The sequence below is a fragment of the Poecilia reticulata genome, linkage group LG1, assembly GCF_000633615.1.
Source record: "Poecilia reticulata strain Guanapo linkage group LG1, Guppy_female_1.0+MT, whole genome shotgun sequence".
Lineage (NCBI taxonomy): Eukaryota > Metazoa > Chordata > Actinopteri > Cyprinodontiformes > Poeciliidae > Poecilia > Poecilia reticulata.
In genome coordinates, this window is record NC_024331.1 from 24,269,719 (window position 1) to 24,331,167 (window position 61,449).

At 37.6% G+C, this 61,449-nt stretch overlaps 4 protein-coding genes across 6 annotated transcripts; all 4 read right to left on the reverse strand.

Moving 5' to 3' along the window:
• Window positions 1–5,400: 5,400 nt before the first annotated feature.
• On the reverse strand, window positions 5,401–21,425 carry LOC103467963 (CD276 antigen). 3 transcript variants are annotated; one of them, XM_008414727.2, is made up of 9 exons: window positions 21,285–21,425; window positions 13,008–13,078; window positions 12,559–12,891; window positions 10,602–10,904; window positions 9,314–9,427; window positions 7,687–7,722; window positions 6,264–6,302; window positions 6,121–6,168; window positions 5,401–6,017 (listed from the first exon to the last, which is right to left on the reverse strand). In XM_008414727.2, exons 2-8 carry the CDS (start codon window positions 13,066–13,068, stop codon window positions 6,122–6,124), a joined length of 933 nt encoding a protein of 310 aa, XP_008412949.1. In that variant the 5' UTR covers window positions 13,069–13,078; window positions 21,285–21,425; the 3' UTR covers window positions 5,401–6,017; window position 6,121. The 3 variants fall into 3 exon arrangements, with proteins under 3 accessions (XP_008412949.1, XP_017164116.1, XP_008412954.1); XM_017308627.1 differs by lacking the exon at window positions 21,285–21,425 and adding an exon at window positions 21,040–21,140; XM_008414732.2 differs by lacking the exon at window positions 7,687–7,722 and having other exon boundaries at window positions 21,285–21,423.
• A 1,893-nt stretch (window positions 21,426–23,318) lies between these two features.
• On the reverse strand, window positions 23,319–38,599 carry jpt1a (Jupiter microtubule associated homolog 1a). Its single transcript, XM_008414717.2, has 5 exons — window positions 38,381–38,599; window positions 35,352–35,494; window positions 28,781–28,878; window positions 24,984–25,011; window positions 23,319–24,631 (listed from the first exon to the last, which is right to left on the reverse strand). Exons 1-5 carry the CDS (start codon window positions 38,434–38,436, stop codon window positions 24,498–24,500), a joined length of 459 nt encoding a protein of 152 aa, XP_008412939.1. The 5' UTR covers window positions 38,437–38,599; the 3' UTR covers window positions 23,319–24,497.
• Window positions 38,600–39,910: 1,311 nt separating this feature from the next.
• On the reverse strand, window positions 39,911–45,001 carry sumo2a (small ubiquitin like modifier 2a). The gene is made up of 4 exons (XM_008414707.1): window positions 44,894–45,001; window positions 43,833–43,964; window positions 42,032–42,103; window positions 39,911–40,383 (listed from the first exon to the last, which is right to left on the reverse strand). Exons 1-4 carry the CDS (start codon window positions 44,912–44,914, stop codon window positions 40,318–40,320), a joined length of 291 nt encoding a protein of 96 aa, XP_008412929.1. The 5' UTR covers window positions 44,915–45,001; the 3' UTR covers window positions 39,911–40,317.
• A 487-nt stretch (window positions 45,002–45,488) lies between these two features.
• gga3a (golgi associated, gamma adaptin ear containing, ARF binding protein 3a) lies at window positions 45,489–59,695 on the reverse strand. The gene is made up of 17 exons (XM_008414698.2): window positions 59,607–59,695; window positions 56,281–56,365; window positions 56,041–56,116; window positions 55,851–55,949; window positions 54,485–54,608; window positions 54,279–54,382; window positions 53,775–53,855; window positions 53,511–53,648; window positions 53,200–53,281; window positions 52,939–53,064; window positions 51,963–52,169; window positions 51,802–51,875; window positions 51,311–51,714; window positions 49,654–49,853; window positions 47,139–47,308; window positions 46,910–47,020; window positions 45,489–46,643 (listed from the first exon to the last, which is right to left on the reverse strand). The coding sequence occupies exons 1-17, from the start codon at window positions 59,641–59,643 to the stop codon at window positions 46,533–46,535; spliced, it is 2,229 nt and encodes a 742-aa protein (XP_008412920.1). The 5' UTR covers window positions 59,644–59,695; the 3' UTR covers window positions 45,489–46,532.
• Between the last annotated feature and the right edge of the window lie 1,754 nt (window positions 59,696–61,449).

Sequence of the window (61,449 nt, forward strand, 5' to 3'; positions counted from 1 at the left end):
GGTTGTAATTAAATTTGACAATTAAAGAGACCAGTAGCACAAACATGTCTAGGATAACGAGCTTTGTCATAATTTCTACCTAAATATAATGGCAGTTCTGAACACAACAACTAAATCTGAAAGCTACAGACTGTACTTAAACATATTTTTTATCCTCTGAAATATGAATGTCCTCTGCTTTGCTGCAGGCAGGCTTTTCTACTCCTGATATTTTACTCTTACACTGCTTTGTTTGGCAAAGCTGTGTCTGTATTTCGCTCAAGACATGAAGAGATGAGAGCTGGTTTTAGCTCCCATTAGATGACAACGTTAGATAACATAGTAACACATAGTTACTATGTTACCTGGATAGGTGTTACCTTATCCAGGTAACACCCTAATGCAGGTAGAGCAATAACAATGAAGAGACATGGGAGGATGTAAGCAGATAGAGGCACCACTAGGCAGAGTTGGAAAGCTCACATAAATTAGCATGAGGCAAAGAAAATACCCAGGTAAAGTGAAATATGATGATCCACCAATGCTAAACAGATAAGAAGGTGCATAACAATCTAGCTGCCAATAAGGCACAAGATTATGACTCTCTTCTTAACAGTGCGCGGTTCCCGCTCTTAAGTTGCTGCTGTATCATAGTTTTCATGTCTGGTGGAGAAATGAGAAGTCAGAAGATTCTGGAAGTTAAACCAAACTTAAAAAAGGAATCATTTCAACACCAGAAAGGGAAATAGAGCTGAAAACAGAAACGAGAGAACTAACTAAACAGAAGGCAAGGCAATAGGGAGAAACATCAAAACCATGCATCATTAAATTGTGCTTGTTTTCTGCAGGGACAGGAAATATTAAAAAAGGAGTGCTGCAATAACTGGATAACCAATAACATCCAATAACCTTGGATGCATCTGGAAATACAACCTGTGGCCATGGGAAAATAACATCAATCCTCAAATCATTGATTTGAGGATCCCTGATCTAGATCTCCCACATCTTTCCATTTTCTCTTTATCAACTTCTTGCTAATGACTTTTTTTTTTTACTTAATTTAGCTTGATAAACGATGGGTCCTCAAATCCAGTCCTGCAACTACTAGCAGGACTGGATTGGATAGCTGGTTCAACAGACCTGAATGACATTGCTGAATAACCTCTTTAGTATGTGTCCAAGTTCTTGAGGTTTAATGACCTGGTTATTTGACTCAGGTGTGTCGAAACGGAGACACATCGAAAAACTACAGGACACCAGTTAAAAGTTTAATTTGACAAATAAGCCTCATCAGAATACATTTCCTAATTGTTGAAAGTAGTTGTAGATTGTTGCCTGCTTCATGGGGGGGAAGTAACTCTATGCTATACAAAAAACTACAACAATAGAAAGTTGTCATGTCCTTTTCCAAGTTTCCCTATGTTCATCCTGAACCTATTTCCATTTGAAACAGTGGATGGTATCTTGACATCTTGAACAAGTCCCTTTTCTCCTCTGCCAAAACTCTGAAACTGGGTTATGTTGACCAGTTCGGCAAAGAAAATGTCAAGAAAACATTCTTGACATTCTTTGAAGCTGAAGTGCACAAGGACCTTGATGCACACTGTCAAACATTTCAGCTGCATTTAGTTGGGTCCACTAATTTCTACTCTTTAAGTCAAATAAATTTAAAGAGTTTTAGATTTTGAACCTAAATGTGAGAGTTTGTGAAAGATAAGTTGTGTTAATGTTTTATTAATTTTATCAAAGCTCCAAGAGTTGAATCAACTAGAGTTTTTAGGTTAGCACTTAAAAAAACTGAAAGAAGAAAAAGTCAGGAATGGGAACTATTTCCCAGAATGCTTAGCGGCATGTTTCTGTATCCTGAGATGGAAGTGCGTTACATTGATCTGACTGGTGTTTTATTAAGGCAAATGTTTGTTTTAAAGCTGGAGGATAAAGTCCTGCTCACACTGAATGTTTTAGAGCCAAATTCATTGTGATGTTTAATAAAATTCATTATCAGATCAGAATTTTTGTTCATGCAATTTGAAACAAGAATTTAAATTATTCTAAAGTAAAATAAGTAGTTATTTTAACTTCATATTGTGAGTAAAATAATAGAGAATTGTGGCTCTTTAAGTGAGGACTGTTTTGTTTCTTGCATATTGTGAAATAAATATTTGGTTTAAATTGCAGCATTAAGTTAAAACTCTCAATTCAAGATTAATGAACTTAAGAAACGATGTTTACACACCTCGTCTCTTGTTAAATCAACTTCATGAACTTTCATTTCTGTTAAAACCAAAATAATTTTCTTGCCGACTTAAACTGCAGTTTCAAGGCAGCAGGCGGACTTTCATTTTTAAGTTAAACCACCTTCAAATGTTTTACAGTGTACTTCAGGCCCTAAAATATTTCAAAATCAACCAGTTGTCAGGCACTAATGTTGACAGTCCAGCACTGATAGGCAATGAGTTCCCAAACGAAAGAAATGTTTCACAGTCTGGAGTTTGTTCGACGAAGAAAGCCAAAGAAATATCAGTCAGATATGATTCATCAGGAATAGATATGTGTCACAGAAACACATATTTTAGAAGAAAGCAAGTGAAAGTAGTAGACTAAATTTTTAAAGCGAAACAAAAACTGTGCAAGTGTAGGAAATTCCTTAGCAGAAGTCAGGGATACTGGAGCAAATGTGACAGGAAACAAAACTCCAAACAAAGAAGGACCCATTTACACAAAGCAAAACCCTAAGGGAAACGAGAAACTCATGGCGGTAATTAGAAGAAGCTGAAAACCAAATTAAAACAGCCAGAGAAGAAACGAGTAAAAAAAAAAACATAAAAAGAACTAAGATTATTCTTACACTAGACAACTCATAAAGTACAGAACCATAAAACGTGATGACAGATTGTCCAACTGCAAACAGACCACGACCACAACAATGGCCTGTAGCAAGTACAGGCTTTGTATCACTTATACTACTGTACAAGTCAACTGGCCACTCAAAATAAACATAAACATACACCTTTATGTTTACAGTAAGATCAGTGCTTAAAAATGTAATAAAGCTCAAAATACTGAACTTATTTCTATTTCAGTGTACTGCACATTCTATTTAAAATTAAAACAGCCTTAAAATTTTCTTTTTTGTTGTTTTTTATTACAATTGTTGATCAAGAAGGAATATTTGGCTGTTAAAAAGTGCTTCTCTCTGCACAAGCTCAAACATGTACTGTGGAAACAAACAAAAAAAACGTTGAAGATTTAGCTTTCCTGTGAATGATTGAGATAATTTATTGCCTAAGCAGAGATTCACGTCTGTGTTGAATTTCCTCTGCATGTCTTGCTTTTTCTCAGAAACGCAGGATTTTATGTCAGACAAGTTTTTTTTTTACTGGATAAGTTGTTGGTACAAAACCAAAATAATAAGTCAGCTGCCTGCCTCCTCAAATGCTGGTCAGGCACCATCTAGATTTTATACATGACAGGTTATGGTTTTATCCATTAAAATTTTTTACAACTTTGCAGTGTTTGGAGCCAATAATAAATTTGGTTTTGCTGTAGGAAAAAAAGGTCTGTCCAGTCAGTGGTTTGGTCATTTAAAGTCTGAAAGCAGGTCATATCTTTATGCCTCAGTGACACACCGAAGCCGAGGTCTTCCTGATATGAGTGATGTAGCGTCTGGACAAACAAAAGGACCTTTTGGAAAACGGGTCACATAAGGACAGTGAGTTCCAAAAACAAGTTCATATACGGGTTTAGTCTTTCTGAAGCCACAAGGAGACAATGCGGCCCAGGACCCAAACAAGGTGTCCATGTGTAACATGTGAATGTAATATTATGTTTACGTTGGAAAACGTGATTTCATTGGTTTCGTCTCTCCAACCGGTCTCTAAATTTTGATTAACACCAATATCTAAATTTTGAGCCGACTCCACATTATGCTTGGTATCCTTTATTTGTGTGTCTGAAATCAAACCAATAAGACAAACTAAACAGTATCTAAGTTTTTATTTGCAAATAAAGCATTATACATAAAAAGCAGTGAGAGCTGTACAAGCATGGGACCCACATGCAGACCATTTCCATGAAAGAGAAAGTAAAGAAAGAAGAGAAACCAAAAGGATCATTCTGATTACAGGATAATATAGATGGCAACTCTGAGTCCCTGGTGAAAATTGGGAAAATCCACAAACATACTTTAACCAAAAATAGCACAAACAGACCAAGACATGTTTAAAGAAAAAAAAGGTCACATGTGAAAAGCACTTCTTCAACATAATAGTTAGATGAGACTTTTAGCATATCTGCTAGTACTCAATGAACTGAATACAAAGATAACTGCATAAAACTTCCCAAAACCATCAAAGCACAAGAAATATAAAAATATATGTATTTTCATCAAAAGTTTTAATTTTACCTTAATCACACTCAAAACACTTTTACAGTAAATATTAAATCATGCGCTGCAACAATGGTTAGAGCTTTGTGATCACAGATCTGGTGTATAAACAGGATAAAGTCATAAAAACACAATATAAAATCAACCCACATGATTAACAAGCGAAAAAAAAACTGAAACCTTGTTTCAAAAAATTGTTTTTTTTGTAGTTTTCATTAGAAAGTGTTAACAAAAGTATGTCTGAGGGCTGTTTTCATATCTAGACCTGCGAACCTCCTGTATCCTGACTTTGACTATGAAAACATCTGTACAGTAAGTCAACACCGGTTCTGTATCCTCTTTATAGGATGTATCACAAAGAATGAAACCAAACCAATGATGGAGAAAATATATCAAATTAATTAAAGGTTACATAAGTGCAGTTTCACATTCTTCTAATGCGCAAAAGACAATCCTTTTGGCTTTAGGGAAGAAGAGTTTGTTGTTTTTTTCTACAAAGATAATGGGCCATCATATGATATCTATTCAGGGGAAAGAAAAAGGATATGAAATCTGGTACTAAGCACAACATCACACAAAACAAAAGCCAAGCTTTCACCAAAGACTGACATGCACTTTACTTTGATTCAATAGTGATTTACTCCATAAAACTTTAACAAGCACATCAGTCATTTTCAAAGAATTGATACATTTTTTAAGGAACAGGAAAGAGTGTTGGCACAGTTTTATAGTTCACATGAAGCAGCAGCTGCAGACACAATGAATTTCACAGAAGAGAAATTATCTTTGGTTTACAAGTTACAATCCCAGTTTTTGTCTAATAGTGTACGACTAATCTTTCTGAATGAAGTACTACCTCCCGTCGGAGAAAACTTTGCTGGACAGTTGGTTATAGAAACAACAAAAACTTGTTTCAATGTTTTCCATTTTTAAGAGAAATAAAATTACAAAATTGAAAGGACTGCTCATCTAAAAGCACACACACACACACACCCACCCACACACACACACACACACACACACACACACACACACACACGCACACCCCCACACACACACACACCCACACACACTCAACTGTCTGCAAATGCAGAGCACTGTCAGTGTACAATGCACATACCCTAGTAGTTATACTCACAACTGCCCTCTGACCCGATTCAGTGCTTTCCTCATACCTCTTACATAATATCACAAAAGAGATGAAGGAAAACAAAGAAAATTCTGCTGAGCTGCCAAAGGCTATTGAATGTGGGCCAAACTCAGACGTGTCTGTCTTCTCATATTTCCCTGAACAGCCACCACATATCTGCTTGGGCCGAGTCCTCCTCTAATAACTATAATCCAGTATCCCATTTTGTGTTGTTTTCACATGTCTGGGCCTAAATTTGTACACACTTCCTTTCAGCTTCTTCTCCACTCAACTGGCCCATCTTGTTTTCAGACTTGATTTAATCTCTCTTTAACAATATTTCTGGTGCGTTCAGATTAATTGTGAATTTACTAGTGAATCACAGCACAAGTTATCCCTGGCTATGCACAGTTTTACATTGTAAAGAAAGTTGTATCATAAAGGTGGAGGTTAGCAAAGAAGGAAATGCTCATTTTGGAGCTTGGTAGAAAGTGAATACATAAATGCAGCTCGTTGGGTCTCCTGCAAAGAAAAAGAAGGAGATTTATGAAATTTACTAAAAAAAAAAAAAACTGTGTAGGAATAAACAGTATTCTCAGTTACAGTTTAAAAGTTGAAGTATTACCTTAGGCCATGCCGTCTTTGATTTCTTCACAGTAAGGAGGAGGTGGATCTGCAGACAGGCGTATTATTTAAATCCAGTGTAAATGTGCGAAATGATATAAACCAAATACATTCAATGGATTCTTTTAACATTGGCATGCTTACCAATTACTTGATCTGTATGGGGAACCATGTTATGTGTCCCTGAAAGAAAGTGTAAAATTTTGTAAGAATATGCAGCTGTAGAAAGTAGATGTGAACCCACAACCGCTTAAAGTTTAAGGCAAACAAGCACAAACAGATCCCCCAGCACCTGAAGCCTGAGCACAGAGAAAAAGTCCTTATGGAATATCATAGGTTAAAGGTTAAGCACTTACTAACTTACCTGTAAATAACTCTAAACCTCTGCTACCATTAGTAGCTACAGACATTCCTTCCTGTTTTTGTTTTTTTAAATCTGCATCTAAATTTGCACCAGAGGGGGGCAGCAACACCAATATGAAATAAATTAAACATCAAGAGAAGAAGAGTCTGAGACTCGATGGAATGAATGTCGACTCACTTCTACAAACAGCTGTACCTCTTTTTTAGGGAAAAGTAGGTGCTACGGTTTGAATGGGAGCTTTTTTGTTGCAAAAGAGCTCAATATATTTAAAAACAAGTCTGTTTTTAAATATATCTGCTTATTTAAAACAAAACAAATATGTCTTGTAAGTTTTAGGAGCTCAGATATCATGCAAGAGGAGGCAACAATTTTACGACGTAGATGCTAGTAACTGATTCACAAAATTATATTGAAACACTTTACAGTAAAGGGGCTGCAACCGTTTCTTCCACACTGCTGAAGTGTTCTTTAGAAAATTTTATTTAACTAATCTGTTATCACATCCAAGAACCCAAAACTCACAAAACACATTTTTGATCCCAACCTTTCGCTTGTATTGCACCAAACACTCCAGACATCGTATTGATTCATCCAAGCCACAAGCGCCTACATTTTCTCCTAAAAGGAGGCGCGGTTCTGTTCCCAGGTCATGTTTCACACAGAAAAATGGATATTTGTAAATAACTGCCCAATGCCAAAGCAAAACCAGAGTTAGCATAAACAATGTTAGCATAAACTGCATAAGTCTTAGCCACTAGCCATTAGCTTCAGCTGAGTGATCTGCTGAAAATAAAACTGTTACAGCTTTCAGCAGAATCTTACTTTAAAAGTCCCAAACTATTAGTTTAAGTAAAGTAAAAAAAAGCTGGATTTAGTCCAAGGATAGAAGAGATTGCTGGTTAATGATGAACACATGATTCACGTAAAGTTCCCACATGCTGCAACAGGACTGGAATGTAAGCGTGATTTAACCTTGACTGGAAAAATACAGAATCTTCACAATACTGCGTAACTAGATGAACCCTAACGACATGCAACATTTGTTGGCTCAACAGGTCTCAATGCAAATTAATTTAAAGAGCTGACAGAAGTATCAGAAATAAGTACAGAAACGACCTCCATCTTTAACTTGGTGTTAACCATTTATGCCCATTTGGAAAAGAATAGCAAGAGCTGTAACAGTTTGTCCAAAGATGGACGTACCCATAAGAGGAGCGGTTGAGGACCTCCGGTTTTTTTCTGTTAGACATTTGGAAAAAGGCAAAATATGACAGAGGGTATACACTCAGTGCAAAATCGATCTACCATTTTGATAACTTTAGCCAACCTTTAACAACAAAAACAATGTTTAAAGGTACTTTCCTAACCTGAATGGTCACTTTTCAGTTGTTATGCAAGTCTTTCCTGCAATCAACTTTTCCTCATAGTTCTTTTATTGTTTGTGAGAAGGAAGTGATGAAATATGACCCCCTGCTGAGCACATCGGCTTTCAAGAGTGCAATAAAAATTAACAGCAATTGTGTCAGGCCCAGTAACTTGTAACCTCTTTGACTCTGAGCTCTGATTGTCCATTTTAACAGACTCTTGTTAAATAAGTTGGCACAAGAAAATAAGGTGGCCAGAAATAACCTCTGGTCTTGTCTTTTAAGCCCCTACCAATGTCATATTATTATTATTATTATTATATGTAAAAATTGCCAGGGCTGCACAGTGGCGCAGTTGGTAGAGCTGTTGCCTTGCAGCAAGAAGGTTCTGGGTTCGATTCCCGGCCCGGTGTATTTTTGCATGGAGTTTGCATGTTCTCCCTGTGCATGCGTGGGTTTTCTCCGGGTACTCCGGTTTCCTCCCACAGTCCAAAAACATGACTGTCAGGTTAATTGGTCCGTCTAAATTGCAAATAGGTGTGAGTGTGTGTGTGCATGGTTGTTTGTCCTGTGTGTCTCTGTGTTGCCCTGCGACAGACTGGCAACCTGTCCAGGGTGACCCCCGCCTCTCGCCCGGAACGTTAGCTGGAGATGGGCACCAGCACCTCCCGACCCCACTAAGGGACAAGGGTGTCAAGAAAATGGATGGTAAAAATTGCCAGTTGTATTAAGATAGTGAGTACAAGGTATATGGTAAATATAAGTCAAAACTGTGACAACGAATACCCACAAATATGTTTCAATAAGTATAAAAGAGTTCCAGTACGTTCTGTTCCAAATAACTCATAGGTGAATTGGCAATGCTGTTTCAACTGAACAGACTTCAAAGAAACTCAACTAAATGAATTGCTACAGTTGTCAGATGACATTCTGAGCTTTGTCTCTTAGATCTACTTAACCAACATCTGTGGGAGTATTGATGAAACTTTAGCAGTTATGGAAAAAAAGGAGGAGATTTGTAAGGCGTTCAGCTGTAAAGAGTGTAAAGGGTGTGTAAAAACTAAACCTTAATTATAATACATATAAATATTTTAGATATGTGTTATTTTATCTTTAAATGAAGCCAGACATGTTATGATTTTTGGCGGTGTACAAAATCCAACAATCATCTACTACTGAAGTTTTCTATTCCCCTTTCCTGATTTAAGGTTTAGTGGAAATGGTGGTTTTTATTCACAATAATCAGACAGGAGACAGACACAGACAAACTGGGGGAAAACATGCAGGAAAGGACCGAGGTTGAGGACTTGAACCCCAAATTAACAGCCTCCATATATGAGGTACCCATCCCACCATTACCCCACACACTGCCCCAAAATCAGGACTGTAAAAGTCTTAGCTGAGCTTCTTTAGATATCATTTATCTTTATTTCAAACCTCAATCCAAATATCAGACATATACTCACGTTGGGAGCGTCTTCTGCAGATTAACAGTGCAAACAGCAACCCCACAATCAGCGACCCGACGACCAAGACTGGAGCAATTATTGCCGAAAGTGGCTTCTTGTACGGTTCCTTTTCTGAAAGGAGCAGTAAAGCATTGTTGATTTCAAATGCTGAATTATGACATAAAAGGTTTCAAGTACACGTTAAAATAAGGTTTAACATGTTTAAGGTGCTTCACCCCAAAGAAATAAAGATGAAGGGTAGCTAACAGACGCATTACTGCTGATTCACACAGTTGAATAACAGATACTAATTTGTATGGCAGATATGACAGTTTAGATAGCGTCTATATTCAGAAAAGCTTTCCCATTAGCAAGAGATAGAACAGTTTTTCCATAAAGTGTTACCCTGTCTCATCTAGCGTGCGCTGTCTTGCCTCACCTTTATGGCAAATGTTTGTAGTTTGGATTGGCAGATACGTCTGATCAGGACATGTATCAGCATGTCTCTTTACTTATTTGTGTCCAAAGAGACAAGCAATAATACGGACAAAAAGAAACCATCTTGCAGCTTTAAAGAGAAACTAATTCAGCACAGTAAGACCTCCATTTTTTGTGATCTTGTTTTGTTAAACTTTTGATTTTGCAGTTGAACATTTACAGAACAATTGTCTTCATATGGCCCACAACTCCTTCATAGTTGAGTTTTCCGTTGGAAGGTTAAACCTTGCCTCAACCTCCCACGGGGGAAAGAAAAACGTGTGGTTGGTCCTGGATTGAGTAATCTTTAACTAAAATGTGTTTGTTACAGCTCTTCCTGAGACTCTAGGTCAGTGGTCCCCAAACTACGGTCCGCGGGCCAGATCCAGCCCGCCTCCACATTTGGTCCGGCCCTCTGAACAATACCAGTGAACATTCAGATTTTTTTTCATATATTGTATTTTTCAGTTTATATGTGGATTTTTCTTCAACCACCAGGGGGCTCTTTAGCAGGAAGTGTGTCCTGTAAACTGTGGGTGTTTTGTTTTGCATGGTGCATTGCTGCCATCTGTTGGTCTTTTAGGGAACTGCTTGACTTTTATGTTATTTAATCAGTACGGTTGTTTGCTAGCGGTAGAGCAGATGAACACGTGTTTGTTATGAACGCCGCACTCCAGGTCGAGTTCTTAGAAGTAATGCCTGTAAGAAGCAGCTTATACTTCAAAACGAGCCTTTATGTTAACATATGAGAAATTCATATGTTAAAGTTACTTTGCTTGAAACCCCCCCTCCAACAATTTGGAGTACCTGGAGTCTCAGCAAAACACACCTGTCGATTGTAGTATTATTGGAACTGAGTCCTCTTTGTTGCCGCTGGCATTGTAGACCACGCAGGTGTACTGAGAGAAGGTGGATCCTTTCATCAAAGGCAGCTTGCTGAAGAGTTCAAACAGACCATCCTCCGTTTTGTTCACTGTTAGCTCTGCGCTTGCCGTCCACTCCATTTTGTGTTCATCAAACCAGCGCAGTTTGCCTTTTGGGTAGCCGCCAGTAGCCTTACAAATCAGAGACTTGTAAGCATTTCGAACGATTTCCTCATCGATGCTGTCCACAATTGGGGCATTGTATCTGGCTGCAAAAGCAAAGTGAAAACCAAAAATTATATTCAACACTGATAACCCAGTCAAAAAGAATTCGACAAGTAAACAGAACTTTAAAATTTTAACACAAAATTTGATGCAGTTGAAAAAATTAAGACACAGCAAAACAGCTTAACTAGAGAGCCAACTGACTGAAGAGAATTATCCAAAAATAACTAATGATATACAAAAGCACAGGTATAGCTATAAAAAAAACCTGAATATTGTAAAAACGTTCATAGTATTTTGTCCCTCATTTCAGAAAGTAAATCTCATGTAGATTAATAACACAAAGAGTAGATTTTTTTAAGCCTTTTGTACTTGTAATTTTGATTATTTTGGCTTACAGAAAAGGAAACCAAAAGTTTAACAAATCAGAAAATTTTTATATTACATAATATTTTTTAAAAATCCAGGTTTCTGAAAAGAATGTTTATTTCTATGCATTGGTTGGGCCTCCTTTTGCATGAACTACTGCGTCATTGCGGCATGGCATGGAAAAGATGAGCCTGCGGCATTGCGTAGGTGTAAGGTAAGCCAAACAATGCAGCTCACTTCACTACACCCACTGGTTCTCCACAGGGTTCAGGTCAGGCCAGATTTTGGCCCAATCAAGACAGTAACACATAGCCATTAAAACAGCTTCTGGTACCTTTAGCAGAGTGGACAGGTACCAGGTTCTGCTGGAAAATAATATTAGCATCTCCATAAAACTGTCCTGTAAGTAGAAGGATGAAGTGCTCTATAATAACTCAATAGATTTTTGTGCTGACTGAGCTTCAGTCAACACAGCTGGTGTTGGTCCATCTGCTGGTGGACCAACACCAGCTAATGGGATGGCAAACCAAACCATCACTGAATATGGAAACTTTACACTAGACTTCAGGAACTGTGAATTCTTTACCTCTCCACTTGTTCTCCAAATTCTGGGATCTTGATTTCCAAATGAAATGCTAAATTTATTTCTGTCTGAAAAGAGGACTTTAGACTCTTGTGTTTTTGGTTCAGGAGTGGCCTGAGACAAGAAATGCCACATTTGTAGCCAATTTGGAGGATTTTTCGATGCTAGTTGAGCTGGACTCCAGCCTTAATCCACTTCTCCAAATTTGTGAATGGATATTCTCTTATGGCTGTGGTTATCTCTGGTTCACTGTTTCCAAACACATTTTTACTTCCACTTAACTTTTGGTGACCAGGAATATGCTTGACTAAGGAACTCTGAAAACAACAGCTTCTTCAGCTATGGCCTTTTGTGGGTTAACCTGAGTGGAGGGTGTCATTAACTTTCCTCTGGACGTTTGTCCAGTCAGCAGTACTCCCCATGACAGAGTACTGACCCAAAGTGGAAAAACATTTAAAGGCTTAGGAAACCTTTGTGGATGTTTTGAGCTATTTTCCTGATTAGGGTTTGCTCTAAAGGTTTCAAACATTGAACTTTCTCCAAATATTAAAATTTTTTGAGACACTACATTTTGGCCTTTTGCTATCTGTAAAACATAATTATCAAAATTACAACCCATAAAGGCTTGAAATATTTCACTCTGTAATGAATCTATTTAAAGTATGAGATTCAGTATCCCAACAATATTCAGATTTTTTAAAAAATACCTGGATTTGCTTCTTAAAACAGTAATCTGTTATTGTCACCTGTCACTTTGAGGTTTGTTGTCGTTTTGGCGATACCACTGTCTGTCGTCACATGGCATGTATAGACTCCCTCGTCTTTCACTTGAGTGTCGGTGATGACCAAAGATACGGTCCTGTCGTTCAAGGTAACCTTGTAGCCGGGCTGGAATTTATTTCCTTTGCCATCTCTCTTATCAAGAACTGACATGAACTGATCATCTCCTTGCTTTTTCCAGACAACCAGAGTGATCGTTAAATCGGGTATTTCTTGAGTGGTTTCAACCTGACAGGTCAGCATAGACTGAAGGTTAACCTGACCAGTGATTGTTTTATCACATACCACCTCGATGAAGGCTGCAGACAGAAAAAAGCAAAAATGAAACAGAAAGTTAAATTAATCATCTGAAGCATTTCTGAAGCATTTTTAAATCTATGTTAAACAAATTAATGTTTTATTTGCTTAAACTTACATTTTGCATGTCCTAAACAGAAGCAAATGACCAAAAAGAAGAGGGGAGCACGGGAGGCCATGTTTTTTTACCTGAAATGAAATAACCAAATCAATTAAGTCCATTGTTAAAGATTAATGAAGCTGAGAATTGAATGTGCAAAGGGTGTGAAAAGGCACCTGTCAGACATATGTTGACCTCACCACATAAAGGACACGAAGATAAGATTAGGACTAAAATAAATCTATGGCTCATGTCTACGGATTGTAAAAATTTGTGACTGAGGAAAGTAACGAAACTGACCAACTCAGGAGACGCTACGCCAAGATGTTCAGAAATACGGTTTCAAAACCACGAAAGTTTCCACTTGAGCTATTTATCTTACTGAAGTGAAGGAATGGCTAGCGTATTTTCAGGTTTTATGAGGCAAAGTAAAATAGTATTTCTCATCTCCAAACTGTTGCTGTGCACCGCTGGACAGCATACAGAAAGACTGCTACCATATTTTTGTCTCGCTTACAAGAAAAAGAGAAATGGACTTGATTCACCAAAGCTAGGAAAAGAGCTCATCACCCCAAGTTGATACCCTGACTTCCTGTAGCTCAGATAAACTTCAAAATAATTTTGTTTGTTTCTAAATCACTGAATGGTTTAGCACCAAAACACACTAAAGGCCTGTTGTTTTTGTTATATCAACCTACCAGACCTCTCAGGTCCTCTGGTTGAAGTCTACTCTGCACCCCAGAACCAGAATCAAACATGGAGCAGCAGCCTTCAGTTTTTATGAAACAAACTTCCAGAAAAATGCTGAATGCTTGTTTAGAACAACCTTTGATTAACAAGTGGAACAGAGATTTATTCCAATCTGATGACAACTTTTCATTATCTCTCTTTTTTTCTGCCACTGTAACAACTATTTTTTGTTACCATGTAGCACACTTTGACTTGTCGTCTTGCTGAAATGTGCGATAAATAAACTTGACTTGATTTATAGCAGGGTCACCCCTCACTCTTTTTGAGGTAACTACAGTTGGTAAACTATAAGTGAAATATAGGTTGGCAGGTAGCCCAGCATATTAACATACAGATATCACTTCTTTACACTCAGTTAAGTGTTATGACAACTAAAACTGCTACACTATTTTGCTGCTGAAGGATTAATTGTTGACTTGACCTTTTCAAATAACAGCAACGAGGTCGTGTTACACATTTATTTACACTTTCCATTGTTGGGAATCATAATTTCCATGAATGTTTAAGTAATTATTAACCGTTATAATTAATAATTTATTATTGATGAATTATTATTAACGCTAGAGTGTCTTTAGTTAAACTTGTCAGTTTCTCGTGAAGGAGTGAATTCAGACTACCGGCAGGAGAAACTCTTCACGCAACAAGGAATGATCACTGCCACGCTTATTTCAAATTAAGTCTGAGAATTTATTGACAAAATAGTCCAACTTTAAAGCTGAACTATCCCGTAAATAACTTACTTCGCTTGCAGTGTTACTACTGATGGAAAAGACAACAAGAAATTGCTTATATGGAATGATAAAGTGGAGATGAAATCAGATTAGTGAACAAACTATGACCAAATGAAATGGAATACTGACAAATAACTTCAAAACTAATTATAACTAATTTAAACAAGAAATAAAAGAAAAAGGGAAAACATCTGTAGAAAGCACACTACAAGTAATCAGTGTGTTCCCCTGCAGAGAGAGAGAGACGAGGTATAGGATACTAAAGGCAGGCCAAGGCTCTCCTAATTACCAACCCGACACTATGAAACAAAGAGCCATAAAACTCGACCATGTTCCCAGGCCTAATGGAAAATTAGACCAAGGATTGTGGCTTTGGCACTGCATGAGAATGTAGTAAAAAATAATAGAAGGATACTAATAACAGTGAAAAAAGGGACAAAGGAAGACAGGAGAAATGGTGCAGAGATGAATACGTTTTTAAACGTATCACAGCATATGATCAGCAAAAACAGTCACAAAGATAATAACAATCACACCACACATCAACACACTTCAGCAAGAGGCATTGACAACATGTGAAAAAAACGAGACAATATTTTTTTAGCCCAAATATTTTTGTGAGTTGCTTAGATTCACTCAGATTCAAAACGTCTGGTTATGGATCCAGGAGAAGGTTCAACCAATGGAACAGTCGGCTTGTGCAGAGGTTCCAGAACTTTAGAGTGCCAGACACACAAGTAGCTATTCTTTAAATATTCTCTTAAAAAGTTTTAAAAGTCCTTTCTCCATCCAACAGACCAGGAGGAGAACAATTCACGCGGATGTCTCTGTCGGACGCTAATCTCCACAGGCAAGGTTTTAGGACTTAGGTTTTGGTTTATGATGAAGTCAGTTCTTATCTGATCAACTCAGAGGTTATTGCAAGGCGTAGCGATTTGGAAGTGTCTCCAGAACAAGCAATGATTAGGGATGCGATCTGATTGGTTCGTCTAGGTCAATAAAATCCCAACAACATTTTGGTGTGAATGATACAATCATATTTTTAACAAGGTCACCAAACCATGAGAGTTTCATACTCACCCAACCTTTCATGAGAACGATAAATCTTAAAACGGAAAGGAAAAAAAAATAACTGGAAAAATTCTTCTTAAGATTTTAGACAAGATTACAGTGTTTTTGATAACATGACAGATTTAACTAACCTCAAAGAGGGAAAAACAAACCTCTCAGTATGTACAAAGAAACATCATGACTTGCGACATATTAAGTGAAATCTGTAATTGTTAAAAAAGTGTTCCAGATATGTTTCTTTGAGACCTCACATAGGTAAATCTATTATCAAAACTCAGATCTGTACTTTGTCACCGAGTTATGACTATCAACAAAGGCGACTCCAGATGACTGACATTTCCCACCACTGAATGAAATAAACCAAAAACTTTTGAGATTTGCTTCCCGATTTCCATGAAGGAACTTGTTTGAATGGTGGCAATGGTACTTTTTATATCTCATAAAGAGTTACTGGACCAATGTGAAGCAAAGGAACATTTTTTTTTCTTTTATACCAACATGAGTCTTTTGTGAAGGGTTTAATTTTCTCAAAAGCAAGGACAAATCCTGCCCTCCAAATGTCTTCCAACAAGCATCGACAGGCCAAGCCCTTCTTCAGTTCTTTGTTTTCACAGTTGTTTTTCTCAAACATCTCTTTATCACACATACCAAGGCGCCCTTGATATCCATCGATTCAAACCATGAGTTGAAGGAATGGGTTGTCATAAGATGGAGGAGAGAGATGTCTGTTACCGAATTAGAAGATGCGCCTGACTTTTATTGTTGTTTACTGATATAAAATTATAGGACTCAGCTGGTTCTTTATCACCATGCACTTTGGTGACTGTAATTCAATGATCCTGACAGAAACAAACAGAAAATATGACTCTCGGGTCAAGTGTTTACAGAACTAAGTATCAGATAGCTTGATGAAGCTAACTCTATAGGAGTTCCACACAGCTAAATACATCTGATGAAGACTATGGACCTTACCACAGGGGCCGCGTTTCATTGGCTAATGCCCATTTTACGTCACAGCGCAGCTACCACGTGCGTGACCGTCTCACATTAGCTACAGTATGCTAATGTACATTGTGGACTAGCAGACCGGCAGAAAGMTTTTGCGTCAGGACTCGAAAAAGAATGGTTCTCCACTGTCAGTGGGGTATCTGCACAGGCGATGTCAGGTATCCTGATCGTATTTGTGGAACTAAAATTCACAGATTTCCAAAATCTGAAACGGAATGGCTTGCTTGGATCAAAGCTTGTGCACGACTGCATTTGCAGCTCAACCGTTGTAGGATCAATAAGAACAAAGGAGTGTCTGCTGGTGTAAGTATTATTGCTTTGCTTTCTTTGTGTTTAGTGAAGAGAAAAAGAAAGTCAATAATAAAAACATCCATTATGAAAACCTTTTAGCCAAGTACAGCATAATGGCAGTACCGATACAACTTCTACATCCTGAAGCCTGTCTGTTACAGTCTTACGTTAGCTGAACAGATCAATATGCAATGTGTACCGTATCTGACATACATTAAAGATTTTATTTTACCTGAAAAGGCTTTTTACTAAACTGTAATCRTGTTAGCCACGCTAATCRTGTTAGCCTCCGAGTACCGTGTATCAGGCCTAGGCACATAAGAACATTTGCCAACAGAAATCACCCTCAAAACCATGAATGCCCGACTTACCCAGCCTTGCAAGAACAATAGGCATCAGTGATCTTGTCCACAGCTATGTTTATGCTGAGGGTCTGAGGATCTGCTGTGCTCCTCATCGACCGATTGCATTTAGCTGTGACGCACGCGCACAATCTTGGAGGCATCGCGTGGCTCGAAAACCTCGATGTCGTCCAAAAAAGATGACATGAACTTGTTGGTTCCCCTGTCCATTGTCGTGGATGATATTTTTTGAAAATCCGGCAGAAATGCTACACTAATCGACTCAGAAATACTCTGCACAGAGTCAGTCGAAATGAAATTGCACATAGAAACTAAGCACAGTGAGGCTTTGTTTGTGAGACATGAAGTCACGTGAGACTTTTGAGGGGCGTTTCTGGGTAGAGCTTGGTAAGGCCCATTGAAGAAACAGTTCAGGGTTTATGAAGTAAGGTGAGAAGTAGTTATCTTAGCTGCAGTAAAAATCTCTTAATGCCTTCATTTTGTTTAAACTCACATAAGCTGGAGATTGAAGCTAACGACTAGTCTAATTGGGGCCATGACCTAATTGGACTTCCATCATCTTAAAACCGCAATTTGAAAAAAGGTGTGAATAGTTTGGCTAAACAATATTTTATGAGCCTTTAAACCACTGTCACAACAGTAGCTACACTAGAAATGCAGCTATCAGTTTATATTCCTGTGTGAAGCGTGCTGAGAACAGAACATGCAAAGTATTTCCAGTCAGAGGAACTTTGACATGTGGACTAAAAAAATATCAATACTTGTAAATAGCACTCCCTTATAGCGCTGAATAAGATTTTATACTCTTATTGCAAACCGTGACCTGGAAAGCTACATGTTCAGTTCTCTGTATGTGTTTCACACAGGAAAATCATTGGCAGTGCACCGTCTTCTTCCTTCATGCCCTTTGCAAATAATTATAAGCTTCTCTGTAAAAAAAAAAACAATAGTTTTATAACACAGTGTCAGCATTAACAGCAGTGATGTTTTTAAACTGGAGTGGTTCCAATAAGGTAGAAGTCCACTTGGTCTGTCTCAGATTAGACTCAGCGACTGAGATTAAACTAATCTCAGTCGCTGAGATTAGTTTAATCTCAGAACGAAGACTGAACGAAGATACCAGGAGACTCGTGATGAAATTCTTATGAAGTCCTAACATAAACTTCACACCAGAAACACAAAACTTCCTACTTCCCATAAAAATATAGCTTTCTGAAAATAAAGGATGTAAATAAAGAGGATGTTTCTCCAGAAACATCATCATTGATTACATCATAATTCACCAGAAAGAACTTCTGGATGTTTATTTTTACATTAAAAAAGAATTTTCTCTGTCAAACAAAAAGAAAAGAAGTTCCAGAACTAGGGCAAATTTGCAGTACCTCGCTGAGAAATGCAGTCAGGCAAGATTCGGACCTCACAGTGTCCCGTCAGTTTGAAACTCAGATTCAACAGAAAATATGCTTTGACAAAAGATTCATACAGTAAATAACCTTCCCTATCAAGTTCTGTATGAACCGGTCTGACCAGCTTTGCATAAACAAGGTCATTTTATCTTACAAGTTCATCTGTTAGTACAGTCATTCTGAAAGAGAAAGTTCTCTTGAATTTTTCCATCCTCACGAGTTTAATTAGGTGTGTAGGTGGGGAGGAATTTTTTTTAATTATTTCTACTGGCTGGATTTGACCTGGTAGCTCATTTCTGTGCATGCAGATTTACATTTTAACATGTCAACATCACACAATTCAATTTAAACGTCCGAAAAGATCACAGCTACATAGAAAAACAGTCAGCATCACAAACTGTAGATCTTGTCGTAAAGGCAGGACAGAAACGACACAATAAAGGAGGGAATGTCAGCATTTCAGCAACTAGAGCCAACTCAGCATTTTTGCTCTTAATGAGAACCATTCAAATAAAGCACCCTCTTGTCCTCACATTTCAGTGGTGAAATGTTTCTGTTTAGCATTATATGCCAATGTCCCACCAGCACAAATGGAGCAGAGACAGCCCTGTACGTGCAAGCAAAAGTATTCACAAGCATATTATAATTCTTCAGAGGCCAGAGTTTGAGGACGCTCCAACTTGACTGCCAAGTTAAGAGGTCAAGAATGAGTAGCCTCTTTTATAAGGAGTGATATTTGAATGAGGAAAACTCCAGACGCTGCAGCTGTGTACACGGGACATGTCAAGATTGGAGCTTTCTCTTGAGACCGTACATCTGCACAATCCTCATTGTCATCTGATTTCTTTCACACATCCGGCATGATCAGGAGGTCGTTCACACCATGGAGTTTGGAAAAACAAATGATCTCACTGCAGCACAAGGAATGGCTATACTTTTAACACTGGGAGTCCTACCTACTAGAACATGTTTCATATAGTATCTTTAATATAAGAGAACTGGTGGCCAAATTGCATCCTCAACCCTTCAGTTTTTGTCACCTAATTATTACATGACTATCGGAGGAGAGATGTATTGCACCCTGCAGAGGATGTCAGTCTATAACAGGCGACTGTTTTGGCACTGAGGGACGAAACCTTTTTACACAAAGAACCAGAAGCATCTAGAAACAGTGCAAAATGATTTTTACATGGGCAGATGAAACTGGAAAACAAAAAAAACAGAAGTTTGCCTTATTATTATTAACAGATCTAAATTGGAAATGCAGCCAAAAAGTCATATAAGCTTTAATCTAATTTAATTCTCAACACTTTTATATGATTTAAATAATCCTTAGGCATTAACAATTTTAATATTTTCTCCCATTCAGGTAGAAAACATGTAGCTAGACTGAAATATATATGTCACCAATTAGAAGTTATGCAGTATGTCCCTATTTGACTTATCTGATTATCATTCATAGACCCTTTCTATTAGACAGCAATGCACTTCAAGTAATCAAACTGTAGCTCACAAAATTGAACAAATCAGAAAAATATTTCTTTATTTAAAAATAAAAACTGTAACAAATCATTGCTATCAAAATGTGGGACCCCTTGTATTTCAGTCCATCTGCTTCAAAACTTGCTCTGGAGCAACAAACTGATAGCCACAGAACCTGGGACGCCACCTGCAGGCGGGTGTAGATACCTGGTCGACCTGCAGGTAGCACTTTGTGACGCACTAACAAAGTTGCTTTTATGTACGTATATCAACAACAAATAGAGTGTTGTACATGTAAAGTAATTTTTTTCCCAGGATGGAAAAATGTTTCTAAAGTTAGCTTTCAATTCCACAACATGGAACAGAGATCAGATAATAGTATCCAACAAAACATTTGCCTTTTTTTTCTATATTGCGTTTATGCTAATGACAAATTTGTAATCTAAATGCTGTAAATACTCTAGAAAGGTGAACTATAACTAAAAAGAGTAAAATTGATTTTTTTTTTTTTGTTGTTGTTTATTAAAATGTTAATTGAAACCTACATTTTACTGTAAAATAAGTGGTATGCGCAAAGATAAGATGTATTTATTCAACCTGTATCATCATTTTGCTTTTTTTTTTTTTTTTTTGGCATTTAATGGCTGACAAGAATAAAGTTTCCGCATTTCAAACGACACAGCTCTAACCAGCAGTTGATGCAAAGCATTCAACATTTGAATGCAACATTTGAATACATTTAAAATTGAGAATAGAAGCTCCTTTGTTCAATAAAAATGTGCACAAGCTTATAAATGACGCCTTCAGACAAGTGACCGACTTAAAATCTAGTCACTATATATCAAAAGAAAAACCGAAACGGAGTTTTCGGTCGACAGACTGATTTTTTTTTTTTGTTTGTTTGTTTGTTTGTTTTAAACCAGAATAAAAAGCGAATGTAAAAACGTACGGCTTGTGTAGGGCTTCGGTGACACGAAGTCAAGAGTTTCACTCTCAAGCTCTAAATAAAATCCCCGACGGTTAAAGACTCGGACTGCACTTAACGACACGTTGTTTACGGCGGCTTTTCTTTCCCTCGACACTTCAGCCACCTCACACGGTGTGTCTCAGCGTGGAGTCAAATGTATGGACCGTATAACACATACCACAGCGGTGTATCATTCAAAAATAATATATATAATCTAATAAACTTACCACAAGCTCCTCTGCCAACCCGTGAGTTCTACATGAATGGTAATGACACGGCAGCTGCAGCTCGTAGCCTATGTTGTTCTTAGTTTCACTTTCAGTATGAGTAAATTCAAAATGGGGCATTGGCTTGTCTCCACAGCCCATCCCATAATAAAACACAGCAGATGGAAAATATTTGCTTGAAGATATGTTTATATAAACAGGGCTGTCCACACTGGCGTCACCACCAGATGCTGTCAGGGGAGCGGGGGGCAGTGACCACCTCCATCAATTTATCTGGACAGACTAAAGGGACTTATTATGCTTCTTTAAAAAAGTTGGGATAGGTTTGTGAGCTATAAAAAAAATGTGTTCATTACATTTTTTGCAACAAATCACTCAAATAATGAGATTTGACTTTGTTCAATTGTTTCTTGAACTCCTTTCAGAATGAGCTGTTTCAGATAAAGCTTCATGTCACTTTATAATATATTTCCAAATAAGCTCCCTTACTCAACATTTACATTCACACTTTTTCTTATACACTCGCACTTTATACATGGGAAAATGGCTGCAAACTGATGCACAATTGTACAACTCTCAGACCCAGACGAAGAAACAAAAGAATGCAGTTTCTGAATGGTAAGCCAAGAACAAAACACTTGTGTTTTCCAGCAGTCATTGTACAGTGCAGTAAAACCAGCAGATCAAAGTGATGGTGCACCGCTTGGGTTGCAAGGAGAGGAACTGGGCTTAGATGGCATTACTTACATAAAGAATAATTCTTACATAAAGAATTAATAATCAAGAGATTATTAAGTCAACTTATCATCAACTAAGTCAACTTAATACCAGAAAACAGCTGGATGTTTTTTTTTGTGTGTGGAAAAGTTTACAAAACAATTTTAAGTTGCACATTTCACCCACAGAGTGGTCTCTGCTGCTCCCTGTGTTCAAAGAAGAGAGATCCAGAGTCCTGGAGCCTCTGATTCAGAAAAGGTTCCGTTTCCTTTTGTTTTCAGTTTAGGATGGTCCTCAGGGAACTAAACGGAGGTCCTCCATTATAACCCGGTGCCTGCTGATCTCCGAGACTTGGGAGTCCAAATCAGAACAAGAATCTTGAAACACACAACAAAACACACAGGAAGCCAACATTGCAGGCAACATTTTGTGAGAAGCTCGACAGATGAATTCTGAAAAACCTGCAACCGGTCTGGGGAGATTCTGGGTTTGGCACAGGTAAAATTCAGTACCGTAATCGGTAATCTAGACGTGGTGAAACAAAAGCACTAGTTATTTTGAGTTCAGGCGAGAGACAAAGGAACCAAGTTTGGCAACATTTTACCTCACCTTTCTCATATTCTTAGGAATGGCTGAACATGACAACAGTTTTAGACGGGAATGAAAAGAAGTCGACCATCCAGTTTATATATTTTTTTAAATCCCTGCCATTCTTGATTCTTCTCTTTCTAGAGGCAGTATGAGTGCAGTTTTCTTTAATATGCAGTATTTTTGTCAAGCCCACCTTTCAATCCAGTGTGTTCCAGTTGTGACCTTAAAGTACATCCACAGGTGTTCCCCCAATTAACTCAAATGTGTCAGTTAATCTATTAGTGGTTTCTAAAGCCATGGCATTATTGTCTGGGCTTTCTCTCATTGTTTAAAGAGATTCTACTTATTTTTTATGAAAGCTTCTCAATTTGAGGACATTCATAAATAAATCTCTCTTCTTTCTCTCTTTACTGCGGCACTTAGCAAATATAAATCATTTTGACGATCCTAATTGACCTAAAACGAGAGGTTTCATCTGATTTAACTTAAGTCAGTGAAAAGTATCTAGTTTCAACTGTTTACACCAAACGTAGGAAGTTTTCACCACTTTCAGACTGTGCCTGCTTGTCATTAATGCAGATTTTTTTTTGGGGGGGGGCTTTCTGTAAATCCACCACAAAAAAGGAAAACAAAATAAAGATCTCCCTGACTGGACATAATCTATTTGTGATAAAAAAAAACATGAGCAGAATCCCTTTAACAGACAGAAACACACAGCTGGTCCAGTTCACGGTCAAAACTGATCTTTAATGTTCAGTTCCACTTGTGCCATTTCTTCATTTCAGATTTCTGCAGTGACTTACATCCAGCATGACCACTTTAAGGATGCAAACAGACATGTCTCACATAAGAAATGCTTAAAGAAAACACACCACAGGAGAAAAAACATCATGTATCTAAAATGTTTGGTTAATTTTTTTTTTTTTTTTTTCCCTTCTTCGATGACAGCTGGTGGACACAGCACACGGGTGCTATGGACTGAATGCTGTCACATGAAATGTACAAAACGATTGTTCCAAACTTCCACTGAGCAGGAATGATGAAATATGTCAGGGTAAAAGGGTGAAAGAAAGGCCGGGCTGTCATAAGGTCACTTTTCAAATCTAAGATACGCTTAGAAGTCAGGACCAAGAACATCAACAAATCTGGGTGTTTCAGGTAAGTAGCGGCGTGGCACAGTTCAGAGTGAACTTACATGTGAAACATGGGGCGGCGGGGCTTCAATCATCTACGGTTAGTGGCTGCAATTTTAATGGAAAGAAAATCTGTTTTCATACGTGGGATGAAAAGTACCTCCGTCTTTTAGAGCAAATTTTATGTGGCTTCAGTGTGGTATCAATACTATTTTCAGTACAAAGACTTCAACTTCATGCAACAACCATACAACAAATTATTGTAATAAAAAAAAAAACTTAAGAGGTGAAATCAATTTAAAAAATCTTCACAGTAAAGTTTTTCCTCACATTCATACAGACCAGACAAGCATGCAAGATGGGAGAAAAACAAACAAACAATAAAACGGTACAAACAGCAGTTACTGTGTTCAAATCGCCCAGAGCTTGCGCTGCTGAAGTAACACTAGAGTTTTACGATGGGCTGTTGCTGTAAGCAGTGTGATCCTCGCACCCTGCACGGCCGCTCGAATTTCAGGGGCAGAGGCCGATTTCCAACCATAAAAAATAGGAGTACATAAAGTGCTTCTGTTAAAATAAACAATAAAAACAGTACAAAAACAGCTTTCCAAAAACAGGTATCAAAACAATGCACTTGGGGATATGGAGAGGGTGGGCGTCTGCTGGACTTTAGATGCTTCCTGAAATATGAGCCGATATTTGTTTTTGGAGAGAAAACAAAAAAGATGAGTTCAGGGATGAGAGGAGGAAAGGAGGAGGAGTTGTGTGGCGTTTAACCCAGGATGAGGCTGGACTTGCCCCCTGGGGGATTTCGGCGGCCAGGTGGTCCACCTGCGGCGGGTTCTTCAGCCTGCGGGGGCTCCTCCTGCGGCTCCGGAGCCGGATTTGGTTCTGCAGCGACGTTTTCTGGAAATGGACAGACGCATCACGTTTGCAGAAAGAAAACAAGACGGTAACACCTTTAACCTGGCCACGCCGAACACACCCTTCTGGATTCCCGCCTGGTTCTATCTGATCATTCTCGTAAAATCACCTACGTGGAAATCTAAGACATGCCTCTCCTGTTTAACGCCTCTTAAGACTGAACTAACTTGAATTATTTCTTTGCAATCTCTGGGAAAGAAAATCCCTTGCTTACTTTTTAAAAAGCCCTGATTGATGGGCTTAAAATTGTTCTTTAGCAATCTAGCTGGGAAAACCCACAAGGTCTTACATGAAGTGGACGTTGCAGAATGGAATGAGGAAAGAAACTGCTTACCATTATCACACACAGAATTTTCTCCATCCTAAAAAAGAGACGAGACAGAGAGAGATAAGAGGTCAGCACACTTTTTTTAAAGCTTTTTTATCAGCCCTCAGCTGCTATAAAATGCAACAGGCCTGAGAAAGCTGTATACACTATGACACCTCTGTGCTTTTTCCAGTCTGCAAATTCCCCTGAACAAACTGGCGCAAAAACCGACACGTCATCAGTGCAAGCCTGTTCTCTAAGTACGTTAAAACTGAAATGTCAAACACCCGCCTACAGCGGATCTCAAAGGTGTAAACGCCTCTTAAAATGTCAAATTTATTAATTGACACTAATCTTTTGACATATTTTTCCACCTCTAATTTGACGTAGGGTAGGCAAGCATATGCCTTTGCTTCAGTCTATTCATTTTTTAGTAATAAAAAGGTTTGTAAAGTAGTATTTTACTTTGTGTAATGCTGTTAATTTAGCAACATAAAGTGTAACTGAACATGTACTCTGTACAGTTGAGCTAAAAATGAGATAATATATCAGGTTGGAAATCTGAAGCTATAAAAAGCTGCAATAACCTGATGTTACATGAATGTAAACTTTAAAACTGATACTTTGTTGAAGCAACTTTTGATTCTGGTTCTGTCTTCTTTATTGATCAATCAACCAGAAATAAACTTCAGCTGTTAGACATCACTTTAAGTACGGCTTTATTAATAAATACTTGGCAGTCTGTCACCCTAAATCTCTTCATTCTGTTTAACTCCCAGTTTCGTTGAAATTGTCTAGGGTTATCACGCATGTTTTATGCTTTCTTTACCTGGGCAGTGCCTCTGTAAACATAAAGGATTTATAAAGCAGACACCAAACTGGAAAAACTACAACACTCACTCTCAAAATAAAAAGGAAATAATAGGATTAGTTCTTTGGGGCTTTCCACATCTACTGAATCTCTACAAACATGATGGGTCAAAGCTTTGATAGTCAGGTTTCCATACGATATCCTGATGATACGCCTATTTTACTAGAGGGGCTAAAATCAAAAATTAGAGCACCAATAAAAAATAGCATAAGCTTCCAACTGTGTTATGGTGTGATAAAAAAAACTTTAGGACCACAATTCATATCTGCCACAAACAACACTGAGCATCAAAAAAGAAAACTTTGTCCTGAACTGGAACATGAGACTGACAGCTTGCTGCTCTGGAACGCCTTTTCTTTAGCTGCATCAGTCGAATTAAACGCGTCACATTACAGATGAAACTAAAAAGCCTGGTTTTTGCGTGCTTAGTTTTAAGCAGAATATCACAGTCAGTAAAATATATGAACTTTACTGAATAATAATGCTTAAAAATTAACTTTTTAACATTTGTAATAGCCTTTTTATTTTATTTTATTTTTTACAAAACCTTTGTGTCTTAAAGCCACAGAGGCAAATACTCAACCTGCAGATGTCCCATGCAGAGGTAAACTTTTAGAAATTAAGTGAAAAATATTTACTGCTGTTACGTTAAAAGGAATATATAAAAAAAATGTATTCATAATGTTTAAAATAATCATTTACCAAGCTGTGTTTTTTGGCGACAATTGTTAATGCCTTAATGGTCATGGTTATTGCAATCCACAGTGTGAGAAAACTATCAGTACTACTACTACAACTACTACAATAAACCTGTGTCACCATGAATGTTTTGTTTTAGATAACAATGACAGTTCCCTTTTTAGATGTCACCAACCATGAAAGTAGCCGTGGATCCTTTTTGCAGTTTCATTGTTTTCTGTCTGAATATGAAAGTTCGTATGACTGAGTGTATCAATTAATGTGTCAAAGAGAAAGGGGGGTTTTCAAAGTCTGTGAGAGCAAATAGACAACTGCCCTCCTTGATCAGCCCAACCACACACAGTATCGCAACAATTTCTGGACATTTTTTGCTCTGTCATTGCTGTTTCCATACATGTTTCACTCATGTTGTGGGGTTTACCCGCTTTAGCTGCACGTTATTTGATGCTTCAGTTGCCTTTTCATTTACAGCGCTGAAGGCATGAGCTAATTTCTGTTGTGGCCGGAGTTTATTTATGCTCCTGTGAAAAAAATTAAATCCAGGATCTTTGCTGACAACACCGTGGCAGTGGAGCATCTTCAGATCCAGCCCATGAAAATACAGACTTTAAATCATCATGGTCATACTTCCATCTTTTTTTTATTTTTTTATTTATTTTATCTTGTTTGGTCTAAACTGTCTCCTTACTCACCACAGCTTTAGGTACTAGAAATCTATCAATTTGGTCTCTGGCATAGGTTTGGTGAAGTTGGCTAAATGTCTGCAGTTACTTTTTCCACTTTTTTTTTCTTCCTCATATCACGCCCCCTTTGGTGCTACCGCTGAGGCGCCCCACACTTTGAAAAGCCCTGCTCAAGTTTACATCAGTCACATTCAATTTTGTAGTAACATAAACCACCAACATTAACAGATCATGGCATGACAGGGTGCTGATGTCCTACAGGTTTAAAACACATTGCTTTTGTACTGGAGATCCAAAGTTTGTTTTTTCTGTTACATATGAATCAATTGGCCAATAAAAGAGTTTACTGCTACATCCAGTTCAAAGTCCATGAGATGTTGTCGCTAAGAATACGTAGAACATGTTGCAAAGTCGAAACCAAACAAACACACACAATGAAAAAACAAATGCTGCAAGCAAAATATGTTGCACTGAAAGAAAATAGAAGCAAAACCCTGAGATCAACAAAACAAATGCAAACAAAAAATGCTGCAACCACATTAAGCAAACAACAAACAAAATTCTGCAACCACAGATAAAATGTTGCAAACGCAGGAAATAAAATCTAAAAGGAAAATGCTGCAGAACGACGGCAAATACAAGAAGCAGTAAAAGCAGAAGAAAATTGGAGGAAGAAAGAAAAGGTGTGTTATACTTCATGTCTTCTTCAAACACGTTGTCTTTGCCAATATTGTAGAACAGTAGAATATTTATTCCAGGCTCCCCATAGCATTTATCTTTTGTGTAAAGTTTGCAGGATTTCAGTTTTTGCTATTGCAGCATTTTGCTTCCATTTCTTGTAGTTGCAGCATTTTTCTTTTCTTTTTTAATTGTAGTTTTTTGCTTCATTTTTCTATGATTGCAGAATTTTCTTTGTTTGCAATCAAAGAAAATGTTATATTTGTTTTTTGCGTTTGTGTGTTTTGGAGTTTGCATCGTCCATGTGTTTGCAGCGTGTTTCACCGTCTGCACCCGTCTGTATAATTGGGCCCCTTCAACTTTATGCAAAGTTTAGTGAGGTGCTTGTTTAGTTTTCTCCCTCAGAAGAGCAGGCCTCTCCAGAGAGTCAACTCATCCAGTCTGGAAATGAAGGAGTTTTACAGTAGACTGTCTGTGCTGTTCAGCCGAGAACCTGTGGTTCTTTATGGCCACTTTAGCAGCTGCTTGGCCTGTCTGTCTAATAGTGTTTCTTCCTTCACTGAATGTATGATTTATTTACATTATCTTCTCATCTAAGTGCTAGAGAATATTGTGAACCTCACCCAACTTCCTAAAGCTGCCTTTCGTACAGTTTTAATCCTTTCTCCCCTCCCTGTGGCTAGTTGCCCCTGAGGCAGATTAGTGGGTTGTTGGTTGGTTGACTTCAACACTCGCAGGTCATCTAAGTTGAAAAGCCACCCGGTTCTCAGATTAATGTTTATAGTGAAAGAGGATCAGAATGGTTCATTTACTTCCTTCCTTCTGTGGTTGTGACGTTCTCACTTCTGTCTTTTTTGCCCCAGACAAACTCATGATCGGCGTAAAGTTCTTACTGTGGCAGAAGCCTCTCCAACGTGATTGGCGCCTTGGTTCACGCCTCTTCTCAGGGGGGCCGACGGCTCTCCGCACAGAACACCTGTGGGCTTTCCTCCTGAAAGAGCGCAGAGAGATGGGAGAGATAAGAGCTGTCATGTCAAACGCCGTCTGATGGATGGCTTGTCGCAGCTGGAAAGTCTCGTTTGCAGATGAGCCTTATCGGCATTGTTTACATTTTCTGACAAGGATCCAACAGCTTCTTAAAGAAACGTTTACATTGCCAAACACCGAATAACGTGCTGACAGCCGTTAACCTTTCACAAACATAAAAACATCATTTTGCTTCATGTGTCTTGTTCCATAAACCAACATTTTTAAAAGTTAAAAAATATCTAAATAAATAAAAATCCACAGAATAAAGCCAATATAAATAAATAAATAATGCAAGTTGCACTTAAAAAACCAGCTATAAGTAGTTAATACTAAAAGGGAAAAAGTTAATCACTGTTTCCTTCTACTAATCTCCAATTTGCTTTATCTGTTCAACTGTTAACTATATTTTTTATCCGAATAGAAGCTACATTTGGTCTGGTGTTCTTCCTGGATGAGGGCATCAGCTGAGATAATGCTACATCCTGATCAGCTCTATCTGAAGAAAGAAAGAAAAAAAAAGCACCAGAATATATCTGGTTTCCACCCTCGATCTTTCAAGCACGGTGGTGGCAGCATGGATGTTTTGTCGCAGCAGGAACTGGGTGACTAGTCTGCATTGGCTGTGAGAAGACAGCAGCCAAATATTGATAAATCTGCCAAGAAAACCCCTTTAAGAGTGCATTCAAACTGAGCATGACAGGATCTGCAGAGAAGAATGGTAGAAAATATCCAAAAACAGGTGTGGCCAACTTGTGGAGACATATGCTGTCACTATCAAATGTGCAATTTTATCAATCTACAGGTGTATCTACTGTTTTAAAATGTTCATATTCTTTATGAATTCTTGAAAACCTGTTTTTACCTTTTCATTATCACCAATTTTGAGTACATTTTTTTTTAATTAGGTCTTTCAGAACAATATAAAGAAAACGTAAAAGCAACTGAGTACTTTCTGTCAGTAGAGTATATCTTAAATTCATGAAAATATCAATCTAGTAATAATTAACCCAAAGTGGTTAAAGTACATGGATATTAATCAAGCCATCCACATGTATGAAACAGGAGTAGGAAATAATGCAAAAGCAATGTGTACACAGAAAGTAACAGCACGACTCGGCAAAATGGAGAGTTGATCCGATGTCATTATGATCAAACCTAGAGAACTATGAAGGCCCTTTGATGGTAGATATTTATTTGAAAAAGATAACCACGTGTATTTACAGCAAAAGAGTATGAACAGATGCACGGTCAGCAGAGAAGGTCATTCAGTTACACTAAACACTTAGGCATGCAAACACTAAAACTGCAACCACATGCTCAGCACTCAAAAATTCAGCTCTCACAGTCTGACTCAACCGAACTCCTAAAGGATGAGCCTTGCTCCGGGTGTTCTAGCTGTGACTGAGGGTCTTCTAGTTTCATTTTGACTACTGAGAGATGAAAGGGGGAAAGTACAAGCCACAAACTCTAAACTCTGAAGCTGAAAGTTATGACCCGACATACCTTCATTTTGTTCCTTGTCACGTCCCACTCACATCCCAATACGCTTTGGGAACTTTTTTTTTTATATTAAAAATTCCACTTTCACACTCATTACAATCGGTCTGTTCACGATGTTTATTTTGAACCGAGACAGAAGAGCACTCATTTCCTGCAGCGTAGGCTTTTCTCAGACTTCTCTAAAAGCCTCTGCCAAAAACTGAGTACAGAAAACACAAGATGGAAGTCACCCCAGTTTCTGGAATTCAGCAACAGTTTCTCTAATGACAAACACTTGCTTGTTATCAAGCAAGTTTTGCAGGGAGCCAAACCAGTACGGTTTTAGCTTTTTTAATCGTCTTTATGAGTCAAATCACTTGGCAAATATGAGCTTCTGCATGTGGAGAGTGTGATGGTTGATGTAGAGCAAGGAGAGCAGTAATCCAGTTCAAGGAGTCTTTATCACAGTAAGCTCCCTTTTTTTCATATCTCCCCTCTCTATTCTATCAGACTTTTCCATGTAGAGACATGTTAGACAAAAAAATAAATAAAAGAGGCACAATTAGGGACATCATTAAGAGACTTCCTGCCTTAACAAGCAACACAATAAGACCTACTATCCATTTCTCTTTGAAAAGCAGAAAGGTATGCTACAAACTGAGTACAGCTACCTAGAAAGACAAAGCTATCTCCACCTAGAAATAACATGCACTACCACAGTGGTTTTAGTGGGTTTTTTGAATTGCCATTTCGCACGCCATTTCACCTCTTCTGCTAACAGGACACAAATCCCGCAGATAGTTTGAAAAGCAAATAAATAAATAAAAATCTAGTGGTTTCATGAGTACATAAATGTTATTGCTACAGTTAACGAGAGGAAAGCGCAGCGGACCTGCCTTCTGCTTTAGTCGTTACAAAGTTGTTAACTTTTAAGTCTGTGCAGTAACAGTGGGGTTTTAAATCTTTTTTATATACTAAGAAAAAGTAATAATGCTTAATTACTTTCTAATCTTTGTTGAACGATGATTTTAAATGACCTCTGAGTGAATCTGGATACAAGCCTCACTAAAATTCTGTTTCTGAGGATGATGTGGACCTGGACAAACTGTAGAGCTTTGGGAAGTAGTTCACAGGAACATAGACAAAAGATCATTGAGACTATCTCTAACTTTGTGTCCACATTTCCTCTGCTAAGAATGGCTTTGTTTAATAAATGGGAGAAGATTTGATCAGACTGTAATCCAGTGTGCTATTGCTTCGAAAACAAAAACACTTTGTAATATTTAGAATATTCAATTTTACCTTTTGAATGCTTGTCAATACCATAAAATGAGCTGCTAACATTGAGTACATTTCCATGATGACATACAGAGTTGTATACATTTGGTGCAGCCTGTTTCGAGTCATCATCAGTTCCACCTCATTCCATTCATCACTGGAATGAATCAGAAATGGATATCGAAAGAGCTTTTTTCTTTCTTTTTTTTTACAGAAACACTTCATGACCTTCAGTAGAGGTCAATTCCTATTCCTAACAAATATATTGATTAACAGAACCAATCTGTCAATCAATATAAACCTTTGAAAACTGGTTTAATCCTGATCAAATGTTGGAGGTCTAACAAAGACTTCCCCATTGAACACAGGCACAGCACAATAATTTGGAATATTGCAAAAAAGTACAATTCTTTTGTAAGTAATTAGTGAAACTGATGTAGATTAATTATACATAGAGTGAAATACTTCAGGCCTTGGTTGGGGGTTCTTCAGCATGAAATACATTTTTGATATGAAGACAATCAGAATGTGGTTCTGCTGAGGTGTAATGGAAGCTCAGGTTGCTTCAGGTCGTCTGCACAGTTGAGTCTGATGTCGCTCATGTTCCTCTTGACAATATCCCACAGGTTCTCTATGCGGTTCAAATTAGGACAGTTTGCCAGTCACTCAAGCACAAAAACACCGTCATCATTAAAGCAACTTTTGATATACCATTGGCAGAGTGGACATGTTCAAAGGCCTACAGGAAAATAAAATCAGCATTTCCATAAAACTGGTCAGCGGAAGGAACCATAAGATGTTCAAAAAATTCCTGGTAAATGGCTGCATTGACTACAGACTTCAGCAAACACAGTGGACCAACACCAGCAGATGACATGGCACCACAAACCATCTCTGACTGGAAGCTTCAATTTGGATTTCAGGAAACTTGGATTCTGTGCTTTTCAACTTTTCCGCTAAATCCTGGGACCTGGACTTTCAAATAAACTGCTAAATTTACATTCATCTGGAAATATGACTTAAATTACTGAGCAACAGTCCAGTTCTTTCTATCCTTTTCTTAGAAGGCCGACTTTGAAACTGTCTTCACGTGGCTCTGACTCCAGGCTCGGTCCTTTCCTTGTGAAGCTTCCCAAATTCTTGAGCGGATTTTGCTTGGTAATCCTCTCAAGGCTGCAGTTATTCCTGTATCTGGAACACTTTTTCCAACCACATTTAACAATCTTCCAATTTTATTGGATACCAAGTTTTGGGGTTTTGTTATCCTAAAGCCACAATCATCAAAATTACAAAAAATAAAGACTTGAAAACATTTCACCTTATGTGGAACGAGTTTATATATGAGTGTCATTTTCTGAAATGAGCAACAAAAAATATCAAATTTTTTACAATTTCAAATTTTTTAAACTATACCTGCACTTAAAAACATATATTTATAATCAGGTAAAGATAAACTCAACACACAAAGGTTAGTAAATGTAGCCTTAATACATGTGTGTTGGGTAAATACATCTGTCATTTTTCAATTCAACCTGTACCTTAGACAATTTTAGTGTCAGCTAAAGTATCCTTATTCTGAAAAACAAGAACAAATCTAACACATTTTTTAAAAATTCCTTTTGACGTCACTTATTCAAGTTTCAATGAACTTCCTATTTTAGATAGAGAAGCAGAAGTAAAAGAAGGAATAGAAAAATGAGGTTGGGCTTTCTCAATGAAGTAGAACACTGCCAGAACTAAAGGGTATAGCTAAGTGTAAGAGGTGAGAGGAGAAAGAAGGAAAATGACCAGACATGTATGAAAGTTTCAGTGTGCACTAAACCTATCAGAAAATATTCTTTAAATAACTCACGGAAATGTTGTTGTGTTCCTCTATCACACCTTGTACTTGATGCAATAGACTACTGTTTTCTAAGGAGAGACTCAGACTGAGGTGTCTGTTTTTTAAAATTATTCTAAAAGAAAAACTCTATGCATGTCCATAATGGAAGTGTGTGATGCAATACTAACCTTTTCAAAAGAGAGTTAAACTTTGGTGATTGTACTGATGAAACAGAGACATTTAATAAGTTTTAAGGTCAGTTTAATAAATCTTTATTGGGTGAAAGGTACTAGAGTGGCTTCATCAGAAAGTAAGCAAAAGGAAGGTGGTTGACCGAGATCTTTATCAAAGTGATCTTTAAAAAAACATTCAGATGCACTAGAGCAATATTTACAACCATTAAAGGAAATGAAGAAGTTATTTTAATTTGCCTGTATTTAGAGGGGGATTTCTAGCAGTTCAAAAAGTAAATTAATAAATACTGTAGTACATGAAGTAATAAAAAAACAATCTACTTGTCTACTTATCATTATATACCAAAATACTAGTGTTTTCTCTGACTTACTATGAATTAAAAAAGGCACCAACTGCTGAGGAATAAAAAGCTAATCAAGTTTAAAGTTCACTTTTTTCAAATTAAAATCAGACCGCTTGAATTAGAGCAGCTGAACGTCAAACAAAAAACTGCAGGCAATTACAGTTGTAAGACAATTGCAAAAAGGGATCGGCTCATCACGTGTCCTGAACCTTTTGTAGAATGATAAGCTTTAGACCTATGAACAGGAAGTTTGACAACCTCTACTGTAATGGAAACTAAAGTGAAGTGCCCCCTCTGGTGTGTAAAGAATTTACAAAAAGCGGATTATGGATTTCTCTGGAAAACTTTTACTTTTCTTTTACAGCTCTAGCACTCTCTCTTCATCATTAATTTCCTAAACAAATAGACTGAACAATAAACCACTTCTTACTTCTTACATGACTCTTATGTACATGTGATAAGAGTCAGTCTTATTGTGCTACACTGGTATCCGGTATTTATTTTTAAAGGCTGGGCTCTCTGCGGTACATCACAGGTCAGTGAATTAAAAAGTAACCTGTTCAACTGTGCTTCGGTTTCGGAGGTGGTCTGAACAATTATATTCACATTGTTGACTTACTTTCTGCTGATTATGCAGCAAACGGGTAAAAATAATAATTTTTAAAAAATCCATAGCTAATGTGCTAGTTCCTTGAGCAAAGTTTTTGCAGAGTAAACCGGAAGTGCGTCACTGGTTCAACAAAGTTCATCCAAGTAATGTACTTAATATTTAGTAAATATACACTGCTCAAAAAAATAAAGGGAACACTTAAACACTTAAGTGTTCCCTTTATTTTTTTGAGCAGTATATTTTAAATGCAACAATTTTTATTTCATTATATTTCCGACATTAAATGTGTATGGGCTTCAAGGATTTTTAAAAGCACATGAGAAAGCAGCTCAATGAGAAATATTTTAATGATTTAATATTATGAGACCTTATGACGTGTTACACCCCTATTATATCCTAAACTCAGACATATACAGTAAAGTGGACTTGTTAGAGCAACACAAATACTTGAGCTGTGTCTCAGGTCATGATACCCCTTGCTTGGAGGCTGAAAATATAAACCTCACCATTTTCAATAACCTTTCCACTTACCTTAGATTTTTTTTAAAGTCCCCAATCAAAAAAGTAGAGCTGTTAAATTTTACTTATTCGGCCTCAGAGATAAAAAAAAAAAAAAAAAGGCAAATGCTCTAGCAGAAATTGACAGAATACAAACCAGAAAATTAGTACAACACACAAAAAGCACTAGAAAAGTAGGTGAGATCGTACCTGGTGGGTTGTTCCTTCTATTAGCGTAAGGGTCTTCCGGCTCTGCAAACACACTGGACGCCATCTTGTTTTTTCTGACGGGTGGCTTCTCCTCATCTGCCCCAAGTGAAATGTTGGAGCCGCCACCAGGAGGGCGCAAAACCCTGGAAACACATTAAAATCACTGCTACCAACCAAACTCTGGATTTTTCACTTTTATTTTACAATTTTGTCATTTTCTATTTTTGAGATTTCCAGTTGTGCAAGAGACATTACATAAACACAATAAAAGCTACATGGCCAGACTAATAACTTAGCTTTTTAGACAAATACAGGTACATTTGAAGAAAAAGCATGATGGCCTTTATTGGGGGCCATTGATTTAGTTTTAGATTTTCTTCTGGTTGATCCTTAAACTGAAATGATGAAACATGGATTTCACCATTTCCATGTTGATGAAATCCATGTTTCATCAACATGGAAACGTTGATGAAACATTTCCATGTTGATGAAACATGGAAATGATGAAACATGAAATCAAAAATCTTGATGGATTAAAAATCTTTAACCGTGAATGCTCCATAACCATGAAGAAATTCCACTAACAGCAACTCTTCAGCATGGAAGTTGTTACTAAAGGAAGAAGACTCAACTATAGCCACTTTGTTTTGTCTCATCCGTTCAAGAATAAGAACTGACCCAAGAAATGCAAATAATACAAAGCCCAAACGGCTTACAGCAAAATGTCGTATTACTCTGAGCATCCAACCTCTGTCAGCTAGGAAACATGCTCGATTTGGAAATATTGAAAGGCTTATGAAAATCTAAGCCAGTTAGTGGCACAAGGTCTTATATTTCTAAGTAGGCTATTATTATTAATACAACACAGCCGGTTGTAAAGTTCCAACTGTGTTGCAAAACAGAAATTTCAGATTGACGACGCAACTTTAGATTATAGAATGTGCCGTACTACATAAAAAAATAAAAATATTTTTTTTTTTTTTTAAACCAAGACATTATTCAACATTATGGACGACTAGGTGCAATCAAGGTCAATCAGACCAAGTGGTGTTTACAACAATGACTAAAAAAAATTTAATTGACACAAATTTGCTATTTGGTTCCTACCTGCAATGAAAGCATTTCAAGGGCTTGAAATGAAATCAAAAACATCAAATCCATAAAAAGGAGTCTATATTTAAAGTATAACCTCGTCACAGCTTTGTTCTGGCATGCTGGATTTTCAACATCAGTCAGGACTCCTCCAGGTCAAACCATTCTTGTTGTCCATTATTAATTCCCCAACTTTAAAAGAATGCATTACATCCTATTTGTAGGGTATTCATCCGGGAAGACCACAGGCTCAAGCGTCAAGGTTGTAATCATTACCACTCCACCTTGCTGAATCATCCCTAAATCTTGCCCGGACTCTTAGAAAAAGTTCCTCTTGGAGAACATTTTGATCTGCCATTTGTTTATGGCAGTAGCTTTAGGCAGTTTTGTGAGTAAGCCCTTGCATCAGAACCAAGCTCACACATGGATTGTATCAGTATGTTTCATTCTTGGCACAAAACAGGGCGCATGAGAGCGCTCACATTTTCTTCACCACACAAATGACTTTCTAGAATAATCAAAGGTAGATTTCATACGAGAAACTAACTTTGCATCGGTCTTCTTTGTTGTCCGTTCTAATAGTCCCTGGATTTTCAGTCTGTTTTTCTTACATAAAAGCGACTCCCTTGCTGCCACAAAACCTTTTCCTTAAATTTCGGGTTTTTTGGCTACGTGTTCATTAACATGTAAAACAGAACAAATGGATTTTAATGGTGTGAATGGTAATGCTTAGTGATGCCTACATTTTTAATGGTGTGAATGGTAATGCTTAGTGATGCCTACATTTGTCTCCCTTTAAAGCACATCTGACACTTTTCTGTAGCAATTAGTTTACCACTAGAACAGAAAACTTTGAGCTTTCATAGAGTCACGTGTGTTTTTAATTTGACTATTAGGAGAAATAAAATCAGCTGAGCTCATTGTTTTCAGAGAAAACAGGAAACGGTCACACTTTATGACCACGACCTTAAGTTTTTTTTGCTGAAATTACTAAAAATTGCTAAAGCTTGATACAAATAAACATTTTACTGCAATTTTCCATGTGACATCCACATATGCCGTTTCATCTGATTGCTTTTAGTGTTTAAAACAAAACATTTTTGGATATAAAGCATTTGATCACACTCCTAACTGGTTTTGAATTAAACTGATTTGATTGTATAATTCTTTTACCAGTTTGTCATGAGAACTGGCTTGAGAAAAGGTTCGTTGTGAATTGTAAATCAATAGGCCGCATATATTTTGGTTTACCTCTCCAATTACGTCGCTATAACGTGCTAATTTGTTCACGCATTTTCAGGGGGAAAACACTAAATGTACATTATTCAATGCTCAATATTTCTGTAGCATAAACAGATTTCTAATAATCCAGATTAATTCAAATCCCACATGTGAAACAAAATGCACACGTGTCAGGTGTGGCCAGCTGTAACGTGGCCCTTGTTATTATCAGGCAACATGCTGGGCAGACTGATTCTACATCAACTGTCGTCTTGACAACTGATCTGAAATGTGCCGAGACCCCACCCTAATGGAGTGACCGATGTGGTGTATGAAATCTTTCCCAAACTGTAAACACGACAGCTGTCTCTCTCTCTCACACACACACAGACTAGCGGAAATGTAAAAGGACTGTAGAGGTTAGCACCGAGCTGTTAGCTGGGTAGCATTTTTTTTTTTTTTTACAAAAGGGATGGTCCATGCATGCTAACTTGCTAGCTATGATTAATAATGCGAATGTTCCATCATAAAATACCAAACTGCAGGTTTGATCTATCGCATTTTAAACATATTAAACGGTTAGTTAGACATAAAATGAAGCCTTTCAGAAAAATTCTATATTTTCGTTAATTACACGTTGGACCGTTGGTAAAGTCAGGATGCTGAACGTGTGGGCTAAAGGCTTCACATCGGTCTGATTGAAGCCTTTTATTTACCTGGAACTGTTTTTAGCACCGGGCTCCATCCCCTGAAATGTCGTGGTAGTCGTCATTTCTGCACAAAAACGCCGTACGCTAGTAATAAACCTGTCAGGAGTCACGCAAACTGAACTTGTTTAAACAATGCTTCACCACCTCATCATCGCCCGAACAAGCTAACGTTTCCGAAGCATCAGCATCCACCTGCCTGCAGTCTGAGCAGGAAACCCAGCCTGAAGACGGCGCCTAACTTCCGGCTAAGCCTTCAAAATAAAACCTGATAGACGAGCTTTGTGGCGTTTATTGAAATCAAATATGTGTAAATGATTCAGATACTGTATGGCATAAATGTGTAATAATATTGCTACACATTTGTTATATATCCTGTCTAATTCGCTTTGAAACTCATTTAAAATCTATAAAGTGTCAGAGCTTCCGGGTTGTCTTTACATTTCTAATCTGCTGATACCCTAAGTGTTGCAAAGCCTCAGTCATTTTGGAAGAGTTCACTGACACTATTAATAATTTAACATAATATATGAGGGTTAATGATGTTCTAGCGACCAGAGAACGTTCTCCAAAGGTTATCTGAAGTATTGTATTGTAACTTTTTTGGCAATCATCGGGAAACATCCACTAAATGTAATATTTTCTAAATGTTCTCCGTAACTTCACAATGTAACCTTAACAGAACATTTAGAAAATGTTATTTTATGGGTAGTTCAACTTTGACAGTGATACTTTTTTGAAAACTTTCAGACAACATTTTCTAAAGGCCCTTCAAAGACATTTCTTTGATGAACCAACTTTCACTTAATTTATGACTGCTAGTTTTGGGGGCATTCCTGCAGGTTTTGGACAGCTAGAGTGTTTACCCCTTTTCCTTCACAAAATGGCTTTAGCAGTTCAGTGCGATTGGGTGGTTATAATCAGTAAATATAAGGTTTACTGATTACAAACCTCATGTTTATAATCTGTAAACCAGATTTACTGGGGATATGGTCTAATCCCATATTCCCAGATTTGGAAGTGGGGTTAAACTGGGACATTCATGACAAATGCTTGTCCCATCAACAGATTTTCCAGCCAGAGCTGTTGATCTTCCCAGCTCCTTCAGTATGTTGCCATAAGCCTTTTGGCATCATGCTTGATTCTGCTCTGCTCTGATCATCAGCTCAGGTGGACAGCCATGTCCTGGTTGATTTGCAATTGAAATGACGGCCCTCTGTAAGATGTTCAAGCTTGGAATATTGTGTTACAATCTAATCCTCCTTTAAACCTGTCCACGTTTTCCCCAACTCTCCTGCTGTTTTTGCTCTGTAAAGTTTCCTGTCAAACTTCTGAGCCATGCACAGATCGTGTTTTGAATTTAAATTGCACAAGGATGGACTGTTTATTCATGAGTTGACCTGTGAAGGCCAAGGCTGAGCATCTAATCAAAATGGCCTGAATACACTGAAGGTCATGTTAACGGGATGGGAGAAATTCAAAGGGTATGAATACTACTGCAAGGCAACATAAGTCAGATAGGAAGCTGAACACCAAACATTTTATTAAAAAAGTCAATTTATTTCAATAATACACTTTAAAACAACAGATGTCAGCAAATTTAAAACATGGGCTTACTCAACAACAATATTCTATCCAAATCAAAACCCCTGTTGTCTGTATAAAAAACAATTACTTTCAGCTCTTGGGAAGAAGAAAAAAAAAAACGAAGGAAAAGGGAAAAACAGCTTGACAAGCTTTTGATATCTCCACACTGCACAGTTCAGACATGCTAACATATTAAGTGTCAGTGCGATGCAGGTGTATGTCAACTCTCCCTGCTGCCTTTCAGCTTTTTGTACAAGTATCCCATGATATTAACACTGGTGACGAGCATAAGAAGACTGGGTATAACAAAGGTGTTCAGGGACAAAAAGGGAGGTAGGGATGTTCACAGCAAACAGTCTTTAAAGGGCCGATCCTCCAGTTTGCTGTTGGAACACATCAATTGTATCTTCATCTTCCATTTCTAGCTGTAAGGGAAATATAAAAGAAGGTCAGTTTAGAGTCTTTGGGTAAAAGTGAACAGCAGCTTTCACAATACAAGGTCTTTACCAAGAAATGTGTTAATGTGAATGTACAAATTTAGATGAGGTTGTCATAGCACAATACCAAAGACTTCTATTGAGACAATAAACTAGATAAATAAACATACTATTTGCTGAGTAAACATGATAAACATAAGCACGCCTTACTTTTATAAGGGTTTATATAGTTGGAATTTGGCTATTGTATAAACAAAATCCTGTCCACTTATTTCACCTGAATGTCCACATATTTATTGTGCAATATATGCAGCGTTTGTCTGCATATGAACTGCTTTGATGACTTGAGTCATCATGCAAGGACTCATCTTGTTGTTAAGGGTTACCCTGGTCAAGTTCAACAATAAAGGCATAAACTTTAGGGGTTTTTTTGCACAATATTGTCAATAGGGAGGAGGAAAAAAAAAGAAATAAACTCAAATGTTCTAAGTTGTAGTGGCATTCATAGCTGAAGATATTTGGAAAAAAAAACATTTAAAATCACTGTGGCTAGTCATATCGAAAGTGAACTAAAAGCATTCAGAAATAGGTTTAACACTGTTCACACCAGCAACACTAAATATGTTGATGGGTGAATAAGGTTTACAGTAAGCAAAACATTTTATTTGTGTGCACCAGTCTCCTGAACAGAACTAGGTGGTTCAGTTTTCCAAAATCTGGTCTTTTACTTGTGTTCATAATTTAGATGGTCTGAAATTTAACCTGAATACAAAGTTGTACAAATTGCACAACTTTGGTTTCATTAAAAAAACACTGTGAGCAAACTGAAATTCAGTAGTATTTGTGAAACTCAACTGACAGGGTGAGCTCATCACCTCACAGGAAAAACAGTTCTCGACCTGAACCTCAGTTAACACGAGTGGTTTTTCTGCAGGGGATGGGCTTCATTTTCATGCCTTCAAAGACACGTTTAAGAGACTAATCTGAAGTTTTGCTTTTGGTCTTAAAATGTTTCTGTTTTTTTCTGGGTTTTTTGAGCATAAAAACTATATTAAGAGCTATACAGAAATGAAGACAATCATTGGATGTAATACAGCTCCTGGCTTTAAAATAAACAACGGATTTTTAAAAGAAAAAGAAAAAAGTCGATTTTTAAGGTTTTTGTCTTTTGACTGTGGTGCTTTATTTTATTCGCACTACACCCAAGTTTATTTAAAAGCAGACTAAGACTACCTGACCATCTGAAATATCAGTAACCAACATGAGAACAACAAGGCTTGTAAAGTCGCTGTTCACACTCCTCTTATTTCACCACTACTCAGAGTATTGTACAATAACTTAAGCCCAGGAAACTTAAACATAATCTACATGAGAATGGAAAATTGATCTCAGTGGACAGGGGTTCTTCCCACAGGGCAGAGTTTCAGAGATTTGTATTGTAACATTGTCTGGGTTTCAGTTTTACACAACAGCCTTAGAAACAGGATTGGGCAATAAAATCATTCAAAATAAAACATCCATAGTTTTTTTACAGTTGCTTTTATTTCAATCATCCCTTATAAAGTTGACTTGAATTCAAAGTCCACACGCTGAAAAACAAATTGCCTAGTCACAAAAAGTTGAAATGTTGGCTTACCTGTGAAGGTGTGTCCGTTTCATTAATAGGCTGACCGTCAAACCGAAATCTTATTTGCCTCATTGACAGACCCTAAAAGGACAGAAATGCCATAGTTTTAGAACCATGTATAAATAGTGCAAGAATCGGAATTGAGTACATAAATTCAGATCAGATTAAATGTTTTATTCACGGCAGATTTTAAAACCTTTCTTCTGAGAAAAGTGCTGTACAAATTATGATATAGTACATAGTAGGGTGAACAAGTGGGAGTAGGCGTCATCTGGCAATAAATTCCAACTCCAGCCACATGTCAGTGTTACCTTGAATATGCATTTAATGAAAATGAATCAAATTAAAAACAAACAAGATAAAATATTTGCACCTCTGTGGATCTCAGCAGTTGGGTGATGGTGGTCGCAAAATAATATTTTGCCATACTTTGACTCTTACAGCTTAACTTCAGACTAATCAAATGTATGCACTTTTTTTTATTCTCTCATTGTTTGGTCAAAGGTTTAGTTGTTACATTTTCAGCAGCTTGTAGTCATCTCCATCTCAATAACTTAAAAGTTTAAAAAATGGATTGCAGCAATTCAACTAAAAATGAAAAACTCAGGTTACAGAGTCATTACAAAAAAATAACTGAAATGTTTATTATTGACAGAATCTGGAAAATAAAACCATATCTCCCGTCTGAATGAACTCTTTGCTCGTACTATGTCACACTCGTTACATTTCATATCGATTCCAGTTTGATTACTACTTTGTGAGATGGATTCATGGTGTAATGCCCGTACTGGAACATTTCAATCAATTCCAAGCAGTGGTAAACAAGTAGATCACCAGTTAAATGATGATCTGAAAGGGGACTACTCACACCATCCACTAAGGTGGGCTTCATTTAGGAAAGCTAGCTGTTAGTAGCTTTCCTAACAAGTAAAGGGGTTGAAAAAGATGCACAAAAAAGGGTTAACTGCAGCCTTGAAATGCTTGTTTGACGGAGAATCACAATGCGCAGGGCATTTTATCAAGTGCAAAGCCAGGATGGTCTAAATCCCAACCAGAATCTCGCGCTTCCCTCTGCTGATTTCATTTTCAAGCAGGACTTGGCACCTGCCAACTTTAATGACCATAAATCACTGGGCTTGACTGACCAACAAATTGATCCAAAAAATAAAAAATAAAATAATAAAAATAAAACTTCACAGAAAATCTATGAAATACTTTCAGGAGGAAGACCAGAGACACCAGAGCAAACCATGCAGACCAGCTGATCAAAACAGAGCTGTTCAGACTGCGAGGGAAAAGTCGGATGTGGGTCACATTTGCCTGCCATGTGAACATAGCCCAAATATGAAGTTCTTATAGTGTGCAGTACACTGACATAGTTGTTAGTAGGCCAACATTTTGTACTGAAAATATTTTTGTTGGTCTGTAATCTAATTTTCTGCTAAATTGATTTGGGGTTTTGGTTTTATGGCTGTAAGATCCAAGATCAACTTTTTCAGTTGAATTACTGAAATTAATTTAACAAATATCAAATCTATATAACTTCTATATGCACCTATGCATGGAGAAAATTAAAACAAAAATGGCAAATGAAGAAACAAACACACAGAGGCTGCCCAAGTAGTTTTTACTCTGCTTAATAAATTGTTGGGTTTTGTAATTTGGATTCAAATTCTAAAAGTGTGTCCAAAACACTCACTACTTGCATTTTAAGCCAAAAGTGTCTATAGAACAATTTAAACATATCAGTAACTTTAGCCAGAGACATCAATTTATTGAGCGCAAAAGCATGTTTGTACAGCAGTCTCACCTGCCGTTCACAGTAAGCTTTCATCAGCTTGCTGAGAGGAGTGTGCCTTTTAATCTTGAACTGCACAACCGAGCCATCCTGCCCTGCCACCTTCAGGTTGATGTGCTCATTGTTCTCAGTCTTTACTCCTTCCTGAGGAGACAGAGGAAACAAGTCAACATGAAGTCAAGCAACGTTTAAAACCTCCAAACTACCAGAAACAAAGACCCATCTGGATCGATCACCCTCAGTTTGAAGCTCTATGTCTGGAGTCTCCAACCCCAACTAATGTCCTGCAGGTTTTAAATGCAACCCTGCTCCAGCACACCTGAATCAAATTAATGGCTGGTTACCAGGCCTTCGCCAAACTTGATGGCATGCAGAAGAGGTAATGTAACCATTTGATTCAGCTATGTTGGAGTAGGGATGCATCCAGCACCTACAGGACAGTAGCTCCATGTCATCTGTCGATTGATGGTAATTTTTCTTACTGATTATGTTCACTGTTGGTGAGGAGTGAGTTTATTTGGTGACTGCGTAGAAAGGAGCAAAATTACAACTTCGCTGTAGCAATAGGCGCCTCATTCATCGATGGCCTACAACTCGCTAAGATAATAGTCACTCTTAACATTTAACCTTCCATTGAAAGATTTTTTTTTAAAAACTGCTAACTTGATTCACATAATCGAAAATATAACATGTCTTTCGGACATTAGCTTTTTGTCCCAACTAGTCATTCCAGCTACAGCCGGTAAACTCGCATTTCAACTACATTCTTGCTAAAGCCTTTAGTTATGAAAGCACCAAATTAATTACTTGGTATTGACAAGTGGTCCCCACTAATAACAGTATCTAAACAAAGCACAAAAACTATTCCTTTCATTCTGCCAGGTTCTCGGAATATTTAGCCGCGTTAGCTTATTATGCTAATTTTAACCGCTAGCTTGCTAGCTAAAACAGTAGCTTCAAGTTTGCCTGTTTGTTTCCATTTCTTTACAGGGGAAACTGTTCAGACAAAGTCAATCATCTATGCAGCACGTATGTTTGTAGCAAAAAAATATATAAAAGCCCTCCGTCCTCACCTTTGGCTTCTCGTCTGCCATCGTTGTTGCTGCTGTTTGTGCTACTTCGGCTAGCCGTTGTGCGCCCGATCTTCAGCGCATGCGCTGTATGGTACTGTTGGGTCGTGCTCACCTTAGCTCCAGCTTTGTGGTGAATCAAAAGAGCAGCCTCTCATCGAATGAAAGTGGCTCCCCATTATTTTTTCTTTTCAGTTAAAATTATCTAATAAAGCACTATGGACCTTCTCATAGTCCATAGTGGCGTTTTCTTCATTCTTCGTGCTGATATTTTGTGAAACACAAAAGTATAAGAATTCCTGCTTTTGTAATATAAGGCCATTATAAAACACTGAATGAAAAAGGCTTTATTGACATAGAAAACATTCTTACTTATAAAGTTAATCTAAAATACGAGACTTCAGATTAGCGCCGTTGAGGAGCCTTAGTACCCATCACTACAGTATGGGACACCACTTTCAGACGGATGTATATCTTTTATAAACAGGATTGTTTTCCATTTTGGGATTAATTAGAATTTTAATTTAGACAAAGGTCAGTTATAACATCTTCAATACTGTAAATAAATAAATAAAAAATCAAGGCAAATCAGACAGAGTATAATACAAATAGATTAATCTCTTTTATTGTTTCCATGCACAGAAAAAGCTTCTCAAAAATATACAATGACGATTCAACAATCCCAAATAAATACTTTTAAAAGAAATATGTAAAGAAAGTTGTATATACCACTGACAGATTTAACGTTTTTAAATACCCTTCCACCCCCCCCAAAAAAACCTAGTTTATTGTTTCAGGACATAAATAACAAAAGAGCAAAACATTTCTAATTTGAAGCTCCCACACAACACAAGTAATTTACACTGATCTAACCCCTTAGTTGAGTTTCCACATCATTTAAAAGTAGTGGGAGAAGAAAATGTACAATATTCATGCCGTTATATTAATTTTAAACAGTATGACTATTTGTCTTGTGATTCTAGCAGCTCCTTATTTCCTGTAAGCAGATCCTCTTCAGGGTTTGGTTAAAAACACATACATGTCAGAACATCTGGTAAAAATAAGGTGCACCGAAGCCCATTTCTATCAGGCGAGAATGCAGAATGACGGCATTCATTCGGGTTTTTTTCCTGGAATGTTAACAGATATGATTCTTCCATTCACAAATTAATCAAATGTGTAATGAGAATACTTAAAACCATAGTAGTGTAAAACCCCAGAAGTCAAGTCTCAGTTAAAGCCTTCAAATAAACCAATGTTTGTCTCTGGACCTTTATTCACCTGCATTAATCACACATAACGCCAGAGTTCAACCAGAAATATCAAAAATGAGAAATTTTTTGCCTTTTTTGTTGTTCAGCTCAGTCAGGTTTAAATATGAGAAATAAATTCAGAGAAAAATATTAATTTAATTATAATTAATGACTGACTTCAACACCATTATCCACATTCAAGATATCAGGTCACACTAGTTTGTAATCAAAGTTCGACTTTGATGCCGTCTTCACTGGACCATCTTAAACCCGTCATGGTTTGTTCAAGTTTTTATTTAACTAAACCTTCTTGATTTCAAGTCTTTTGTAGATTTTCGCTGACGCACAAAACTGCAAAAGACCCACCTTTAGATAATGGGAAAATGTAACTATAGAGCCCCCCATCGATCAGCAGGTGGAAAGTCGTTCACCTCCCCCACTTCTGTGAAGGACTGCTCTCCCAGCGTAAACATCAGTTTGTATCTCATCCGAACTTTTTCCTGAGACACAGAAAAGCACAAACAGGCTCATGTTACACTGTCTGGCAAACATATTTGTATTCCTTGAGCATTTTCCCATCGTGTCACATTACAAGCACAGACTTTGGTGCATTTTACAGGGATTTTATTTGATTGATAAACACAAAGTAGTGCATTACTTAAAAGTGGAAGGAAATCCCCATAAAATGCACTCAAGTTTGTGGTTCTAATGTGAAAAAAAAAGTTCAAGCAGTGTGTGTGCGCGTGTGTGTGTGTGAGAAATCTACCTTCAGAGGATTGGCAAGCAGCACGACCTGAGAGATGGCAGCAGGAGGAAGAATTGGATTGAAAGGGGCCAGCTCTGCTCCGGAGGGCGGCTGCAGCTTCACCTTCATGGTCTGCAGATGTTGTTAGAAGAGAAACCAAGGCGCTCAAATTTCAGAAGTTTTAATAAAACTCGAGAAAAAAACCCAAAAAAAACCTATAAAGTAGCAACACAAACATATCAGCCGTTACCCGGGGTACAGCAGCCTGGAGAACTATGTTCCTAACAGACTGCGGGGCGGTGTTGAGCATCGACGCCACCATCACCAGAACGTCGGGCCGGCCGGGGGGACAGTCCGAGGCAAAATGGAGCAGAACACGGACACCGTTTTTGTCATACGCTGTCACAGGACAGAGCGTACCTATAAACATCAGACAGACAGATGTCAGTCAAAAACTGAGAATCTCATCTTTTGGAGGACATTTGTCTCTTTCATCCATCCACCCATCTTCTGTACAACCTTGTCCCTTAGTGGGGTCGGGAGGGTTTTTGTCTCTTTCATCTCCTAAAATCTGGAAATCCTCAATTTAGATTAAACATTTCATGCAGCTTCTGATTAATAGTAAATGTGTGGGATAGATAAATTGATTTTATGAAGTGGTGATTTACTCCACTTTTTTTGTCACAGTATATGTACAAAGATTTACCAGACAAACAGCATCCACTCACAAGCAGCTATAGAAGGCAGTGCTGAAAAATTATTCTGAATGCAATAAACGGTCCTTTTTAAAAAAACAAACAAACTCTGCTCTCAAATTACAATTACAGTAGAATACAGTAAATTAGGGTCTACTTGAGGAAAATGTAACCACATCTTTCTTTATTGTTTTGTCAGTTGCCCATTTTCACCACTAGGTGGTAGTAAAATGTAATATTTTGATTTTCAAAGAAACGTTCTTATTCCAAGAAACACTTTGAATAAACTGACCGTTCACTGTAGAAATCTTTTCATCGACTTGGCATTTTGTTACAGTGAGATGTTCACAGATTACAAAAAATTTAGTGGAATCCAAGATGTCAAATTATGGGTGAAAATAAATGTTTTCATGAATAGCTACAGAAGTTTTAACATGACTGAGGAGGTATACAAGTTACCTCTGGACTAAGACTGCTTCATTATGGAAAATATTACAAAATCAGGATTATTTTTGGTCAACATGGCTATTATGTTTGGAAAAAATATTTACTGAAGACACACCAACAAATTTGAAACACAACTCCTTCTTGGCTTGACTTAAGTCAACATGAACCAACATTAGAAATTTGATTATACAAATGATAAATAGTAGAACTAGAGAATTACTTAATGATATATTTGAGACAAATCCAGCTTTATGTTTACTTCCTGACTGTGAGAGTGTCTGCCAAGGCACTTTTGTGATTCATTAGCGTTCTCGACGGAGAGGGAGCGGCTCAGCTGTGAGAGCCTACAGACCAGGGAGAGCCTGCCGCTTGACACGATGAGCAAAAACAATACATGCTTTCACTTAGGCTCCAAAGATTTTAAGTAATGCCAGAAAAAAATTTTCCAAAGAAAAGAGAACGTTTTTAGAGTTGTGAAGAGTCACTACATGTAACTATTAGGTTCACATATGAGGGACTTTCAGAGCCAAAATTGTAAATTAAATAAACTGCGCACACATCAGCAGCAAGAACAGAACAACAAAAGCAAAATGAGATTGTAAAAAGAGTAAAAAAAAAAACTCCCCAAGAAACATTTGATTGGATTTATGAAACTCCAGTAATAGCAAAGTGTACTTTATAAAGCGGCCCAATGAATGCTCAGAACAACAACAAAGAAAGAGCGAAAAGAACTCAAAATTATTTGCAGTGAATGGCATCCTGGCAAGTTGATCCCCAGCTGAGACTGAGTAGTGTTATAAAGAAAAAGACATTAAAGTTCAAAACCCCAGTTACCATAACACCTAAATTAAGGTGCTTTTAAAAATCACCTACAGAGCATATTTTGTTGATCAAGAAGATAAAACCATCAACTGCAGTTAATTTTAACTGCACTGTCAGAAGTTCTTGTTTCACCAACATCCAACCATGAGAAAGTTTTAACGTTTTTTTTTATAAAATCATTTGACTTTTATTTTTTTGGGAGGTCAATTCCAAGGGCTGGACGTAAATTAATTTAATCGATTAATAGAGCGTTTTGTTTTGAAGATTTCATTTTTGGAAAATCTTTTTATTTTTTCCACCAATGAACTCCTTGGATTTCCATTGTTCAAGTTGATTTTAGCAAACCCACAAACTACCACCTTGTTTGAGACGCATGTTTCACAGCTTCTCTTTATTTCAGCTATGAATCCAGATTAACTCACGGAATTAATGACTGAAATAAAAGCCAATTTTTAAGATGCAATCAATTTGTATTTTAATTTTTAAGAAGAAAAGCAAATGGAAAAAAAAATCTATTAAAATTGGGAATCAAATTTTGGACTAGAAAAAAAGAACATTCTACCAATTTCAAAACACCCAAAACATTTATTTGTATTTTTAAAAGCTGCCATTTTGGCTGACAGGAAATTGTTATTACTGCGAGATGGTCCCATTTCATTATTAGCACAGGGCACGTGTGTACTGATCAAATGTTATAGCTCTTAAAATACATTTGCTGTTTTCCACAACTGAAGCCAAACGTCAGCAACTACTGGCACAAAACCAACAGAAATCATTAGGTTCTTTTTTAAACAAACTCACTTGGTCTGATGGCCTCCAGAGGGACAAAAACAGCAGCCAGGGAAACCTCGTCTCCTTTGCTTGGACTCGCCTGGCTCATGGGCTGGATGGGAGACAAAGAGCGCAGCAGAGGGCTGTCGTCTGGGTGACCTCGGAGGGCCGGAGGAGTAGACCACCCTTGCATCCCGGTCGTCATCGCCGAAGTCGACGTTCCACTGTGACTGGAAGGAAACAAAAGCAGCGGTCAAATTATCTGGGGAAAAAGGAAATCGTCATTTTGGGAAAAGTTGGGAGTCATCAAGAGGTGTTGTAAATGAGGAAAAAGAGAAGTACTTTCCTTTATAAACTTTTTTCTGTTTAAAAGGTATTAATTTCTTTTTCACATTCAAATAAAATAGAAATCAAGGTTGCAGTTACGTTATCTTTGTAACTTAACGTCTCAATAGAAAATATCTTTCTTTTAATGCGCACTGTGGAAGGTTTAACCGTCATTTAGATCCGATCAATTCTCACCTGCTGCAGGAAAGTAAAGGCTTCAGAACATTTATTTGCAGCCAGTTATTATATTGAGAAATGGAAATGTTACTTATTTCAAACTTGCCTTTTCTATGCAACAGAAAATTGTGAGTATAGCTGTAAAGACGTAGACTACAATAGTTTCACATCGTGACTTTTACAACATGAACGTTTCTTTTTATCATAATACAGCCTTGAAAAATACAAAACAGAGACATGCAAAGGTTTTCATGAACTTTTCAGCATTTAGTCATGTCACAATGATGAATTCTGTCACTTTATGCAATAGAGCAAAACAAGTAAGCCAGAAAAAATAATAATTTGATAACTGGTGTGCAATATTTGCTTCCCTGGACTTTTTTTCTTTTTTTTAAACCGGTATCAGAGTAAAGGGGGATGAACACAAATCCTATACAAAAATGTTCACATTTTTATGTGTCAAAAATTGTGCAAAACATGAATCATTTTGCTTCTACTTTAAAATTATGCTTTACTTTATGTTGAGCATAAAAAGTTCCAATAAAATACCCTGAGGTTGTGACTGTAGTCAAATATTTATGCAATGGCCACCAGAGGAAATGGGCCCTTATTTTTCCACAAAGAGGAAATTCAGATGCAACAGCAGCATCAGATACATATAGGTTCACAACATGAGAAAATATACTGAAAAAACAAGACTAACAACAATAATGGTAATAATATACTGTATATAATTATAACATAAAAAAAATACTGTGCAGTTATTGGAATAGAAATATTGCACTCAATCCAAGGGATGTGAAAAACACAACAGACTACAATATATCAGCACATCAGTGCAGAAAAAGACGTACAATAATTTCAGAAATGTTACTTAAAATGAGAAAATAACAGCAAATGCCAGCAAGAATGTAAACATTTGTCGATTTTGTTGGGAGCGGTGATGGTTATAGAGTTTAAGAGCTGGAGGCGGGAAGAATCTATCAGACTGTCGCTAAAAAAAGCTCTTTAATGTTGCATTTCTCCTGCTAACTCCCTACTATCTTATCTCTCCAGCACATGTCTTCCATGTCCTAATCCTAGCAGAACCAAAAGACAGGTGATGCACCGTTTCCAGAGCTGAAACAAGGACCGAGCTCGCACATCATTTAAATGTGTGACATTTGAATTGAATGGTACTCACTTATCACTCCCGCCCAGATCCAGCATGGCGAGGTCTTGTAAATTGTGACTGAAAGAGGATACAGCGGGCTGGAAGACCCCAGGTAGGGAGACATGCTGACGGCCAGCAGAGAAGGCTGGCGCAGTTTCGCTGTGCAACGGCGAAGGACCTGCCGGCGCCGCGGCGCTCAGCGCTGAGCCGAGCGGCGGTGGGAAAATGACCGACACCGGCAAATCTGAAGCCGTAGCAGCTGGAGGCGTGAAAAAGGCGGGGAAGTTGGAGGCAGAGGAAGTTGTAGTTGTTCTGGTTGAAGCTGCTGGCGCTAGTGTCGTAGAGAGAGCTTGTTGAAACAGCGAAGGTGCTGAAAGTGCATCAAAGGCAGGAGGCAAACTGGAGTCGAAAAGAGCCAAATCTTGACCGGAGTCCTGGAAACATATTTAATTATAATCAGAGCTACCTTCAGCAAGGTAGACGGTAAAATGCTCCAGTTCTTATGGTCTTAGATTAAATACCTGCGAAGGTGGTAAATGATTGCTCTGATTTGAGGTGCTTGATTCATTGACTACAGGCCCAGGATCATTAAGGCCTGCGAATTTACACAAATTTCATTTTTAAGACAAAACAGATCATCAAGCAAAGACTTAAAAAGAAGATTTAGACTGAAGGTTTGCACCTAAAGATAGCAGCTCCTCGTCCAGCAGGGAGAGGGCAGCAGAGGGTGCAGCTGCAGTCTTGGACTGAAGCTCGGTGGTCGTCGAGCCGCAGAGCAAGTCGCCCGAAAAAACCAGAGAAGAGACTTGAGGTTCATGCTGAGAAGGACTCTTGGTGTCAAGACCCACCAGGTCAATAAGGATCTCTGACTTGTTTGTGCCTGCAGAGCCTAAGAAATGGTGAAAAAATAAAATGGAACAAGAAAGGCATTTGTTCAAATCAAATCTTGTTCCCATTGACTTTAAAGAGTAACGTCTGCTCTACATATACACAGAGCAGACACATAAAAACCTTAAGCAGAGAAGTGCCAAAAGCAAATAAAGAGAGAGTTTCAGAAGACTTTAAGTAGTGGTCTATGAGAAAGAGGGCTAAATGCAGAGTTCCTCCATATTTTCCTGTTAAAATTACATCTGTTTCCTGACTCAGTCCTTTTCAGGCCAATTTTTATTCATCTCTGGTAGATATACCCGCTGTGGCCAGGTTAAAGCAAAAAAGAAAAAAGAAACGGTGAGGAAGAGCAAAAAGAAGCAAAAAAAAAAAGTTTTTCTTCTATTCAATGCTATGCAAACTGGCACAGCAACAAAACAAAATTAAAAAGAAACATTTTGAGCACAATGCAAGAGCCAAAATTTAAAAAAAGGGCTGAATTTAATATGCAGAGTTCACAGTTTGTACTTTGTATGTTTCAGAAAGTTTCTGGGCAACAACTCTGCTTTTGACATCATGAAGTGACTGACCTTGCCTGCAGAAGTTTTTTAGCATTTCATCAACTTCTAAACTTACTGTTTTTTTGTAAATCTGGCAGAACAAAGTGAAGACAAATCTAACACATGCAGCACTAAATCAGAGTGAGCTATTAGTTATTTGATCGGCGCATCAGCAGCATTTAGAGTTTTCAAATCTGTTAGTTCCCATTCACTCCTCTATGCAGACTTTACCTTGTGTGGCTGGAGTCTCAGTCCCTTGTGCAACGTCGGCGTCTCCACTGATGGACTGCCCTTCGACTACCTTCTTATAGGAATTAATTGCACTGGAGAGGTCATCATTGGCCTGCAAGATCTCTCCTGGTATTGTTTTTTTTGTAAACAGAGTGACAGTCAGAATGATACAAAGCAAAACTCTGGGTTCAATGTATTTCTGATACGTTTAAAAAAAAAAAAAAAAACAGATCAAAAACAAGAAAATGAAACCATCTTTACCCAAGCTGCTGTCATCATCCTCGGTCTCAGTAGCCAGTTTAAATACTGTTTGTCTGAGCTTGTCACAGTCATTGTATAATTCCTGAAAATAATGAGACATAAAGTTTAGATTCTTCACACTAAAGGGAAACTTTAAAACACAGAGAAGCAACACTTTTCCTCTCGTCAGTAAATCTTTATTTTATATACGTAGAATAAAAAAGATGTTCACTCAGATGTTGCTCAGCATTGTGAATGTTACAACAGAGCTTCCAGAAAGGTTAATAATGCCAATGAATGGCATTATTAACCTTTCATCACAAAACACAGACCTTTATAAGCTCCTTATCTTCCTCAGTGGAATCTTCTGGGCTGAAGTGAGCGAGCATTTCATTAAGGAGTTTCACACTGTTGCTGACGGCCTCCAGCGTGCCTTTTTGCTTTGCGGCTCGCTGTGATCGCACCTCGTCCTGTGACACACAAATGGGATGCATAAACTGCAATTAATCTTAATATGACACCTTTGACTGAAACATTCAAATGTTTCAGATGTGTGTGGATGAAAGTAGCTCTTATTAAATCTGAGCTAAACTCACCTCCTTCACCATGTTCTTGATGAGTCGATTCGCCTCTTGAAGATCTTCGGGCTTTTTGCTTTTCAGAAGTTCTGCTAATCTCTGCAGAGGAATTACAAAAAAAACTTTTATCAGCCAGACTCTCTTCCCACAGACGCAGCCGGCAGAAGTAAGATTATCATCTCCCACAAACAACAACAACAAAAAAAAAGAAAGTACTAGCAAGCCTAAGGCGTGGATCAACTGCTACCAGCACAATCTAAACGCAGTTTGTGTTGTTTACATCGAGGACAAACCTAAATCCTGTTCCTGGACAAACTGCACAATATTTTTATTTTATATTCTTGTACAGTGCATTACTACTTATATTGTTTTTTTAAATCCATTTTTAACACCTTTTCATTTTTGTAACTCGATGCTCCTAAATTTCAACAATCTGGAGCAATAAAGGAAACTTCTATTCTATTTAAATTGGGCATTCTTTGGTCTGGGTATTCACACAAATACATAATGTGTTAAACCGACCTTGCTCTTTTTCTCATCGTCAAATACAGGATTCTTGGGACGTGGAGAAGGTGAGGGGATTAATGTGGCATTCAGGGAGACTTCAGGGTCAACTACAATAATACCTAAAAAAATAAAAAATTAAAAAAAGCTCATGCAATTAAAAAAAGATTTCAAACTCGTACCTGTTGCAGTATTTGCTTATTGGAGCCACAGTGATACTTTACCCTGGGATTTCAGCATCTGATAGGCCTCACAGATCTTTGCTTCATCAGGAAGAGACACAGTCCAAGTATACAGCATCTCTATGACCTTCATCTTCACTTTGTCTGAAACTCTGTCTCCTAGGTACTGGAAACCAAAGGCTATTATTAGTTCAGCTTAGAATTGCACAAAGCATTAATGCAGATAACATCATCACGACCAAGGCTGCACAACATCAGGAATAGGCACAGTTCCATACCTGTTAAAGTTGTGCATGTGGTATTTGTTGGGGCATGTGGCAGGAATGATGATGCAATGCAGAATTGTGTTTAACTCAAGCAGAGAGTGAAATGTCAGAAATGTGGTCTGTTTTTCAAGAAGAGCATATTAATACATATTGGTTATTGATCCTAACTGCATTAGCAGATGTTGATATTGACACCAATTTTTATATAGAGGCATCCGTGATCTTTGAGGATCTTGATCACCAACATCTATGCCTATATTCCCACCGCAGGCAAATGCGACCCAAATCCATTTTTTTGCATATATGCGATCAATATACAGAACCTTTTTCATGGCAGTCTGAACGGCCCAATTCTGATCATTTCATCCCCCCAAAAATCTGATTTGTGCCACTTCCATACACAGTACTAAATCTGATACATATCCAATTGTTGTCGGATATGCGTCTGTAGTCTGAACAGCCGTGTTGCATTTCATCCGACTTTGATGTCATTAAGATGAGACATGTGTCATAATAATTCTGCACCAGAAGAAGCAAGACGCAGGAAACCTGGACATAAACAACAGCTTAAATTTATAATTATAACTACTAGTACCAACAACAGGTCCAAACAGATTTCTCTACAGAAGTGGCAGTCAAAGCCCTGCAAAAGGTCGTTGCCATTTGTTGTACTTTTTTTCACATCTTCCTTCTTATGATCTTGTGACAATCCTGTCGGCTCCCATTGCTCAACAACTTTAAAATCTATCAATCTATCAGTGGCATCCATTAATACTTCCATGAACAGAGAGCTGCTGTGGGATGGAAAAGCTTTGGGGTTGTAAAACTTTCAGACAGATGTCAAAAATCAAATTTCAGCAAAAGATCAGATACGCGCATCAAGACCTGCTGTATAAACATAGCCATCGTCAGGTGTAGGCATCGGTGACGGCAGAAGCTCATACAAATTGCCAAACCCAATATTAACCAGCAGAATTTTAATTCCTGGCACCTGAAATTTAAAAAATAACCAAATATTATATTAAAGGAGTTCTTTGCTGTTGCAATACAGCACACATTGAGGTGATGACAACTGCAACTCGATATGTTGTGCAGCCCTGATCGTCACGATTTCTGAGGATATGAGTGTTAATGTTACTTACTTTGGGTGAGACCACCTTTATCAACTCGTTTAAAAACTTAAATTTTCCAACTTCATTATGAAATCGCCGTCCACAGTTTTTCATACATGCTTCAAGAACCTATGAAAAGATCCCAGCACCATTAGTTTCATGCTGTAGGATGTAACAAAAGGGAGGGGAAAAAAAACACTAAAGAATTGTAGCTGCCCACCGTTAGTGCTTGCATCGCCTCCCACTCCTGAGGGGACTGAATCTTGTGCGCCAGCAGCCTGACAGATATCTGAGGACTGAAAAATATCAACTAAAATAAGAATGCAAAAGTAATTTTTAATACCAGAGTTCACAAAGCAGAATGTGTGCTTACAAAAGAGAGGTCACATACAATCTGATTCAATGGATATGGCTGAATGCTAAGAGATAGACTGAGCTAAATGAATAAATGTGACAATACCCTTCCAGTTCTTTATTAATTTGATCACAGAAACCCATTATGTATTCCCAGTCTTCCTGTCTGTTGGAGGGATTGGTGGCTTTATCTGAAAAAGAAAAAATACAAACTCATAGGCTGAAACACATTTCACCCTTGCATTTCAAAACCACGTATCCTTACGTATGACCGCAGACTAACAGTCACTATACCTTATGTATTAAGATTTGTAAACTTGGAACCTTATTATGTAGAACTGCAATATACACTGCTCAAAAAAATAAAAGGGAACACTTTAACATTTAAGTGAACACTGAAGTGTTCCCTTTATTTTTTTGAGCAGTATATTTTACCATGGATATGCTGATGACACACGACTTTATGTTTCTGGCAACAGTCACTAAGTGTGTCCATAATGGGTGGAAGGGTTCAGAAATTCCACCAGCTTAATGCAGAAGAGAGAGAAGCTATTGTTTTTGGTTACAGAACTCAACTGGATTCAATGAAGCTAAAAACCATGGAGCATGCATAAATGCAATGGCCTAGTTATGGACTGAAATCTAAATTTGAAAACTCTACAAAAAAAAAAAGTCAAACTACATAGAAGTATCACCAACAAGGCAAATGTTTGGATTCTAAATTTCAGAGCTGCTTGTCAGGTACTAAATACCTGGATCCCTCAGGTTCAGAGAGATGGTATGTCAACAGTTCCCAGGACCAGAAGTAAACAGGAGGAGCAGAATTGAGCTTCCCACATTCCTCAGCTCTGAAACAAACTCCCTGAAAACCTGAGATGTGTAGAGACTAGAGGTGTGCCGATCGATCGGCCACCGATCATAATCGGCCGATTTCCGTGAAAAAGTGTATGATCGGTGATTGCCGATCACGGTCTCTTGATGCCGATCACACAAACCGATCACCTGCATCTCATTTCTCAGCCTGCCTGTGCAGCTGGTCTCCTCTTTCCTTCACACTGCGCAAACGCGCAGCAACAAATCCTAAGCGATGTGGAACTATATCGCACTGAGTGAATGGGGAAGTTTGAGTGTTGCGGCGGAAAATTGAAGCACGTCAAAATGCATCAACACAACGAAGCTAATACGACATACAAACAATGCCATACTTGACGGAGTTTGGCTACATCGAGGCTCACTGCAGTAAAAAAGACATATGGAGGATCAGATAGCAGGTAAAGCAGCGCACAGCTACAAACACTCACCCGGATTAGCATGACGGTCAGAAAGCTAAACAAATAACCCCCAAAGTTATTTAAGTCTTCGAGCTGCGATGTAAGACGCTGGTTCTGCTCTCGCTGTTGAACCGCTGCTACGCTACATATTTCACAGACGGAGCGCCGCTTCTGCTCCACCTGGTAGTGACTCTCACACCGAACCTCTGCTTAAAGCTGCAGCATCTAACCTAAAAAATAAATTTTACATGCGCATTAAAACTTTTGCTGTCCTAACATGAGACAGATAATCTCTAAAAAATAATCGATCTCCTCCCTGCTCTGCATAATTACTCCGCTCAGTCAGAAACAACCAATCAGAACTAGCAGTAATCAGCTAGCCGCCATGCTAACAGGAAGTTTTCATTCAGTAACTCTGGATTGTTTATTGTAATGGATCCTGTATTTCCCTTTGAATGTTTTATACTTGAATTTTTTTGGCAATGTTGAGAGGTTTTATTTTGGCTCTTTGCATTATTCAGCCTCTTCAGAGCCTCCATATGTTTCAGTCTGTTAAAGATAGTATTATTGATAGCAGTACAATTTGCAGAATGCCTGTTTTGTTTAGTTTTCTTCTTGGAAAAAAATATTTAAAACAAGTTTTTGTCTAAATTAAGGTGAATTCATGGTTCCTTTTTCCACATAATGTAACCGGTAGTGTTTATGATAAAAAAAAATAATAATTATAATTATGTGATCGGTATCGGCATCAGCAGGAAAAAACCTGATCGGCACATCTCTAGTAGAGACAGCTGTCTCCTTTAAATTTGAACTGGAAACAATAACTATTGTTAATTGCAGCTTTTCCATAAAAATACAGTTTTTGGGTTATTTGTTTTAATGACGCCTGAGCCTTTGGTAAGAAAAGAAAAAATTGTCCCATTACCAATTTCTCTTGTTTTTACTTTTCTGTCATATCTAAATATTTTAGACCAAACAAATTCTAATATCAGAGAAAAATAACTAAACTAAACACAAAATAGAGGTTTTCATATGGTGATTTAATTTACCAGGCGAAAAAGTTATCTGCTTTCCTTGTTAAATCTCTACACCGTTAAATGAAAGTTTTATTCAAAATATATATTTTTAAATACTTAAGTTATCTTGGTTTGATATTATACTTCCTATGCCGATCTAAAACATGTTAGTGAGAAATATACAAATAAAAACAGAAGAAATTAAGAAACAGGGTTAAGCACTTTAGTACAGCACTGTGTTTGTTTTTAATGAGCTTCTCAAAATATACTAATATGCTTTCAATGTTTTTCTCGTGCTTAGTAAAATTGTACAACCTCTGTTCCTCGATGTTTCTATGAGGGACTGAATGAGCATAAACATAAGGTTGCCTCATTTACAGTTTGATATCTGGAAAAATCTATATACCACAAATATTTTTGTTCATATACTGGCAATGCACTCTCAAAAATATCTAAATTCATTTTAAATATATTTAATTGTGTTAATGGGGTAGACATATGAGCATGTCCTTCCGTAAGCAACATATAAAACACTAAATGTCAACATTACATAGGTATATATGTAGGGTATGGGGTCTTGAAGGCAGGACTCGACCAAAACAACCATACAGATGCACTCTCCCATATTTACACTTAACTGGTAGCAATAATGTCAGAACTTTGTCATACCGTGACTAAAAGCAGACATAAAGCTACAACTTTCATCCTTTGAAGAACACCCAGTGACCCTGTAGTCTCTACCTCAAACAGTCATCCTGCTTTTTGGTAAAATATCAGGAGCTGTTAGAACTTTCTCTGGTTAAGATCGACGATATTTAAATTTGTTTTTTAAAAAAAGTCAAAGATTACACTGAGTTGTTCTGGGATAACACACTCATCACATTTTGAAGCAACACCAATTTAATGCCGAATTAATATGGAAAGGCAGGCAACAGACGAGAATTTAGCTTGTGACACTCATCATCTGCTGTTAGCTGGGTTAGCATTTGATGACAACACAGAGCAGTTAGCGAGCTAATATTCAGCTACGGTCATGTCACGGGAATAGAACAAATCATTCGGATAGATGTGGAAATAGAGCACATACATGCACACCAGTAGCATTAATATCAGGCTTGAGAAAAAATTACGAACTATGTACTCACTAAGCCAAGACTCCAATGACTCTCCATCATCCGCCATATTTGTTCTCTCGAAGAGAAACAACGCGTGACTTCTGCTGCCTTCACGTGCCTCCAAAAGAAATGGACTTTGCAGTTACTCTTGACATGCAGATTATTGTCATCGTATTCATGTATGTGATTCATATGTATTCTTTACGCGGGTGAACTCTTAATTTGCTGTCGAATTATACACACTTTTGCTGATTTTATTTTACACATTTTATCATTAGTGCTTGAGGAACTGTGGTATTTTTGTATTGTGAAGGTTTCATGTCATTTACGAAACAGCGACAGTGAAGGGTTTTTTGAAGCTGTCATTTCTAAATCCAATGAAATATTGTAAATTATTGTTGAGGAATATAATTATGTTAATAGTTAAAAGTTGTGTTAATTAACATTAAGATATGTTTTACTGAAAAGGAATGTATTATGTTATGCTGGTTCAACACCAAATAAGGTGTTGTACGAGAAATTCCTGGCATGCAAGGGACTCGGCCAGAGTCTCTGTTTGGACAGATAAGAACTAACAATTTAACTAATGGTCCTCTGAAGGAGCAGATTTAACTTCCACGAGGTCGGCCCAGAATTCTCGGAACTTCCAACACACACTCAATGTTAAACAGACCCAGAAGCCAGATTCAGAACGCCATTGGTCAGACGGTTTCCAATACACAATAGCAGACTGAAAACGGTATAAATGCTCGAAGACAGAAGCAAAAGACAAGGCATTTTGGATTCTAAGACGATGAAAATGAGATGATGAAAATGTAATATGTGATCCGCAGATGTGCATTAAATGTCTTCCTGGTTGTCGGTGAGCCGGAGAGAATGGAGTTTTGTGTATATATATCAATATATTAGAATCTGTGCTTCATTTTTTATAGATAGATGTAATGTTAGTCCCTCATCAAAAACATACTGGAGTGTTGCTTTGATTCTTTCATGCATGTTTGAGAATTCCTTTATCTCCCTTGGCAGTCATTCGGGGTTGCCTAAACGCTTGCTCTCATGCTTAGTAAGAACATAGTTGTATTTTCACAAAACTCCTCGTTGGAGCTGCAGTCTCCAGCTGAGATTCTGTCCAATAGAGCATCTCTCCCGAGTCTCCCACTCAATTCCTCCAGACCAGCAATTATTAAACACCTTGAGAAACTGCAAGTCCTGAGCTTATCATGCCAACTACTTCGCAGTCTAGGATTCCCAAGAATGGTTGTGATGAAGGCAGTGTCAGAAAAAGTAAGAACTTTTTAAAGAGACAGACGCTCAATTTCAGGGCTATAAATGTAGTAATTTTTACATCCCTGGCTCAAGTTTCCCAAAATTTGAGCCCATTTTGGAAAATTGGCTCAAAATGGACCAATAGTCAAATTCTATTTAAGTCATATTTGATATAGACAATGTTATTATATTCTTATATTCTTTTATATTCTATATATTATATTATATTCTTAAACTTTAATGACCTTTGATGTTACTTGAACTACACCAAAGGTCTTCTCATGTATAACAATTGTTGTCATATATAGCAATGTCTTGTATTGTTATACATAACATAACAATACCACGTGCTATAAATGACATTGACTTGTGGCCTGTCCCTGTTGTAGTTAGCCTGCTGGAAAAGGGTGATTTTAAAAACAAAGTTTTGCAAACTTTATGTTCTTCACTTGTTTCATATTTCACTTCAGAAATAGCAGAGAGAATTTTTTTGTAATCATTCAGAAAGAGAGAAACTCAATCTCTTTCAGGTCCAAACAATGTTATTCAACAACGCCAGAAGCCAAAATCAAAACATAAAAAAACTATTTCAAAAAGAAAATATAAA

Coding starts and splice junctions, on each gene's coding strand:
- LOC103467963 (XM_008414727.2), bottom strand. CDS start 13,068: ATGGCCTCCCGTGCTCCCCTCTTCTTTTTGGTCATTTGCTTCTGTTTA. Junction 9,428..10,601: donor AATAATACTACAATCGACAG/GTGTGTTTTGCT, acceptor TGCTCCTTTCAG/AAAAGGAACCGTACAAGAAG. Junction 6,169..6,263: donor CCATACAGATCAAGTAATTG/GTAAGCATGCCA, acceptor GCCTGTCTGCAG/ATCCACCTCCTCCTTACTGT.
- jpt1a (XM_008414717.2), bottom strand. CDS start 38,436: ATGACGACTACCACGACATTTCAGGGGATGGAGCCCGGTGCTAAAAAC. Junction 35,495..38,380: donor GGTGCTAAAAACAGTTCCAG/GTAAATAAAAGG, acceptor ATGTGTTTCCAG/GGTTTTGCGCCCTCCTGGTG. Junction 25,012..28,780: donor TTGGAGAGGCTTCTGCCACA/GTAAGAACTTTA, acceptor TCTCTTTTTTAG/GATGGAGAAAATTCTGTGTG.
- gga3a (XM_008414698.2), bottom strand. CDS start 59,643: ATGGCGGATGATGGAGAGTCATTGGAGTCTTGGCTTA. Junction 52,170..52,938: donor TGAGACTCCAGCCACACAAG/GTAAAGTCTGCA, acceptor ACCATTTCTTAG/GCTCTGCAGGCACAAACAAG. Junction 47,309..49,653: donor TCTGGAGGCCATCAGACCAA/GTGAGTTTGTTT, acceptor TGATGTTTATAG/GTACGCTCTGTCCTGTGACA.
- sumo2a (XM_008414707.1), bottom strand. CDS start 44,914: ATGGCAGACGAGAAGCCAAAG. Junction 43,965..44,893: donor TGGCAGACGAGAAGCCAAAG/GTGAGGACGGAG, acceptor CTGTCTCCTCAG/GAAGGAGTAAAGACTGAGAA. Junction 40,384..42,031: donor AAACGGACACACCTTCACAG/GTAAGCCAACAT, acceptor TTTCCCTTACAG/CTAGAAATGGAAGATGAAGA.